This window comes from Anser anser, assembly GCF_964211835.1.
Source record: "Anser anser genome assembly, chromosome: 3".
NCBI lineage: Eukaryota > Metazoa > Chordata > Aves > Anseriformes > Anatidae > Anser > Anser anser.
In genome coordinates, this window is record NC_139722.1 from 25,410,436 (window position 1) to 25,472,006 (window position 61,571).

Sequence of the window (61,571 nt, forward strand, 5' to 3'; positions counted from 1 at the left end):
CTCATCGCAGTCTACAACTTCCTCGTGAGGGGGAGTGGAGAGGCAGGTGACCTATTCTCCGTAATCACCAGTGATAGGACCCGCGGGAACGGTGTTAAGCTGAGGCAGGGGAAGTTTAGGCTGGACATCAGGAAGAGGTTCTTCACCGAGAGGGTGGTTGCACACTGGAACAGGCTCCCCAGGGAAGTAGTCACTGCACGAAGCCTGTCTGAATTTAAGAAGCGATTGGACTGTGCACTTAGTCACATGGTCTAAACTTTTGGGCAGACCTGTGCGGTGCCAGGAGTTGGACTTGATGATCCTTATGGGTCCCTTCCAACTCAGGATATTCTGTGATTCTATGATCTGATCCCTTGGAGATTCCCTCTCCTAAAAAATCACTCATCATTGTGTCCTAATCTCTCCTAAAAAGTCATCTTTGGTGATACCCACAAGATATGAAGTGCTTCTAAGAAAAGTAAGAACTTCCAAATTATTTCCCAGTTTATCTTGTTTCTGGCATCTTCTAAGCTGGAGAGTCTGTGTTACAGGACTATCTTAATTTTGTTTCTCCAAAAGCTGACCTAGTTGTTTTGTTTTTCTTTCTTAGTAAGTAATAACTGTGTAATGTAAAACAAAAGAATTCCAGGTGCTCAGTGATGAAGTAGAAGACCGACTACCTTCTCGTCCTCTCTGCATGCCAAGCTGTTTTATTTAACATGTCATTTCATTCACAATGAATATGAGAAGCAGCAAAAGTCCTTTTTAGGCAAAAGATGGGAAAAACAATAGAGGCATGACCTGAAATAAAGGCTGTGTGCAACATCCTTCCAAAGGCTTTGCTGACAGCTCAGTTTTCCAAAGGACTGAATTCAGACGTGTGCAGTTTAATAAAGTGGCTCAATTCCTTCATTATTTGGGGTCCTCCCACAGGTAGGACTGTCAATCTGTTCTCTTTTCTTGCATTGAAAGAAGGCACACTGAAAACTCCTAAGTCCACAATCAACTTCTGACAAAAACAACCCACAAAAACCCCAAGCATTAGTTGAATATTAGTTGAAACATTCACAAGTTAGTTGAAAAGTAGAATAAATACACCACATTTTTCTCTTTAGCAACTAACTGCCTTTTCTTTCCTGCCATTCCCAAATTGTGATATATTTATTTTATATGGAGAGGTTTACCAGCTAAGAATAAAATACCGGTCCATAGTGGAAAATAGCATCATCGCTAAGAAAGATTTGTTAGTAACAGCTCATACCTGGGTTTTAACACAATATTTCAGACTTAAGTGTTTTCCAGACTGGGAAAGAAAAGCAGAGCCCATGACCCGCTGTGCCAGGTACACCCCAGAGGGGTGGAATGGCCATAGGACCGTGCTGTGGCCCTGCCTTTGGGCAGGCCATGGTGGTGGCCTGGGTTCCATCATCCCACCTGGAGATGTGTTCTCCTGCCCAGCAGCAACCTGGACAACAAGCTTGTCCCATCCTGGCAGCAGCTTCACGCATCCTCTTGTAATCAGGTCTCCTTGCCAGGAAAGCAGACGCCTGGGAGGTGTGTAGGTACCTAACATGAAGCTCAGATTCTTCTGCACCCACTCACATTCAGGTCAGGTCCAGCTCAACGTACTGAGCTGTCACATTATTAGATCTGCAAAGCTGGAAATATCACAAATTTCCCAAGACAGGGTCTGCCATTTTTCCCCACTTTGTGTAGCTGTTCATTGCCTGGCAGCTTTTTGTGTGTTGCAGCTCTGTCTCCCGTAGTCATTCAATTCTCTTACTATATTTTCAGTTATGGTTGATTGATTTGTGGTGAGAAGAGTCAATATTGACAAGATCGTTCATTCTGGAAGCCTTTGGTCATGTGACAATGAACCAAATGGCAATAATCCTCTTGTGTTTTAAAAGGGGAAGCATATAGGCATTTGTACCTTAGAAAAAACAGCAGTGGAAACAAACTAGCCTTCAAGAGGAAAATAAGATAGAGCAGGACTTTATAAGATTAGAGCCTTTCAAAACCTTATTGAAAGCTTTGCAAGCCCCTAAATGCAGAGTACAGAGTCTCAAAAAATGATCTGATTCAAACATTTAAGTCCCAGGCAGTAGCTTAATCTTAAGAACTGCATCTGGTTAGAAAGACTGAGGCAGTCAGCAAGTACCCTTTGGTATTTTACTGATAACCAGGACATCATTTTCCTTAAAGACTAACCCACCATTCACATAGCAAGAAAAATAACAACCTACAGGCTTTTATAGGTTAAAAGTAGTGACAGTACTAGAGTCACTGCCATTGTGAAAATGTTGAAAAGCAATTGCAAACTTTTATTGAGTGCCGTACCCTAGTGTTGTGGTTTAACCCGGCTGGCAGCTAAACACCACACAGCCGTTCGCTCACCCTCCCCCCTCCCTCTCTGGGATGGGGGAGAGAAACGGGAAAGTGAAGCCTGTGAGTTGAGATAAAGACAGTTTATTAAGACAGGAAAATAATAATAACAATAATAATAATAATAGTGATAATGATAATAGTATTAACAATAATAATGTGTAAGAAAACAAGTGATGCACAACGCAATTGCTCACCACCCGCTGACCGATGCCCAGCCTATCCCCGAGCAGCCGGCCCCCCACCCCGGCCAGCCACCCCTATATATTGTTTAGCATGACGTCAGATGGTATGGAATACCCCTTTGGCCAGTTTGGGTCAGCTGTCCTGGGTCTGTCCCCTCCCAGCTCCTGCTGCACCCCCAGCCTGCTCGCTGGCAGGACAGAGCGAGAAGCCGAAAAGTCCTTGGCCTGGTGTAAGCACTGCTCTGCAACAATTAAAACATCAGCATGTTATCAGCGCTCTTCTCATCCTAACCCAAAACATAGCACCCTACCAGCTACTAGGAGGAAAAATTAACTCTGTCCTAACTGGAACCAGGACACCTAGTTCCTGCATGACTTATGGCTCTGATGGCTAGTGAAGAATAGTTTATTTTCAGACATAATTTTGCACCAAAGCATTTTTTTCAGGAACATATTGAAAACCAGGATACCTTGAGTGGCAGGTGTGGAGAAAATAGTCTACTAATAGTTGCTCACTGAATAGTCTCCAGAGATCAATTACACCTTCTTCAGTTGCAAGTTTATCTCCAAATCTTTAATTACAAAGTCCCTGCATCTCACCTACTTCGTATTGCTTATTGTGTGTAATCTACTTCACATGGAGTATGAAGTTCTACTGAAAACTTGAAAATTATTGGAAATGCGTTCTCCTCTTCTCTTTGATGAAACTGGTTGCTTGGTGATTTTCTAAAGGTTTTAGGCAGAGCCCAGTGCAAAATCAGAATAGTGAGAGGAAAACTTGAAAGAGGAAAACACTGAGAGAAAAAAATCAGTATTTTTTTAACATATTCTTTGTGTAACTTAACACCATTCATACCTCCAAAGTGTTTTCATCAGACAGGTGTATACTCTGGAGAGAAGTTGAAAATGTTTTGGAGGCTCCATGTCAAAGAGAATTAAAGCAGAAGATGCTGAAAATGTCTTTTTTTGAAAATTGTCTAAGCAGAGCAACTGATACAATTTCAAAAGCTGGCCTAGTACTTAGCACTATAGAACTTTTTAATATGTTTGTATTATTTATAGCACCTCCGAGGAACTGTCAAGTGGGAGTAAGCATAAACAGCTCTCTATATACAAGTAGACAAATTAAGGATCAGAGATTTCAAGCTATTCTGGGTGGGATCCAGGATGCTTCATTTAAGTACCTAGAATAATTATTGCTTTACCTTAACTGTAGGTCCCCAGCTCCAGGGGCAGATCCAGGTATCTTAGGGTAAGAGTCTAAGTTTCCTATAAAGCCTGCTGTGAAATTACTGTGTAAGAAAGAGGAGAGACAGGTACATGTGGACATGGGTACTGGGACCACCAGTGAATTGGGCAGTGGCCCGGCAGACACGGCATGTCATCCTGCTGTCTCCTGTCCCCTGTGCTTGCACTGGCACAGTCATTTGTGCATCTGTGTAGCTAACTGGAGCCAGGAACTGGTTAGTGGCATCCCTGCCCCATGTCAGCTTTTCAGGGTAGAGCACTGTGCTAAAGAGGACTGTTGTAAAGGTCAGGACTAATGAGAGACCCGGCGGGTAAAGCCACGTATTCCCTAGCAAACCCCTGACGTGGGACTTGGACCTTCTGGTGGTGACCTTCTGGTCTCCTGGTGCAGAAGATCAACAGAGCAGGTGAATGAAGTGTGCCTTCTCTCCCCTCACCCCTTCTCAGACTGGTTCCCTTTGGGAGGCTTGACAAAGCATATTCTCCTGGCCATTCAACCACTGACACTAAAGCAATGATCATAAAATAATAAAGATACGCAAATAGCTCTTGAAATAGAGCTGCACCTTTGTATGTCAGAGTCTGCGTTAATAACCTTGCTTTATTGCAAAAGCATGCAAGGTACATGTTTCGGTTGTTTATATTCCCTGTTTCAGCATAGACTCTGTATACATATATATATATACACACACACAAACATATATATGCCTGTCATGTGGCATTCTTGAATATTTTCATTTTAAGCATGAAGAAATAGTTAATGCTTAGCAGGTGAGGTAAGAGTTGGAACCCAAACCAAGCTTTGCATTAGTAGATCCCTAAAGGCTCTGTTGTTCAACTATTTGAGGTTTATAGAAAATAACTGCCTAGTTTCTCCTCAATGCCCGTAAATGATTCTTTGCCTCAGATTCTAACCCTTGCTAATACTGCCAGTAACAATAATACAGTGCCCGTGTGGTAAACCAGTCATTCGCATATGTATCTTCTTTAATCTTTGCCCAAATCCCCATTTCCGCGAAAGAATGCATCGGGCACAAAGATAACAGTAGAGGAAATTTAACCCTTGCCCCAAATAACCTGTAACATACTGTAATGTTTTATCACAGGAACTGTACTTTGCACAGTTATGTAAAAAAGAGTATCTGCCTGCCAAACCCTGCTCCCATGCTTGGTGGTGCTGACACCAGAACTCCCTTCGGTTTTGCCCATGGGATCAACTGCTGTCACCCATTTCTTTCCAAAACTAGGGCCATAGGATCTATTGGTGCTCTTGCTCCAGGTGGAGACAGAAAGGGCAGTGCCAAGGCAGTGATGCTGATGTGTTTTCTGTCCACGCACAGCGCAAAGGGGCAGAGAAGGCTGAAAGGGTCACACAGTGTGGGCTATTCTAGTCACACAGCAGATAGAATAACCCGCCAAAAGTCTTCATACTCAACATAATTTCATCTAGAGCTAGTTATTTTCTTCGCAGGCATTGAAAGAAGAAATTGTGTTACCTTTTAACCTCCCTTTTGGTATATGGGTTTTAGTCCCATGGATCATCCTATGAGAAACCCTTGTACTTCTGAAATTTCTCATGACTCCTGTTCCACCAATCTGCTCTAATCTTCCTTTCCAAAAGAGCTGTATAATCTGTGGCATTCCACCAAGGAAAAGGCTTCAACTTAATTGTGTAAGAGTTGCTCAAAATCCCAAATAAAACCCTATTCATTACTATGTGTAACAGGAGGTTAAATTTATTAGTGAGCAAAAGCGTGTTCCAGACATCTCATGAGTAAACCATGTTCTCAGCTAGGTCAGCAAACACTAATGAAGCTGAAATGTCAATATGCCATTTCCATTCTGAACAAACAGACCAAAAAGATCAAAAAAGAAGTGTTGGTCTTCCGCTGAATGGTTCAGGTATTCAAATAATTTTCACAGAATCACAGAATTGTAGGGGTTGGAAGGGACCTCAAGAGATCATCGGGTCCAACCCCCTGCCAAAGCAGGCTCCCTAGAGCAGGCTGCCCAGGTAGGCGTCCAGACGGGCCTTGAATATCTCTAGAGAAGGAGACTCCACAACCTCCCTGGGCAGCCTGTTCCAGTGCTCCATCACTCTCACCGTGAAGAAGTTCTTTCTCATGTTGGTGCAGAACTTCCTGTGCTCCATCTTGTGGCCATTGCCCCTTGTCCTGTCCCCACAAACCACTGAAAAGAGGTTGGCCAAATCCCTCTGTCTCCCACACTTCAGGTATTTGTAAACATTGATGAGATCCCCTCTCAGTCTTCTTTTCTCCAGGCTGAACAGACCCGGGTCTCTCAGCCTTCCCTCATAGGGGAGATGCTCCAGGCCCCGTATCTTTGTTGCCCTCCACTTGACTCTTTCCAATTTTGCATCCTACTTGTATCTTCCTTTGGCAGCTTGTATTCCTAGGAAGATCTTCAGCTCCTGAAAAGAATGGGTGGACTATGAGCTCAGTAGTGCTACTTACTGCCTGTGAGAAACCATATTGCATAAAGGAAGAGCTCTGCAGGTTGCTGTCTCACCACTGCTCCCATATGCCACATCAACACTGCTGTTAGAAGATGTAACCATAAACCATGGGCAGTCGTGGTGTTGTTGGTGTTACCACACTTGTTTCTCAGAACATGTTGCAGAAAGAAAGACATGCTCCTAATTGACCAAGCAGGTTGTGTGGAGGTTCTTCGAAGACAAAAGTGCTACAGCTTAAAAGAAATGCACAGCTCTCAAGGGACATCAAGGTGCTTTGGAAGTGCCTCACTAGATGTTACTGTACATTTTAGGCTTTTAAACACATTTAATATCTGGGCTCTGAGGTAGTTTTCTCTTGAAGTTCTTTATGTTCTCCATATATTACACTATTGCTTACCCCTCTGAGCCAGGCAGTATAATTACTGACGGGCTGCGGATGGCTGTTAAAACAAGTCTATTGGGCAAATAACAGAGAATTAGTGTCTGCAACAAAGCTGCCAAGGGTGAAGTTATGTGTTCAGTCTTAACATGATCTAATAGCTCATTTCCAGGTACAGGAAGAGGCTCTGTGCCCTTCTTGCTGCTCTCCTTGTCTTAGCCCTCTTCTTCTCACTTGCACTGGCTTGTGCACTGGCTTCTGACCTTGCACAAAGCTGATTCCATTTACTGGAAACAAAAGAATATTAAACTGTTAAAAAGGGGAATTATTTGACTCAAACCATGAAGGTACTGAAGAGCACCAAAGCTAATTTGGATTAGGATTGGGGTGGGTCTGTTGGGTCTGGGTCTCAGGAAAGGAAGAAGAGGAAGAGGAAACAAGATCTTTATACCAGTGGCAAGCTGGTGAACCAGCTTTTTTTGTAATGTACCACTGGCCATGAATAACAAAGGACCAAGTTCTGTTCATGCACAGTCCACCCTTAGCACTATTCTGCATACTTTTTTTTTTTATTTATTTGCTCTTATGGATTTGTCTTTCACGAAGTGATTATATGTGGATAAAACTGTGACTGCAATATTACAGGCTAGCCAGCGTGACAACAGCAAGAAGGCTTAGCTCAAAGGGAAGGAGGTCAATAAAATTTGGGTATTTTGTAAGCTCATCTTTCAGCTTCCTCCAAGAGATAACTGCAATATCTCTTGCCATCTCCACAGGACTTAGGTAGGCTATCTTTCTCCATCTTTGTTGTTGTTTTTTTTTTTTTTTTTTTTTTTTGTATCTTAGGTTTCTGGAAACTTCAAAAATAAACTTCTCATATTCCTCTCAAAAATATGTAGAGAAACTATGAAGCTAGACAGCAATTAATAAATGTGCTGCCCAGAAAGATTTTATGTGATTCAGTCAGAGGAAAAGAAAGAAAGCTAATGGTTGTCAGCAAGTAGTAATCACTCCAGTGTTCAAAGTGTTTTCCAGATGAACTCGGGCATTTTCTGTTTCTACTGAAGTCAAAGCCAGTATTTCCATTGGTTGCAGCGAGAGGAGTTTTAATGTCATAAATTCTGAACTGTTCTCTTTTTCAACCTAAAATAATAAAGTATGGTATTATTTCAGAACTGATGTCAGATAACTGATATGTGGATTCATCATTCATTTTAACACTTACCTGACTGTTTCCTCATACTACTGCCAAGGCTGATTTAAAAGAAAGGCACCTCCCAAGCTATCTTCTCTTGAAAGGTCATATAAAGTTTTCCATCTTTTAAGCTCTGCAGGAAATGGAGCTTTAGGCTCATTAAAACAAAACCACAGGAAGAACAACTCATCTTCCTCACGCAACAGCATCTCGGGGTGAGCTTTGCAATGACTCATTGTTGCCTTTGGCACCCTGCATGAAATAGGCATGTGTGGTGGGCAGGTGTGTGGGAGCATCGGGTGTATGGAAGCAGATGGGCTAAATGCCAAAGGCATGTCAAAACACTGACAGCCTCAGTGAAATTGTTGGTGGGGAACAGGGCAGATGCCTGGACACAAGCTACCGAAAGTAGCCAAGGCATCCACACAGTGCTGCAGATACAACGCAGGGCCTCATGGACCCTCATGCCCTCTGTGCTAGCAGCTGGAGGCTAGCCACAATATCCTAGAGTGTTCAAGAGGGCACCTGTGTATGAAAACAAGCATCTTTCTTGAATATATACAAGCACTATTATGTAGAAGTCATGGTTGAAAGATGTAACCCTCCCAGAGAGAACACTTGTTGGTTTTCCTGAACAGATTCTCCTCTGACAACTTTAAGTGGATTATGGGTTTCCAATTTAGCCTCTTTTTAAAAAACAAGGTGTTTGTGTTGCTTTCTACTTTGCTGTAGTGCACCTCTTAGCAGATTGGAAGTGCCGTAGTGCAGCTGCCGCTGCCTTACAGGCGGCTCGCAGCCTAGTGCTCCTGGTACCACAAATACAGCCTTCCTGTTGTCTCCTGGGAAGAGCTTTGCCTTATTCCATGAGTTTTGGCCCATCTGCTCACCTTCAGGATCCTTCTAAGAGAGCAGTCCATTATTCTATGAGCATGCACATAGGCATTGGACATGGTGGTCAATTCTGGGATAGATCAGAGGGGATTGCAAGTTTTCAACTTTGCACGTCGCTCTGATGCCCTGGGGCATTTTTCTGTACTCTGCAAACATTTCCTTCAGTCAGTCAGAAAAGTGGCAGCCTGAGGTCTTTGGTGGAACTCTGCCAATGAGAGGACAAGATGAACTTCTTCGGGGGGTGAGCTGAAAGATGCTGTTCCCTTAAGGGTCTCGGCTGCATTTGCTGCAGAACGTGGAAGGTTCTGAAGACCTGAAAACAAGTTTTTCACAGCTTGGTTGGTCTTTGTGTTTTAGTTTCTTGTCTTGGAATATTGAGTCTTTGCACTCCTCTGCAGCTGAATGTTGCCAGGAGTTGAACTTTCAAAATAAAGCGTTACATTCTTAATTTTCTATTCAGGGTCGTGTTGGGAAAGGGTTTAGTAAGCAATGCAGGTTGCAGCTCTCTGAATGACAGTGCTAATAAAAATCCTGGCTAGACTCTCCGTAAGAAACCTCTGCTGTTCCTGTGCACTGAATGAAGCAGGGATCACTTGAAAGGAACACTAATGCAGTGGTACCATTAAAGAGGTGTATTTTAATATATACACAACAGAGTGCCACGTTAAAGGTGAACTTAATTCTGGTTATTTCATGTGATGTTAGAGGGATTGACTTCGCAATGCTAATTTTCATTCAGTGCAGGCCTATGTTGGGGTTCCTAATTTTACAAGAGAGAAGCTGGAAACACAGGCTTGCTATGTGTATGCCAGCATGTGGACACTTAGGTGCTCATCAGCAAGTTAGATGTTTCAGATTTGCCGTGCTGACCTCTGCTATTTGAACACCTGCACCGAGAGAGGCTGTCCTCCCCAGGGAGTCAGTCAATGCCCACAGGACACTAAGACATGTTCCTACTGCCTCTCACAGATTACTTGCCAGTAAAATAAACCTTCTTATTCCTGGCTCCAGAAGAAGTTGATGTGAACCGAGCACAGGACTACGCAGCTATTTGCCTTTCACCATTTCTTTGTGATAAACGTGCACCTTATGCAGGTCCATCCAATAAGTTGCTGTCTTTTAGCAAAAGCTCATGGTGCTCTCTGGACAAGCTGGCTAATTCCATCTGACATCACATAGCTGTTCTCGTACCACCCTAAAATCTCAGCTTTCTGCTTCAGTGTGGGACTGCTTGGGGTTGAAAGCAATTAACACTTGAGGATGGGTTTCCCTGTGGTTGTTCTTTGTGTCTCTGTGTGCCATACGAAGGTTATAAGTAACCATATATAACCATGGTTATATGGTTATAGTGACAAACTACCTTACTGCATAAGTCAGCAACAGTACTGTGAAAATCAGTTCTTTAATTCCTTAGTAGTCGGAATACGATGACACTTGGAATAATCTAAGAGGATCAAATCTTCTTTAAGAAAACAAATGAACAGATCCTTTTTATGAGTTCCTTTTATTTTTCCTCGACATACCGACAAATGAAGCTGGGAAGATATGGACTTCTTTTGGGAGGAAATTGATCCATTTGCTATCTCTGCACGGCGCTGACTGAGCTATGTCATGCTATTTCACTGTGCTAATAAGAAAGATGAGTGACTCAGCATCTGCAGCTTGTAATTCAATATCAGGTGAAAAGTTTGGACAGCATATCAACATTTCATCCTGATGTTAATGTATTATCTCAAAGAAAGTCCAAAGGGCGGCCTCCTGGAATGTGAATAGATGAATATCTTTAACCTTAATTAGTTTTAAGTTGTCTGCTTGTTTTCTAGTTGGCACCTGTTCTTCCTAAATGATTAAATTACTCACTTGAATTAATAGATTAAATTTGCCACAGACTTTGCCTCTTTCCTACTGAGAGTGGTAGGAAGCGGTATAAACCAGAAAAAATGGATAGTTGTGACAAATGACATTTTCTCTTCTGACTAGTGCGTTGGTTTGTTTTAATCCTTTGCACTGTAAATTATTTCTAAAAGCTTCAAGTGGAAAATCCATCTGTAAACAGACTCCCAGTGCTTACAGGCAGCACAGCTTGCACAGTAGCCACAGGAAAAAAAAATTAGCTGCAAGAATTAAACTCATAGGAATCTCAAGTGACTTTCTTTTTGAAGCATATGCCTGTTTGTGGGCAGAAAGGGGCTGGAGGAGGCAGTCTTGAGATAATTCCCAGGGAATTCACAGTGTAGCAGGAGCTACAGATCAATGCCCAGGTCAGTGAGCAGTGTGGCCCAAATCTACTAATGAATTTCACAAAGAAATGAGAATTTGTCAAGCTGCGTAGTCACTACCAATTCTCTATACAATTACCCATATAGTAAATCCTCTACTTTCTAAAAAAAAAAAAAAAAAGACAGAAAGAAAATCAGGCTCAATGCAAATTCCATCTAAATTTGAAAACACAATTTCTTCGTAACATGGTGCTCAATTTGCTGAAGGAGGTCCTTGATCAATTTTTGTGTTAGCCTCCACTCCTCTGCAAAAACGTAGAGCCCTGCTCTCAGGTTGTGATGAGGGTCAAGTACCATGTGCCCTTCCATACTGTGAAAAGTCCCTTTAATTTCTGTCCAGTCATTCCCTGTTGGCCCTGTTTCACATGAGCAAACTCGCTAGCAAACAAATAACTTCATATTTGCACATTATGCGGGGCATGAAACGCCCATAGCCGCGTGGCACGGAGACAGGTTGCCATTGCACAACTCCCCTCTGCTATCAGCACGGGAAAGCTGACACTCCTTCACCGGGCTAATAAGAAACAGTGCCGAAGACACAGGAGAAAGTCTTCATTTTATTAAAATTTTATGTCTTTTTAACACAGTGCAAGGAATTCTCTTATTTTTCTATTTTTTTCCCATCTAAAATTCCCTAGTTCTCTAATCTCAACTGCCACAAAATGGCATTTTTCTGCAACTCTCGGTGGTCCCAGCAACTTGAACTGGATTATGTGGGCCAGTTCCCTGGGGTTTAGGACCTCTGAAGCTTCATAAGGACTGAAGATTTCCTTCTCCCACTTGTTCCTGCAGGTACAGAAGTCCTGGCTGCAGTATTTCTGCACATGGAGGCCAAGGCACTGGGGGACAGGTGCCTGCAGATGCAGATGGGGAAGTCTCCAAAAGATTGATCTTTAACAGGGAACAGTGGATTCGTTGGACAAACATCTCGTAGACACGCATCATTTCTGAGCAGTACTTCACACCAGAGGGGTTCAGTGGGATGGGACACAGCCTTGCTGTGCTCTCTGCCCGTGAGCCGACATCTCACACTTCCTTTCAGCAGAGCTGGAGGAGTGGAAAGCATGAGATCCCCAGCTTCGTGAGAAGCTTTTATGGGTTTGCAGTTGCATGCAGAGGGACTAGCCTGTGAGCTGGGATGCTCTAGCCTCATCCCGTGTGAGGAATAGCCCGTGTGTCGCGGGGGCTGGAAGGAGGAGCCCCATGTGATGTTGGCAGCTGACTGCTTTGTCTGGCTTTTTGTAAAACTGGTGGAATGAATACTTTCAGAGTCTCCTCTCCTGATTTTTATTTTGTTATTATTATTATTTTTTTTTTAGTTTGTATTCCATTTTAAAACAACTATTGCTATTTGCAAACCATATGACTTGCAGAGCCCGGTAACAGAAGCAGTCATGTGCCCTCCACAGTCATGAAGAAAAAGCTGGAGGACTGTTCTGCCAGGGGTGAGAAGTCCATACAGGGGTAGGAATTGTATCTTTGAGCTGATATTAGCAAGAAACAGCACCAAAAGATGTTCTTCCCTCACTTGCTCAGTCTCACCCTGTCCCTTGCTCTTGGTGCACACGCAAACGCCAAGCCCCGCACAACAGCAGGATGCAGCAGGAGGGAAGCACTGGAGCAGCAAGCGCACGGCCCCTGAGTAAGAGCCCTGGAAGGGATTTCCTGGGCCGCCTCCAGCGCTGAAGAAATGGGCATGGGGCCACCATGAGGATGACAAGCTGGAAGGTGTCCACACCCCAGCTGCCCTGGCATTTTGCTCATGAGGTAATGGAGGAGCATTTATGGCACAACTGTGTCTTTCAGCCCTTCCTTTCACAACGGAGTTGCACAAAGTGGACTTTTGTGTGTGTGTGTGTTGAGAAAGAAATTCAGTAAATGTGCTGCAGAGTTGTGGAGCGCTCGTGGATCTGCTCTGCAGACGTCAGTGGGGACCACTGTGGGCCAGCTCCACGCTTGCAGAAACAGAGGTGTGTGGTAACCCAAGCTGAACCCAGAAAGGGGCATGTAAGAGAAAGCTTCAAGGTCCTTTACAAGGAATGCTTTTATCATTATTATTATTGTTGTAACACAGAACAACTATTATCATCTTGTCGAAACCCATGCTTGTGTGTCTTCTCTTCCATCTTCTGGCTTTCATCACCTTATTTCTTTACCTATGACTGCAAAAACACACATCAATTGCCGGAAAAGCTTGCCAAAGACAAAAAGGTAAGTGAACTCGTTTACCTTTGCAGGATAAGACAGCTTGTTGGTACTTGCTGTCAAGCAACGTGCAGTGTTTTTAACAGCTGGGAAGATGGCGGTGACACCGGCATTGGGGAGCCTTGTTTTAACTGCACACACACGTGCAGCGCTGCTGAGCAGATGGGGAGGGCTCGAAAAGAGGCAGAAAATGGCCTGAGGTCTGGAAAAGCTGCTGTGTAGATTTTTTTAAAACTATTAAAGTGATAAATGCAATTTTCTGAATTTAATTTTTCAAAGAAAGAAGGTGTCTCAATTTGAGACATGCTATCTTTTTCAGTGTATTCTCTACTTTGATGAATAGTTCTGAATTTTATGCAGGAATTATTGTGTGCATCTTTTGGCAGTTTTTCATGTGGGAGATCAGACCTTAAATATTTCAATCTGATGTACAGGCCTGGAATCTACAACAGATTGAGTGATGCAAAAAATAATGTATTCATTAAACATAACATCTTCCTCTGTGGAAATACACACAAATTTATTTTTATTTTCTCTCACTTCCACAGTATTTTTTGATTTTTCAGCTTAGCATCCTGAGGAAGGAAGTCTTCGGTGATCACATCTGTCCACCTGTCCCCCTCTAGTAACTTTCAAACCAACTTTAAATCAACTTTCAGATCAACTGCCGAATTTTAGCATTGTACAATAGTGTGGCGCACAGCTCACAGGCACTGGAACAGGATTAATTTCACCTAAGTTTAGCCTTTAGACACGGTATCAGTGTCCTCATCTGAGACAGTCACCTTAGGTTGTCCTTACAGTTAGTGGAGACCAGCTGGCACCTTTCAGCATGATGCAAGCGACCTGATTTAGACGTCTATTTTGGGGTGGGATGAATCACAGACTAAGACTGCCTTCCTCTCCGTACCTACCGTTCAGTCGGGATGATCGGTTGAGATGAAGAATGGCTAATAGTGGAGTTTTCTACAAGACTTCTGAGGACCGGCTGTAGGTAAGAAAGGAAATGTAATGTCTCCCTTGAGGCAAAAGCTGAAGCGTGTGCACAGCAGCGGCGGTGTCTGGGGAGCACGTGCCCCATGTCGGGAGCTGGAGGGAGCTCACGGTGCCCTTCACCGAGCTGGTATTTAGGTGAGTGCACTGCCAAGGTGAGGAGAGTCATGCAGGGCTTTTGGGCCAGGAGAGCTGTCAGGGTTATTGCGTTGGGTGGGTAAGAAAATAAGACACGAGTTCATAAAAACAAGACTTCACCGGATTTACTGCTCACAGAATTAATTGCTTTTCCCCGTGAACTCACCACAACTCCGCAGGCTGTGACTGCTCAGATAAAACCACTTCTGAAATAACCCTTTCATCATCCAGAGGCCAAGTCCTACCTCTGATCAACATACAATGCCAATTTCCATTTCCAACTTAGTCATTTTCAAACAAACACTTCTGTGTTTTTCCTTACAGCCGCTCTCTCCCCTTAGAAAAAGCCACTATAAACACTTTCAAACTAACTCATTCTTTTCTCTGAAATTCCCCAGGCCTGCCTAAGCCCTGATGATGACTGAGTGGTTGCTCTGCTGAGACTGCTGCCTGGGACTGACCACCTCCATTTCCTGTTGCTGTCCATTTGACGGCTCCCAGTCCAAGTTCTCTGGGCCAGAGCATCTCACTGCTGTGTGTGGTAGAAATCTTGGTCAATAAACCTAAGTTTGTAAAATCTATGGAAATGCAAATAAATAAATAAGAATACATTACTGTTCTGGTTCTGCTCTGAATGCATGAATGTTGGTGGCATTCATTCTAAAGTGAAGGGTCTGGGGCTTGTTATGACAATGTCTCTAAAAGAATCACAGAATGGTTTGGGTTGGAGGGGACCTTACAGACCACCTAATTCCACCCCCCTGCCATGGGCAGGGACACCTCCCACCAGACCAGGTTGCCCAAAGCCCCATCCAGCCTGGCCTTGAACACCTCCAGGGATGGGGCATCCACAGCTCCTCTGGGCAACCTGTGCCAGTGCCTCACCACCCTCTGAGTAAATAACTTCCACCTTATATCTAATCCAAATCTCCTCTCTTTTAGTTTAAAGCCATTCCCCCTTGTCCTATCAGTACACTCCCTGACAAAGAGTCCCTCCCCAGCTTTCCTGTAGACCCCCTTTAGGTACTGGCAGGCAGCTATAAGACCACTCCTCTGAAACGTTGTCTGGTTAAACTCAGTCACTTGGTTGTTTGTATGAGGAGAGAGAGAAGTAGGATCGAGCCATACCTGCAGGAGGGGCAGATGCTGGCAACAGCAACATCTCACAGGAAGAAACAAGAACACAGGAGGCATATCTCAAGAGCCTGCTAACCCCGGTGATATCACTGAATGAAAAGAGTCATCCCCACCCTAACAACCTTCATAAAGTTGTGCTTTGTCACGGTGACTTTCTGCATTTAATAAAGCAGGGCATTAATCAAGGTTGGCCTTGGTGAAAAGGCAGTTGCTCCCACAAGCATGTTCTCTTCTCAGGATCACTCATTAATGCATATTTATTTAATAATTTACTTTCTGGGTATAATTCCATTCATGTTCACTTTTTCATTATCAGCAAAGCGTAACTCATTGCCCTGCTTTTCAAAAGGCAGAACTGGGATAGCTCGGTGTTTGCTCAAAGCCAGGGAGTGCATCAGTGACTCATCAGAAGAGCAGTTTGAATGGCAGGCAGTTTTTGTCAACATTTAGTTCCAGGAAAATCAAAATAAGTCATACAGGCTGGGAGAAAAACTTCAAAACAAATGGATTGGAGCAATCAGTCCCAAGCTGATGCTGTCCATAATTTGGCTTGGAATTGTACTCTGTATGACAAACAGTGAATGCTGGTTCCTCCCTTCATCTGCAAAAGCTTCATTCTCTATAAATCTACAGCAGGCGTACTGCCCATGGTCCATGATTCCTCCTTTTGGGTATCTCTGTCCTCCCGGTGGGACAGCAGAAGGAAGCATGGCACACGGCATGCATGGCACTTGTTGCCATCCTCTTGCTGTCAAAACACAGGTCTTCTGGTCATGATATAAATGAACAACTCATCCCTCAGAGCTTTCCAGTTTAACGGCTGCCATCCATGTCCTTGGGTACCAATACTGACCATTCCTTTGTCCTTACTTTGCTGCTTTGTCTGGTGCTCTCACGTATTTTCATTTCTGCTTCACCTGTAGCTATCTGACTGTTCTTAGTCTTTGCCATAGGGTTGCCTTCCAGAACTGTCTTGCAAAACACGGCTGATGCCAGTTTTCAGTCACTTGGAGTAAGTCAGATATGGGAAGGCTTGAAAGGACTCTCTGAACTGCCTGTATGCATGCGCATCTGTTGTAAGGCTCAACAGCATAAGCTGTCCCTGAACAGATAGTTCAGGTTGCCTTGTGGTGGGTGAAACAAAAGCTGGTGGGAGTCTGCAATTAAAAGGCACAACAGCCTCGAAACAAAACGTCAAACCAAAGCAACCTTCAAGAGGAGGTACAGATATACAGTATCTAGAGAGGAATCCAGTTCAACATGAATACCCTTAAATGAACATGTCTGTTTGTAGGTGTGTATAAATAAACGTGCTGTGTTTTGACTATGGAGATCAATGGGTCAGCCAGAGATCAGTGGCTTGATTCAGTCACCTAAATGCTGGTGCCATTTGAAATATTCCAGAGTGTTGTGGTTTAACCCGGCTGGCAGCTAAACACCACACAGCCGTTCGCTCACCCTCCCCCCTCCCTCTCTGGGATGGGGGGAGAGAAACGGGAAAGTGAAGCCTGTGAGTTGAGATAAAGACGGTTTATTAAGACAGGAAAATAATAATAACAATAATAATAATAATAGTGATAATGGTAATAGTATTAACAATAATAATGTGTAAGAAAACAAGTGATGCACAATGCAATTGCTCACCACCCGCTGACCGATGCCCAGCCTATTCCCGAGCAGCCGGCCCCCCCACCCCGGCCAGCCACCCCTATATATTGTTTAGCATGACGTCAGATGGTATGGAATACCCCTTTGGCCAGTTTGGGTCAGCTGTCCTGGGTCTGTCCCCTCCCAGCTCCTGCTGCACCCCCAGCCTGCTCGCTGGCAGGACAGAGCAAGAAGCCGAAAAGTCCTTGGCCTGGTGTAAGCACTGCTCTGCAACAATTAAAACATCAGCATGTTATCAGCGCTCTTCTCATCCTAATCCAAAACATAGCACCCTACCAGCTACTATGAGCTACTTAACTCTGTCCTAACTGGAACCAGGACACAGAGGTCCAAGATGTGGCTGGCACTTGCAGGGGAACTTAGAGGGGAAACCCATACCCTTTTGGAGCAGCTGGATGTCAGCCCAGACACCTCCCCAGTGCTAAGGCAGTGCTGGACACTTACGGGTAAATCTTGTGTCTTGCCAACACAGTCAGTAAAGCCTAAAGAGCAATTCATCTTTTCCTAAAGCAGGACTTTGTGGGTGACTGAATAAATCACTTGATATGGCTGTTATTGGCTGATATTTTATCTTTGACTGTATTGACTATAACTGGAGGTTTAACATCTGCATACATCGATGCCTACATTTTGTGTTTCCTGACCTTGAATTTACTGCAGTATTAAAAGGCAATGCTGACAGCGCTCGGCATGCTTGTTCCAAAGGAGCAGTGACAGATATGAAAACATTTATGTTACCCGACAGATTATGCCTGCGACTGCTCAGTTTCATGACTTGCATGACTTATCTGTTCCTTTACAAGTGGTCTGCCCCTCCAAAGAGATAAGATCACATGGGAATACTTTGAACACTTATTTCTCGTACGAACTGATCCAAATTCTGTTGGTGTGACCAAACTTGCCCTGCTTCCGCTGGGTGAACCAGTCCCTTTTTCATGACTCCTTGCAACAGTTCAGCCCTGGACATATGCCTATCTTTAGTTTCAAAGGGTGGTTTGATAATGAAGTATTCAAGCTGCTGCTAAGAGCTTAGAGTGTTACTTATTACTCACATAACACCACGAGAGAGTTCTGCACTGAGTTTTAATACATGATTTATGGTATCTGCCCCCAGCCCCTCAGTTTTGCTAAGATTCTTTGGCAGTCCTAACAGCTTTTCTGTTCACCTGTCCTGGAACCTCTCTTTCTCCTTCAGAAGAGCTGATCTGTTACTTCTGACAATGCAACCAAGGTGTCCTTTTGCCAGAACTGGTTTGACACTAGCAATGAAGCAAAGAGACCCTGAAATGTCACTGACGGCCACGCTGGCTGCTGCAGTGCCTTTGCTATTGTTCCAGTGAGTGTGATCTAATGGAAAGCAGAGCATTCTTATTATAGCAGGCTATAATTCACTGCCTGAACTCTCAAGTGTATGCTGTGACCAGCGTAAGAGCTTCAGAGAAGCAGCCGGGCCAGGAATCTGCTGGCTGCACCATCCTCCCAGCAGCATGGGAAAGAATTGTTTTTCCCATGTCCTAAACTTTGGTAATTTCCAGTATGTATATCTGTGTTGCGCTGGGATGAAAGCATAAAATGTGTTCGCACACGTTGTCCTGGAGCATCTAAGAGATCAGTGTTTAGGGCACAGGTTTGGGAGGCAGAAAGCAAATCCGTTTGAATATCCTCTGCAATGGGGATAAATATTTGTTTAGCCAAACTGGAACAAACTCTGGGAGAGGAGATGGAGAAACTTTCAAAAAGGTGGTGGTTGGGACCACGTATGTGAATTTGTGAACAAAGTTCCTAATGTGAGAGCTGAAAATAAAGGAGACATACGCCCTCCCCAGCCAAAGCTGAGCGTCCTCTTTACTGTGGGGATGATGCTCTCTTGTGGCGGCCAGGCATTCATGCTGGAGAAAACTTTTCTTCAGGAAGACCTTGTCAAACTTCCTGCATTTTTGCGTAGTTCATTATTGTGTAGTATTGATTGTACTGAAACAGAATTTTTCAGCTCATCCTCCTTGAATACCCCCCTGCATTTTTCAGATCGTTTCACCACTCTGTGGGCTGCTCCTGAGTTGCTGTCTTCTCTCCCAAAACGTTTGCAGGCAGGAGATGGACATGAGGTGAGGGGAAGCAGGCAGGACACTACTGAAATATTTTTTTTACATGATGTACCTATGGCCTTTGGCTTTCTTCCTCTATTTTCCCCACTTCACTGCTGCCACCAGCTCCTCTGCCCGAAAGAAGCGTTTTATGGCTTTCCTCCTGGATTGCCCCTTAGCTGTCCCGAGGTGTCTGCTGGACACCCTTCTCCCTGAGGTCACTGCAGCATTGTGGCTTGTGTGCCAGCATCTCTGGGCACAGGCAGCTGCGTGGCCCAGGTGTCTCCCCCGAGGCAGTGGCACCACGGAGCTGCCAGCTCCTTTCTTCTGGTGCCCTCCAGTGCTCCGGTCCCTTACGGGGCGCTGCAACAAGTCCCTGCAGAAAGGGGACAAGTCCCCTGCCCATGCTTTCTGATACTTCATTGGACACACACGAGGATCAGACACTGAATTTGATTGAAGTTTCAGTGCAGTTTGCTAGCGTAAGCACTGTACCATTGACTAAGAGGAAGGAATTTAAGCACCCAACTGACATTAACCCAGGCTAAAACAAGCCTTGCTGCATTCACTTTTAATTCAGGAAAGCAATGCGGTGTCTGTGTTAGCTGAATGGTTATTCTGGGGTGCTGCCTTAACAAAGATGTTCACCGTACAATCATTTTCACTTTATTTAAAAGATAGTATTAAGATACACGGGATGAGAAGTAGTGATTTTTCTTTGGCTGGTTTAAACGATAAGAACGTGAGTTACAGACTGTGAGGCTTTTATTCTGTGTTTTTCTTTTTGTTTGGATAAGTAACTCAAGCTCACTGTTTGGCTCAGAATAATCCCACACATAAACAGCAAGAAGATAAAAGCAGTCCTTTCCATTTGGTTGCTTCTAATTAACAGCAAAATTCTGGCCCTACCGATCCTCGTGGCTATTCTCACATTGCCACAGGGGGATTCTGCATAACGAATGCAGGATGTCCTTCCGATGGAACAAAATGCATTGCCATAGGCTTGGGTCTTATTTATCTTGTGAGCATTTCAGAGAAAGCAGAAATATACCAATTTATATGCCTTTACAAACTGGATTTAAGTTGGCATAACAGACGCCACAAATGTATGAAAGACCTACAGCTAAATTATGGATAATTTAGGGAAAATCAGCTTCCTCTAAGTGAATGTTTCACTCATGTTGAAGGGAAATGATGGCATAATAAGCTCTGAAATGTATCTGGAATACAGAGCAGAAAGTTTTCTCAGACCCTCAAGTAACAAGGCAAATACTATAAGAAATGAAGGATACAGCTAATGTTTACTTTACTCCATGCTTTTTCCTTTAGTGATGCTGCCAAATAATGCATTTGGCAAGACTTGCTTAAAATCTTTGCCTTTTATACCATGGTTTATTTTCAATTATTATTGTTATTTTTATTTTTAGCAGCTTTTATCACACAGATCCATGGCTTGACATGGACATCCTGTTTTTTGCTTCCTCAAAATCATCCCTGGACTTTGATCTGCTCTACTTTAGCTCCTGGCAATGATTTACATTATTCTTTACTTTATTACATTATTCTTTACTTTTTTTATTATTATTCTTTAACACTACTTAACATCATTATTTCCACCCCAGCTACTTGAACTATTTTGAAGATTACAGCCAGAAGACGAAGGGCCTGCGGATTCAGAGACAGCTTCTAAGCCGTTGTGATGCTCTGTTAGTTTCTATCTTTCCCTTTACAGACAAGCCCCAGATGATCTTTTACGATCTGCTCCCAGCAGATCATGGCTAGCTGTGATGGTGTAGAGGTTCAGGTTGGAAATTTAACATTTCTTCCCTGTTCCCCTCTCTGGCTTCAGGAAGGAGTCATCTAGTGGTGATTCACGCCAGCAGCACATTGTTTGGCCTTTTAGTGGTGGGGGCACAGCAATACCTCACTGGCCTCACTCCCTCCTTGAGGTCAGGACCAGTGTGCTGCTAGCCCTGGCAAGAGATCAAGGGAGAGCCTTGCTCTTCCCATTCTGCACAAGAACAGGTCATAATCCCTGTCAGGCTTCTGTGATCCTAATTATGTTTCTTTACAAATAAATGTTAAAACTTTGGCTTGAATAGGTGAATGACACATCCTATACTGGGTCTCTTTCTAAAGCTTATGCCTCCATACAAAGAAATTTCCTTAGGCCAAGCAAATCAACACTGTCCTTTTCTCCAGCAACATCATTCACACGAAGAGACAAATCTGAGACTATCAAAGATTCATGTCCAATATCTGAGGATCACTGGGAAAAGTTTTACCGATAAACATCAACACTTCATGCTTGCTGGGCAGAAGAAGTTCTGCGCCCACGTTCCCTGAATCTTTTGCTTTCTGCTCCACACCATCAACCAGGTGAAATAAAAGCTGCAAGCTCCGGGGATGCATTTGTTCCCTAAGAACTGTTTTTACCGCTTTATTTACACTGGTAAACTCAGATATTACCACTTTGAATAGATTTCTCCCTGAAGGAAATAAAGCTTGCACTTAGCATTTGAAAAGCTTTCTTATTAGGATTTGAGATAGGATGGGGGGAACAGCAATGCAAATTTTGATGATAGATTTATGTAGGGTAATTACAGTGAGTTATATTAATTATAACGCATAATTTACCAGACCTTTTTGGATAAGAGCTTCAGCACATTTGAAATGCTGTAGTTACCGAGGACTGGTGGGACAGACCAGGGCACATCAAATAGGACTCGAGGGGAGCATTCAGACACTTGATTCCTGACCTTCAGGCTCGATGCACAGCTGAGCACACCTGCAGGCAGGTAGCATCTTTTCAGGCGACCTAAGGAGACAAGCTGCTGCTCTAGATGTGCAGGGGTGCTGGTTCATGGTCAACAGTCTCATCTGGCTGTCTTAGATGCTTCACAGAATCCCAAATCATGCTTTGAAGCAAGCTCTTGGGGTCAAAACACGGGGAACACTCTTTACTGCTTCAAAACCTCTCATCAGTGGCACAGCTTAATTGCTTTTCAGAATTGTGACTATTTTTTTTCCTTGAAACTTAGTTTTTTTTTATTTCCATTAATGCTACTTATACAATCAAAATGAAAACGTTACATTGCTAATCAGACATCTACTCTGTTTTCATGTCTCGTTAGGCATTTTGATGACGAAAAATGACCGTGAAATGCATTGTTAAAAGAACGTTTTCCTTGTGAAAAAATGGAAAAGACAGGATAAAAGTGGCTTCACTGTCATCCTGCGTGGCTCATTGTGATGGTGGTTTGACAGCCAGGGTCTAACAGAAATGCCAAATAGCTGCTCTGAAACCAGCGATCAGCACGGGGCTCAGAAAACAAAGGAGATTTGAACTGCAACCAGGAGTTAGCCAGGCAGAAAGAGAGTCTCAGAGTTTCAAACTGACGTGACACTAAAAATAATTTGTTTGCTCTACATGTCAACAGTTTTATTTAAAGCATACAATGAAAAATACTGACATGCTGGTTTATTCCTCTTAACAACAACTGCTGCACCACATATTTTAATTTTTAAGTAGTAATATTCTCACATGACATGTATAGATTTTCCTGTTGAAATATGTTCCCTTGTGTTATCACAGTCCATCCTTAAAGTGTGTGATTAGAAAACCTATTTGTATAAGCAGGATGTCTAACAGTCATAAGCCAGGGAAATGCTTTACACAAATAAGTTATATTTTAAACTTTTCTTGTTGACAACAAAACTGCTAAGGCAGCAACTAGTGTAACATCCAGTGTATCTAAATGTGTGTGTTCCCATTCTTACCAACAGGTATCAACTATGTCTTCCTCACAAGTATACCAACTGCCTGTATTGTTATTGAAAATTTCATTTCCATTGACACAACGAGCTCATACTAGTCTTTTGCTTGGTAAAACTCTCACTCAAGCTGTATAGAATTGCATGTGTTTTCCTTTATTTTTTAGGGAACTGCTGGGAACAGAGCTCTGAGCAGTGCCACACTTTCAAATGAGCTCCAGTGACTCACTATTTACCCCTTTTTCCCAACAGGCATTTCAGAATGTGATCTTTCCTGTGGCCACCAGCAAAGAGATTTTTTGCATTAGATTCACAGATGACCTTTTATGAGCTCTACAACTCCATGCACTACAAACATCTGTTTTGGTGGACTATGAGAGAGTCACTCAGTTATGGACAAGAGAAGAGAAAATTAAAAAGATATGGCCTCATTTCGGCCTTTCTATACTTAAAGGTGTCTTATAAAAAGGATGGAGAAGGACTCTTTGCTCAGGTAGATAATGATAGGACAAGGAGGGGTGCTCTTAAACTAAAAGACGATAGATTTAGATTACATGTTAGGAGGAACTTCTTCGCTGTAAGGGTAGTGAGGCACAGGAACAGGTTACCCAGAGAAGTTGTGGATGCCCCATCCCTGGAAGTGTTCAAGGCTGGGTTGGATAGGGCCTTGGCCAACTCCATCTAGTGGGTGGCATTGCCTACAGAAGGGAGATTGGAGTTAGATGGTCTTTAAGGTCCCTTCCAACCTGAGCCATTCTATGATTCTATGATAAGAGATACTCCTCCTGCATGGAGGAGTCAGAGGTACAAATCCATTCATTAAAATGTTTTTGATTACTTATACAAAGTAGGTCTTTGACAAAAGGATGAGAAGATTCATTACAAAAAGGCCAGGAGACTGTAGTAGGACTATTGCATACTCCAAGCAGGCAGATTCAGAACTTAAGATCTCCCAGCTTGGGTAAGCCCAAAAAACAATGAAGTCCCTGGAGCCTACGCAGGATTTTACTGAGCAGTTAACCCCAATGAAATAACCCTTATGGGGAAATCTAGCCCCTAAAAATTTCAGGTACAGCATGATAAGTAGGTAGCTGAATGGTAACACTGAGTATCAGTCTAATACCTCCATGTTGGCCTTCCTCGTGTATTGATGCTTGTCTCCCCATGGATGTAGTTCTTGTTTTTTACTTTGCCAAACATAAAGCATAAGAATAACTGTATGTAAGAGAAGCCCCACTGAATTCAAGATGGTTTGCATGCTCATACAGTTACATGTATGACTGTTGGGTTTGCAACCAAACCCAGCCATTAGTAGGGAAATACTCCCTCTAAACCCAGCATGAATTTTGAGAGTTAAAACTGTAGGCTCAATGAATCTAGGTTTCAGGGTAACATAGTCTTACTCAGTCATTTCATTCATTACGTACTTTTCCCTGCAAGAACTGCTTTTTAAAAATCTCAACACAGAACGCTTTTTAACACTTTATAGCTTTGGTTGATGCTAATTTTGTCCACTTCCCTCTTTGACCAGCTGGATGTTGGCACTTAATCTTACTGGACTCTTCACTCATACATAGATGATCTTACAGCTTAACTACAGGAAAAGATTAAACAACCGTGGTCTCATCTTGATTAAGAACTATGCACAAAAAATTCCTTTCAGCATAACTTTGCAACCCCGTCACACACAACCTCATAACACACTCTCCCATGCACCTATACAAGCACAATTAAACAAGAAAATAAAACATTATCAAACTGTTTCATTCACAGGCTGAAGAAAGGTCATTTTCAGATTTGAATTCCTTGGAAGCACAGATGTCGTAGACCCAAAAATGCATAGGCATAAGGAATTTTGAAGAGTTTTTTTTTTTTTTTTCCTTTTCTATCCGTATAGCATTAAAGAAGATTCTTATAGTGTTTTAGCAACCTGTGTCTCATACAGTCGGAAGTTCTGCTTTATTTAATATTATCATGTCCAGTACTTCCTAAATTGCATTTTAAAATTTCTTTTCGGCATATACAATATTTTAAGTTCCAGTGAAATGTTATTATTAAATATTTGGAGACTGAAAGAATGGTACTGGACAATGGAAGAGCACTGTCCCATAACACATAACATACAAACCACTTTTTACAGTTCTAACAAAATGAGATTGTACATAAAAATGTCACACTTCGCTCAATACATTGGTATGATCATAGCAACATTAAGTTCAGCTGATATTGCCATATATTAAAGGCCAAATCCTGGCTCAATGTGCAGTTGAAGCCTAAACAGATGTTTAGAGAAAATAACGAAAATAACACAATGGAGTGCTATACTGATAACAATACCTTTTCTTAATCTACCTAAGATTTTTGGCCTATGGCACGTACCTAGTTTGTGCAATGGAAGCAACATGTGGCCAGTGGTGCTTGACTCCTGTCCTAGGACACCTCCTTATGGATTTGTCGTGGCCAAGGGCAGTGAGGGCTGAGAGATCAGTCTTCCTTATGGGTATGACAGTTTTGGCAGGCATCTGTATGTATTGTTCTGCCGGAATTTGGCCAAGAGTCTGAAATCCTATACATCTTATTCAACAGTCCCAGTGAAGTCAATGGAACTTTTTTTGTGAGTAAGATGAAAAGGATTTGGCCCCCAAAGTTTTTAACCCTTTAAGTAGTTAAGAGAATAGTTTCATTGCACTTAGCCCATCATCCACAAATAACTTTCTATCCAAAAACAGAAGATCAGTGTTGATGTATAGGAAGCATTGGTTCATAGAAGAGGAAAGCGTGCAGCAACATCTGACTACTCGTATCATTTTGGAACTGAAGCCCTAAAGGGAAAAAAGTGGCACTTGCATATGACACAACCTTATCCCATATTTATCTGAGGCCAAAATGACTGTTTATTGAATTCCTAAATGCCATCTTAATGGGTGTCTTAGAACCGCTAAATAAATAGTGTATCTAAACAGATATAAATGAATTTGTGTATGTGTGTCTTTATTGACCTGGGTGTATAAGCAACTACATCTAATAGTATTACAATATTACAAAAAATATTGGAGCAGATGGATTTTTTAAAGAGCATCTTAAATATTTCCATATAGAACATGTGGTCATGGCTTTGGGAAAGGTTGGACCAGGTGACCTGCAGAGGTCCCTTCCAACTTCTGAATGCTTTTGACTGGAGTGGGCAGGAACAGCATTTTTGTATTTAAAACACAGTGATCCTACTCTGTTATACAATTCCATGTTTTGTTCTGTGACTGCAGATTTGAATTACTATTATTTGGATTAGAAAATACAAAGGATAACTATACGCAAATTAAATTAATCAGAACAATATGACTGCTACTCTGACTACAAGTCATCGCAACACAGTATATTCTAATAGCACGCAGTACTCAGAAATAGAATTTGGGATTTAAGTTTGTGTAGTCAGGATGCAGACATGAATTCTAAGTCAGAACTGGAAAACAGGACTGAGTACCATGCAGTGTAATCCCGAAGGACAGGGTGAATCACATCATCTCTAATACCGTGTCACGCCCATTGCTGATGCTCAGTATGTAGCTGTAACAAAGTCCTGTAAATGTTTGTCTTGACAAAAGTCTGCACATACAGACAGTTTTATAGCATTTTTGTTTTGCAAATGACATGAAAGTTTGGCTGCCTTGTAAATGTTGCTAAGAGTATGCCTTCCTATTGGCACTGGAGCCTGGAGGTGTCAATTATAATCCAAGGAAACTGCATGCAAGGCCTTTATGAATTGGTTGAAGTGAGTGAACTTCTACTGTTTTGGTTATATTAAATAATTTTAGTTCCTTGTATTGCCTCTTTCCTTCTCAAACAGAAGGATGTGGACATTTTGTACTGACAGCACTCCTTCGGTATCAAGTTCTAAGGGGACATTATGGGCTGTATGTCCCTTTGCTCAAGTGAATAGGATTAGGTTTCATAATTCACTCCTCCACTGCATGCTGAGACTGGGAAAACGAAGTTCTTGGAAAATCATCTGAGTTGATCAGAGACTTCACTCACTGGGAAAACTCCACAGGATTCAACAAGCACAGCATTAGCTTAGCCTTTGGAAAAACCTGAGTAAGAGCTCCTCAAAATACAAATGAGGCTGTAACAAAGGCTTCAAAAGGAGGTACCTAACGGTATGTCTAGAGAAAGGTTAGTTTGGGTGTTGTTGTGTCTACACCTGATAAGAAAGGTGTTAAGGTATCTCTTCGTCACTTCTAAGGAAAGCCTCTTTGATTTCATCCACTTTCCCATTATTCACTGTTCTCCACATATATACACTATGCTTAAAGGCAGATCCTGCAGTCTTTATACATACTTTATTCCTCACTGCACTGGGAATTTTTTAGAATAATACTGAGTAGGAGAGATGCTCTGTGCATCTTCTCCGCTCTCAGAAACCGTGAGCCTCAGTTCCTCCTGGCATGAACTCAGCTTCCAGATTTTGCCCCTCTTGGCTTTTTGGCTTCTCAGAAGCCAGAAGTAACCCCGAGATACATTCCTACACAGATGGGTAGAGCTGGAACAGGAGGAGACATACTGCGTGGCCTTCACACCTTCCTCTGGGAGTAACAGGAGAGTCTCCCTGGCATGAGGAGGAGGACAGGGTGGCGGTCTGCTCCCTGGTGTACACATGGGGGTCAGAAGAGGTCTTTGGCACCCGAGGCAGACCTCGGGGCTGGCCCATAAGGCTTACAGGAGCTAATGTATTTTGTGGATTCAGGTCTTGATAAAGCCGTGTCACAGCATTAGAGAAGAGGATTGAAATGTCTCATTGCAGAAGATAGGGATCTCTTTCTAGCTTCTGAAGGAGAAAACACTGTGAAAAAAATTCTGTGAATATCACTGCCCCAGACGGAAAGTATGTACATGCTATATGCAATTTTTTCTTGTTTTTTTTTTTTTTTTTTTCTGTCTTTTTTGTTTGTTTGTTTTTCAAAAAATAAAATGCTTAGAAAAGAACAAAACTGATAAATTTTATAATGACATGGCACATTTCCAATGTATATTGAGATTTATTACTACTAATGTTTGGCTTTCATTTTGAGTTCTGAAAGCATTTAAAAGTCAGTATTAAAAAAGCCTCACAACAATCTTCTGAAGCAACTTTATCTCTATTTTACAGGTAAGGAAACCAAGTCACAAATAAATTATTTGCCACAGATAACACAGTGAGTCAGTGGCAAAGTCAGGAACAGAATAAAATTCTCTCTACTGTTATGGCTTAACTCTTTTCCTGCTAAGAAAATTCATCTTATCCCTAATATGTTGTTTCACGCCGCCTGTCTTAAAGATCAGGAAAAATGGCCAATTTGCACTGTTAAAATTGTTGCAAAGCCAATTATTTTTTTCCACGTAAGCACAGAAATGCTACTTAAAGGGTTAATTAAACTGCTGTGCTGGTAAACATTTTTACCGGTTGCTGGTCTGACCAATGTTTAAATACTGACTGGTACAGAAGAGACTGAGCTCGCCCTGGACTCCCTTGTCTTGGTGTTGGGCATGGATATAGTACAACAGGATACTCCCACAGTGGCCTCAGGCAGCTCGTCTTCCTCTGTCCACTCATTGAGATCTGGGTTATAGCACTGAATGCACTTCTTATATTTTTTCTCTATCTCATTCCACCCCCCCACCAAGTAAATCTTCCCGTTCAGCATGGAGGCGCCGGCCGTGCTCACCCCGGTTTGAAGGGGCGCCACGTAACTCCACTGCCCCGTGTACGGGCTGTAACACTCCACGGGGAGGACGTCCACCCTTTCCCCTCGCCCGCCCAGCTGTGACCCACCCATGACATAGACCCTCTCCAGCAGGGACACGGCGCAGTGCCACCCTCGTGGAGTGCTAAGGCTGGACTTATCCTGCCAGCTATCATTGCTGGGGTCATACATGCACACTGAACGGGAGTAGGCGCTGTTAATGTAACCTCCTGTGACCAGGATCCTACCATCCACCACAGCGCTGGCGTGGCAGCAGCGGGGCACCTCCAGGGGTGCCTTCATCTGCCACTGATTAGTGGCAGGCACGTAGCACTCAACCGAGGAGAGACAACCCTCCGAGTTGCGACCACCCACTGCGAAAAGGAGGCCATTGAACACGTTCAGGCTGAAGTGGGTACGCTTCTGATTCATGCTCGCCAGGTGAATCCAGGTGTTGAAACGGGGATCGTATCTGAAAGCATTAAAAACAGAGGGTAACCATCCCACAAGCGGCTATGGTAAGTTCTACACTCCTAAATCTGTCCCACTACTACAGTGGCTGAGGAATGCTAAATCACTATTGTGTTCAGCTATTTCTTTAGCCTGGCAGAAGTCAGTGGAATGACACTGGTACTCCTGCTAAATTTCAAAATAAATTTAGTTTTTTTTGGAGAAAACTGTGTTTGTACCATCCACATCCAATATTATTTCAATAAAGTAAATCTGTCTCCTTTCTGTAATTTGAGTTTGCATAATAACCTCATAAGAATATTGGAACGCAATAATTTTAACATACAATAGAAATTTTAAAATGATTGCGATTTATGCCTACAGCAAAGATGACAAAATTTAAAAAGTGTGAGGTGGTGGTTTATATTTGCTCCTTTTTAGTAAGGGTAAGTGTTCTTTCCCTGCTACTCCTATCAAGTAGTATTTATGTGGAGAGGATATCTTAGTTTCTGAACCTATGTGAAATATAGCTGTCCTCTGTCCCTGACATTTCAACAAGCAATTTAGAAGTAGCAAATAGTACATAACAACTCCTTTGGACAAGGAGTTGGGTGAGGTGCATTAGTAGACCCATACATTTTTCCCTTTGCATGCTGAAGGGACCAGAGAATCACACAAGAAAAAGACTATGAGGAAGTGAAAAGTAATTGCTAGCTGTTATATGGCATTCTTATCGGTAGCTCTGAAAGCAAGTTCACAGACACACTGATGTGGATTGACATAGTCAAGAATAAAGGCTGAAGAGGGAGCAGAACACCAAGTGGACCACAAGGACTCTCCCACCTCCTTCACACAACCTGGGTGTGCAGCGACCACACAACTTGCTGGAGAATGTGAGGCATAGCTTCGAGGCGGAAGGTTGGGAGAGCAACAGCATAGTCTCCTTTACGTGCTGTATTTTTCTGACAAAGCAGATTACACAATAGAAATGACCTAGAGAATTTTCCTTATTCATTATCTTGGTATGTTAGTGGACCTCTCTGGGAGAAGTTATCTTAATGTTCTTTTCCGGGAGCAGAAAAGGAAGCACTGCTAGGCTGCATATTGGCATTGCTTGTCCATAGCCTGTTACACGGTCTGTTACTAGATAAAAGATGAGTTTTCTCACCTCCAGCCTTTGCTTCAAGCTACTGTGTGCCATCAGCTTTAAGCCTGAACTAATCAATAACTAGCACCATTCATCTGACTACTGCACGTTAGGCTACGTACTCTTTTGCCCTTGCAATCACCAGTATGGTTCTTAGATGATGACAGAGAAGAATCATAAGCCAGGTATTGTTTGGAGTACCTTGGAGGATAGAAATATAGCCTTCAAGAGGCTATGATGTAGTTTCTAAACTCGTCATAAATAAAAAAGCCAAAGGATATGAAATGCAGTACAAGAGCTGTTAAAGATATGGTGAATGGTGCACAGAAAGGCAAGATTATAATAACTCAGAGAATTTTTTGGAACTTTCTGTGAGGCATCATCAGCTCTTGAAATTTAAAAAATCTTACCTTGCCTGATTTTATGCATTTAAATGTTACCTTAGAAACTCCTAGAACTCCTGTTTATTCTCCTATTTATTTCCTCCACTTGGAATATGTTTTCTCAGTCTTCCCCTCTTCTCATTGTGCATGAATAACCATGGTGAAGTTTTTACATATTTCAGTTGCATTTTTCTGTTCATTCAAACTCAGTACAGAACAGCATCCGTACCTCCTCCACCCTGTCCTCCTTATAGGTACCTGATCTGATCACACTGCACATCACAACCCAGCTCCGTCTTCTCCCTGCACTGTGTGGAATGAATAAATAAATAAATAAATTTAAATAAATAGTTACCTGCAGAAATTGCTGACTGCATGCTTGGCTTGATTCCTGGCATCATTCTGGTCTTCCCCACCGGCCACATAGAGAAATCCATCCATCACCGTCACGCACTGGTTAAAACTTTTAGCAGGCATCTCACTAAGCTTCTTCCATCCCTTTTCAGGATCTCTGTATAAGATGTCTCTGCTAAGAGACTTCTCCGTTAGAGCAGGGCGTCCCCCAACAGTAACTAACACTCTGAAACCTCCGCGAATCCTCGTTCTTCTGGACTGCAGTGTATTCTGATGATACGGAAGCAAATGATAGTTCATGGCATCCACCAGGAGCTTATGGCAGTCAGCATCTTGCATCATTCTCGGAACAGTTTGAACATAATTGACAAGGTCTTGAGCTGAGATGGTACCAAAACGGATGTTGCCTAAGAGATCAGCAGCAAACTTTACTCTTTTTTGGTCAAATTCCAGCCATTTTATTGCAATCTGGAATGCAACAATTTCAGAAGGAAGCTGTAAGTCATCATCTGCAAGAAGTTCATTAATCTGATCAAAAGTAAGTTTTAAGAACTGATCCGTTTCTGAAAATTCAATGAAGTTGTCTCTAATAAATTTGTGTGCCGCCTCCTTGGTCGTTTTTAGTCCATACGTTTCTGCAATATTGGCAATGTACATACAATTCTCAACACTGATTTCTTGGATTAGAAAATCACAGCACATCTTTACAAGGGAGTGAATCTGAAGATAAATTGCTGTGGAAATAATACTACCTATTGTATAAAGCGAGAGAGTAAGTTTTCCAGTGTAAGCATAGGTGATAACAGTAGCTAGACCCAATGGGGACACATCATTGAGGTCTACTCTTTGGGTGGATGGATCTTTCTTTAAGATGTTGTGAAAGTAGTCACTGATTGAAGCCATCACCACCTTATGAACACTGAAAGATTTGGTTTTGGTACTGATAGTCAAATCACAAAGAAAATTCTCTTGTCTCATCCTGCTTAGACCTTCCAAGAGATTTGGGCTATATGATGAGTCAGAAACTTCAGATGAGATGCAGCTGAAACCATTGCCTCCTTCTAAGAGTCCATTCAAGCCATTTAGTTTACTGAGGGGACCATCTTCCACAATGATAGTCGTTTCATTGATATCTGCTTTGTTCTTCTTCACATTCTTCTTCTTAGGTGCCATGACTGCAATGAAATATTACAGCCAAGAGCTTGCTAAAAATAAAATGAAAAAGTTTAGAGCTACACTGCAGTTGTGAAATTTAATATCTGAGTGGTTATGCAACAAAGCTAACCTTTGTCAATACATATAAATGCCACAAAAATAAAACACGTGGGATAATCTACCTCTCTAAAAGCTATTATATGTTCCTAAATTGTAATGTGGCTGCTTATTCATAACAATGGATACTCAAATTATGACGAATAGAACTACAAGTAATTTTCCTTTTTTTAATAACAAGATCATAAAAATAATATTTCCATATTGTCATCACATTTGAAGAGTTAAATTATCTTCCTAAACTTTAAACAAGTTTGCCAGAGTGTAAAATTTTGGAAATATATATTTAAGTCAGCCAGGCTCTAGATCTGAAACATAGGAAAGATATGGTCCAGCTTTGTTCTAGGGCTAATACAGATTTACAGGTAAGTGAATTCAGAGTTTGACCAAGAAATATTAAGAGTTGGGGAAATTCTTAAAGAAAGAGTAATGTAAAACATGAAGGAGAAAGTGAATTCTGGGTATAACGTTATCTTGATTTTAGATTTAGGATCTGCTCCAAATTGCTTCAATTTTTTATAACTTTAGATTTATGAGACTGATGATATTCTGTTTCCCATGACAGATTTGCAAATACCTTCTACTTATAGACCCTTTGCTTGCTTTTCGATGTCAGTAATTTGAAACTTAAACTTAACCTTCCTTTTAGGATTTTGAGGACATTTAGGGAGAAGAGACGATGTCTAACTTTTATCTGGAAAAAATGTCGTGCAAACTGTAGTAGAATGTATTACCTTAACCAGGTTCTTCATGTGTGAAGGAAATAATTGTTCACATACAGTTATCTTAGAAGAGATATTTGAACCACACTTATCAACTCTAGGCAAGTTCAGCTTTTGCTGAAATGCAGACCTAGGTTTTTGTCAAACGCAATGTGAGATGGCTCTTAAGTAATTCTCAAAAGGCTTATTTCAAAAAATATGTGTATGCAAACATACAGCAAAGGAAAATGCTGGTCTTCAATAACAGAGTTAAAACAGAATTGCTGAGATCAGCATGCAACCTATTCAAATATAGCATTTCTCCTTGATATATCCATTGATTTTAAAAGAATTTACACAAGCTAATATTCTTTGTGATCCTTGTGCTCACGAAAGACAGAAGATGAAGTATTGCTACTTAATGATAAGACAATCTGGATTACTTCAGATCAATTTATAAGAAGTCATATTTCAATGCAGTCACATTTCAGTCTGAAATCTCAGCACATCAATTTTCCCTTAAGCCCGCAGCATGCAACAAAACGGTAATTTAATTATAGAAAGGAATGGTTGCTGCCTGTGAGTACCAGGATTTTTTTCTTCTTTTGCCGGGTGATGACTGCGTGCGGAGAGCAGCAGAGGGAGAAGGCCATGTGTGCTGGAAGTGTCAGTGTCAGCGCAAGCTGACGTGAGCTGCGGGCCCCGAATGTCTGGGTGCCAGCACGGGGGTCAGCTGCTCCCCGCCTCCCCCCGCTCCGGCTGCATTCCCAGAGCTGCATCTGTTGAGAGCTATCAGAGTCACCTCCGAGAATAGCAACCTCCGAGCAGCTTGCCATTTTAAGACAGGTTCAATCGGAGGTGCATCTGGTGCTTCAGTCTACTTCGTTGTTTAATGCAACTTTTTGCAATAAAACTATGTTATCTCCCCTGCAGTGTATGATTATTGACACAGAATAAAACCAGAACAGAACTTTTGGATGTCTTTGTATGTCAGCCACATAGCTATAGCTTTTCATATTAATAGCCACAGCTTCAGAGCTGGCAAGGGCATATTAGTTTGGCAGTCATATTTGTGGTTCTACATATTTTTAGAGACCCATAACTTAAAAATTTTAATGCATGCACCACTTAATGTTTATTGCCTCACTAAATCATTGCGGAGCACATTTAAATATGTGTCATTTGAAGCTCTCTGTTAAAAAATGTCCACTTTCCAAAGTTTTTTCCTGAACACTACTTTTCTGTCAGCAGAAATTGCACTAGCTAGTTTAGTGTATAAGTGCGTAAGTGACAGGAAATGCAAAACCAGTGAAACAAATCAAGCAATCCTGTAACAAATCCAAGTTACTGAGCTTTGAAATCCCTGGATGATTTGGTTTCCTCTAGCTGTTTGCCATCCCCTAATTTCCTTTTGCTCTACAACAACTTATGCCAAAGGACATTGAGGGTCCCAAACCAATGCATTCAAACACACAACCTTCCCCCCTTTAATATGCTATCTTCTAAACACTATTAAAGTGAGGCGTTAAAAACCCCTTACCCTCCTCAGAAAAATGTTGTCCCAGAGCTGTCCAAGAAGCTGTCAGTGAAAATGCCTCTTCCTAAGAAAAAATGAGAAGACAAAGAGACGAAAAGTGGTAAAAAGAAAGGAGAAAGATCGGAGGCCACTTGGTATGTCCCAGCTTGTGGTTTCTAGTGTGACCCTTTTCTGTCACAGTGAGCAAAAGAGACCGGAGCCTGCGCTCGGTGCTCTTTAAAATGACCCCTCCTCTCGGTGCCTTGCTCTCTGCCTCTGCCCAGCCACGGGAGTTAAGTTTCCCCGGCCTGCCTGGCCTTCAGAAACTAGGGGAACAAACCTGGATACTTGAAATGCTCCGGTACAAGGCAGAAAAGGAGGTAGATGAAAACGGCAGACCCACAGCAGACACTGATTGTGCCAAGTAAGCGCAGGGTAGACCATCACATTCCCCATCTTTGGGTGCCCGGGCTCCCTGAGCAATGCTGGGAGACGGTGAAGTTTAAGGGTGGGATGTGCAAAAGCCAGTATGCTCTGGGGAACATGTCTAAAACAACCCGCAGGTAACGGCACGGAGAAGCTGGCACTTTAGTTCCACTTTTCATTGGACTGAGGTGTTTGCCTCCAGGCAGAGGGAAGGCAGCAGACTGACAGGGATTCACTGTCATGTCCTATTTCTCGGCGTTAGCTCACCGCTTCCATATAGGCTTGTCTCGGCTTTCAGGGACACTGGCTCACAACCCCTGGTATATTTGTGCAGAGATCTGAGCTCTGATCTGTCTCTCGAGAAGGTCTCCCGACTTGTGGGTTAGAAAATACACCGGAGCGTTTTACCTTCAAGACCTCTGGCCAGAAATCCCCAGGAAGAATTTAAAGCCCAGTCTCCACATCCCAGAGGAATTTCATACCATGGGGGTGGTAAAGGGGGTGGGAGTGACTGCATGGGGAAGGAGGGACATCGGGGGATACGGACAGCACAGAAAGGGAAGATTTTCTCTTGGCTGGACTTCATGTAATGCTTAATCCGATAGATTCATTAGATTAGCTTCTGGCTTGGATGATGGGCTTTTACAGCAACTGCTGCAAAATAACACTTGTCGTTTCGAACAAAAGGGCATTGCTGTGCTAGCGTAGTTACATGACAAAAATGAAAAAACAGAACGGGGAGTAGGATGTTGTCAGACTACTTCTAATAGCTCACAGCCGGACTTTTATCAATTTGTCTAATTAAATGATGCCCTAAAAAGCCAACATTTTTCAGAGAAGGAATATCTTCTTTGTTATTTTTCAGTTAGTTTATTCATTAAAAGGGGCATTTATTCTCCAGAATGAATATGCTATCGTGATCTGTAGAAAATAAAAGATCGCTCTAATTTTAATACCATATCATAAAAACATATTTGCAAGATGTAAAATAAATTTAAGTCTTATTCAGAATCTAAAAATGTATTTCCAGCATCCCTATATGATTCACTGTGAAAAAAAAAAAAGCACACAAACTACAAAAAGGAATTATCCCTCCTGAGAATACAAAACTAATTTCTAATTTCCAGAAAACACTGAACATGCTTTGAGCTGTGCTGTGCCGTATAGAGATAATCATCACAAGAGGCATGCCTCAGCATTTCAGTGTATTAATGCTGACACAGTCAAACATCTCCCATATTTCTGAAACTCTGGTTGTACCTTAGGGCAAAACCACAAAAACTTTAGTTACTTGGTCTTCAAGATCAGAACACAGCTGATACCACACGTAGCTGTTACACAGCATGCACGCTGATCTTGGAACCTGTCATTCTCATTTTCCATTAATTTGCATACAGCAAAGTCTCTTCAAAGGTAAACTGTACTAGGATTAGCCTGGCATTGTGATATGTTTTTAAAATTCAGACTTTAATATTTTTTTTAAATGCTGTTATAGTTAAACAGATGTTCTTAATATTATTCCCTTCAAATAACATTCTACCTTGCTGATTATTTCCTTTCCAGTGGGATAGAAATTAATTACTACGAAAATATTTTGATAATTGTCTATGGAAAATGTAAGTCCCTGAAAACTAGTTACAAATGATTTTCTCATTTAAAAGAAAGGATAGTACATATCTGGCAATATTTTAAGCTTGTCAATACGTATCTTTTTAGCTATAAGTAAATCTCATAAAAATTGAAAAAATAAAATAAAATTGCTCCATAAGCAGCTGTGTGAGTGACTAAGGACAACACAATCAATCCATGCAGCAGTAGCACATCATGTAGTAATGCTTTAACATTCTTTAGGGAAAAAAACACACAAACGTTTCAAGAGATTTGCTCATAGCCCAACAAGCAACAATAATTGTTATTATCTGCTCCACACACATGAGCCAGAATTAGCAATAGGGAAGGATCTTTTATCAGCAAACATAGGCCTCAAGGCAATTACAGCAATTATATCCTTTCAAATCCATGTGCAATCACTACTGCACTCTTTCTGGTAAATGTAAAGCCTTTTCTCTAAAGTCAGCATGTCTCAATGTGTTTGTGGAATGCTAGCACCACAGCCATGGCTACATGGAGACTTACCTTGTTCAAGTAAAACTGTTAATAAAATTATGGCTCAGCGTTAGATTATTATTGCTTTCTTGGCTCTGAACCCTTTGTGCATACTCAGCCAAGTATTATGCACCTCAAAAGCCCATATTTATTTAATGATGATAATTAGTTATGAAAGATATCTTTAAATGCATTAATCTGCATGTATTGAGTAATCTCACCCATAATGACTTCAGGAAGGCTGAAGCTCCTTCTGCAGATTGGAGATACCATGAAAGCATATTGAATTTCTGTTGCAACTGCAGTCTTTTTAATAAAATGATGGAAAAGAAACATACATTTTCTTTGTAAGCAACAGAATAAACATAGGATAAACCATCATAGTGTAGAATCTAATAAACAGGCTTTGATTTCATGGATGGTGGCTCAGAGAAACTGTGTGCAGTAAACCATCCAGCACTTACTTGGTCAGTCAGATCTCCCCAACCACACAGAGCTCCCACAATACTTGATCATTGCCTAATTTTGCTCAGCCAAATCTCTCACATCAGTTCAGCCCTTGTGTCCTGGTTCCAGTTAGGACAGAGTTAAGTAGCTCATAGTAGCTGGTAGGGTGCTATGTTTTGGATTAGGATGAGAAGAGCGCTGATAACATGCTGATGTTTTAATTGTTGCAGAGCAGTGTTTACACCAGGCCAAGGACTTTTCGGCTTCTTGCTCTGTCCTGCCAGCGAGCAGGCTGGGGGTGCAGCAGGAGCTGGGAGGGGACAGACCCAGGACAGCTGACCCAAACTGGCCAAAGGGGTATTCCATACCATCTGACGTCATGCTAAACAATATATAGGGGTGGCTGGCCGGGGTGGGGGGGCCGGCTGCTCGGGAATAGGCTGGGCATCGGTCAGCGGGTGGTGAGCAATTGCATTGTGCATCACTTGTTTTCTTACACATTATTATTGTTAATACTATTACCATTATCACTATTATTATTATTATTGTTATTATTATTTTCCTGTCTTAATAAACTGTCTTTATCTCAACTCACAGGCTTCACTTTCCCGTTTCTCTCCCCCCATCCCAGAGAGGGAGGGGGGAGGGTGAGCGAACGGCTGTGTGGTGTTTAGCTGCCAGCCGGGTTAAACCACAACACCTTGGAACTCCTCCCTAGCTGTTCTTAGCTCATGCACAGCCAACTTCTCTTCCTGATTCCTCAGTTTCCTCAGAGCACAGCTGGCAGCGCACCACTGTTCTCTGGCAGGTAGTGACATGGAGCGATTATCAGAGCTAGCCTGTGTGCAGCACCCCCACTTCTTCATTGCAGGAGTTCCTCTTTGCAGTCAAACAAATCTTCATGACAGTTGGCATCGGAGGGCCTTTCTGAAGGACCAAGTAGGCTTGTCACTTTTCTCTGTAAAAATTATGACGAGTAATATGAGAAATTTTGCAGTTACACCTGGGTAAGACATATTTCTTGTTCTATTAATGTTTTTGAGATCTTAAATATTTTATTCATCACTGGCATGAAACTGTGATCTTTCAGATTTGTGCAGAAACACAGGAAGGAGATTTTCGTCATTCCGCAAAACCGAGCGGCTTGATAATTAAGGCTTTCATACAGTGTACGGGAAACCCAACTTCAATCACATCACTCATATGATGACCCGAGTCTCAACTTCCCTACTCAAAGATGACGTTAACCATAATGCTGCTGTGGGTTGAATCTCTTTCAAGATTTTCTTCTGCACAAATTCCACTTTGTGTAAGTAATTGAATATTATTAGGGCCAGAAAAAAAAAAAAAAAGAGCAAGCAACCAGCTGTGGGTGGCTGATTCTAGGGCAGGGTTAATGAAGACTGTATACATAACGAAGATGAGCTAATTATTTCTGCAAAATAAAAGATGAGGATGTGAACTGGAGAGCCAGTCCATGACAGGAAACTGGATCTGTTTTTTCCATATCCAACCCAAGTGCTCTACCTACTGCTTTGCACTACTGCCTGTTTTGGTTTCTCTACTGATAAATTTGCTACACGCTGTGCCAAGCTGTAATGAGATCTATTTTGCAACGTAATGTGCAAATACCAGACATAAAGGTAATCCTCTTTTGCCTACTTAAAATTCCCCTGTAATTTAGACTGGATACACTCTTTTTAACACTTCTCCCAAATGCTGTTTTAAGGAGTGAAAAGTGACCTACATATCTAACTATTCTAATTATATCTACAATAACCTCCGAGGAAATATGGCAAACCCACAGATTTTTTCAGAAAGACTCATTCAGCCTCAAGTCTTTCAAGTGCTGAGCCCCAGTAAGCTCTGTGCCAGAGATCCTATTTCGCTTTCGCAGTAGACAAAGACAGATTCCCTGCCCAATGTTTTTTGTGACCTTATGTACCTTTCAAAGAAGCCATGCTTCAAGCTGAAGGGCCCAAAAGTGCTTTGTTCTCCTGCAACAGTTGCATTAACTATCAGGCTATAAATAAGGTAGGACAGAAAGACAAATAAAATGCTTTCTTCAGCCTGGCTGCTACCTTTACCTGGGGGTTAAGACTGCAGCAGTGTGCTTGCTGGTGCTGGGCACGTCTTCATGCACTTGGCCTTGCTCCTGCTACGCTTGCCATCGTACTTAGCAGCCACTAAGCAGCCTTACAGCCACGCACGGACAACAGACACACCACAGGCCTTGAAATGACCTGCTGGTGACCGAACAAGTTCGCGTGGGCAAGTGTAACTGCCCCTGACGCTGCGTCCCATCCGTCAGCTGCTGTAGTGGGGACTATGACCTACACACCCCTGCAGGGACGCTGCCCCAGCCATACCGATGGACTCGTCTTCGGTGCTCTTGAAGGACATGTGGAAGGGCCACCACGGGTCGTGGGGCAGGCTGCTGCTCTCCGACTCAGAGCCGCAGGCATACTTGAATTATAACTGTTTGCTAAGCACTAACCACAGTGTGTGTTTAAATAAAGGTAAACCTGAGAGAGGCAGCACAAAGCAAAGCATCTAGTCCATATTACATGCTGATAACAAATACGTGCTGGGAATAGAACAACCAGGTCAACCACAATCACCATCCTTGCAGCCAGCCCCGTGGGGCTGAGGTGCTTTGGGCGGGACACTGTTGGCTGTGCCCTCAGCAGCAGGACAGGGGGATGAGACCCTGCAGGACACGAGGATGAGGCCCTGCAGGGCTGAGGCTGGGGCAGCCGAGGGCCTGATCTCGGCACTGGCAGCCTACGGAGGACATGGAGGAGCGGGACGAAGGCGGCGCTCCCCCCCGAGGCCGGGGAGGGCACGGCAGGCAGCCGGCCGCGGGACGCCGCCCATGGCGCCGCTACAAGAGGGCCGAGATGGCGGCCGCGGGGGCTGCGTGCCCGCGAGCATGGCGGAGGGGCCGAGCGCGGCGGGGAGGAGGAAGAAGATGAGGCTGAGGAGGGTGCTGGAGCTGAAGGAGCGCCTGGGCCGCGCGGAGCAGCCCGCGGAGGTAGCGGGGGGCCGGCGGGGGTCCCCCCGGGTGGCCTCGGGGCTTCGTCCCCGGCTTGGGGCGCCTGGGGGGCGCCATGTGCCTCAGGTCCCTTTGGCACCCTGAGATCGGTGTGTGGCCGGGCTCTGGCTGCATGGCGTCATATATAGGGGGCCCAGTGCAGGATGAGGTGACAAGGATCTGTGTCTTGAAGCTAGATATAACGCTACGTATCAAACCACCTGATGGGTGGTGCTGGTGGTTACATGTCTTGTCGTGGCCAGAAGCTCAAAGCTGAGGTGCTGAGCTCCGTAAGAGCTTTTTGTAGCAAAATAAGTGTTTCTGCTGTGCTGTGGTGGTGCACAGAGGGCATCGCATCCTGTGCTACGATTCCTGGTACGCGAAGAGCAAAGCTGTGCTTATCTGAAATAAATTAAGCAACATGTAGGAGAGCAGGGCTCTCCTCAGGAGCTGCAAGAAGTAGATAAGGAGGGCTTGAAACAAGAAAACATCCTCTGTGAGGTGGCGTAGAGCAGCCGAAGGAGGCAGAGCCTGGCACTTGAAGGTACCAAGGTGCAGGGAAGGAGATGAGCAGGAGGGAAGGCACTTTGTTCCAGCAGAGGAGTAAGCCCCAAATTTGACTTACTGGTTGCTAATGAATCATCTTTGACCAAAGAAAGCGTATTCTAAAGGTTTTTTTTTCTTAATTTTGAGGGGTTGAATTCAGCTTGAAAGTACAGAACATGCTTCACGTGATAGATTTCTGAAGTGTTATAACTTGATGCAAGTTAGTGGAAGTGTTTGCAAACAGAGGGCAGGCATATCATTTAACTTGCTTTGTACTTTGTAGTTAATAAAACTTAAAAGGCATCATTACTACATTCATACCTACTGTGTGTGTTTGAAGTGTGTGTTTATGCATGTGCAAGGAATACTGATTTTCTTAGCCAGTAAAGGTTTATCTTCCTCCGCTGGTGCTGTAGGCTTTGTCTGTCCAAAATGCAAATATCAGAGTGCAGGTACTACTTGAGGTGCTATACCTTGCAATTCAGCAAAACTAAAACTTCTTGTGCTCTAGAAGTGATCAGATTTTACTCTTTAATATATCTTTTAATACTTATGTTTGGTGATGATATGCTATTATGAACAGGAGATTGAAGAGGCAAAGAAAAAAAAATATCTCTGGAATTGTTTCTAAGTGCTCCCAAAGCATTAAACTTGAAAACACATTAAACTAAGGAGAAAAATATGAGTAGCCCTGACAGGTTTGGCTCTGAAGAAGGAGAAGGAGATGCCCTGTGTTTGTAGTATGACCAAAAGCAGGTGCTGCATAAAGTAGGTCTAATGGTGGTGCTGTAGCACTTCCACTGTTCCTGGTAAAGCTGTGTCTAGTGAAATAGAAATAGTTATGGGTAAGGAGTGGAAGGGAAGGGAGAAACTGATAGCTGTAAATTGGCAGGCATGAAATGCACTACTAATAAAAGATAAACCTACTAGTAGAAAACATGTAGTTACGTTTAAGGCAAAGAGAGGCTTTAAGGATGCGCAGAAAGAATAACAAATCCTTATTACAGCTACATATGTTGGTGTTGTCAAGTATTTCTGCTCCATAGTTGAGAATAATCTTTGTCTGATCATGTCACATTTTTTAATAACTACTGGATACTTTGATAGGCACCAGGGAAGATGCAGAGCATCAATTGTTTATATCAAAAGCTTCTTAATATGCGAGGTTTAATAGCTACCCGGTGAGTTTTCAGGCAACTGACTAAAAGTGAACAGAACTGATGAGGTTGAATGATACTCAAGATACTAGGGAAGTTCAGCAGCTCTGGAAAAAAATTACCGTGCTTCTGTTTATACAGGTAGATGAAATGAGCCCTGTCCCTAAAGTCCATGAAGCAATGCAATGAGCAGCTGCAAAATCTTGCATGTAAGATGTGACTGGTGTAGAAATAAAGGATGGTACCATGAGCCAATGCACTCAATGAGACTTCACATAGATATGTACTGCTAAATTTATCTTGAATTTATCTTAAATTTATATTCAGCTGACACTAGCTGTCATAAATATACATAAGTCTCTTAAAGAATTTGACTTGCTGCTGTATGATGCTGATTACAGTAGCAGTGTTACAGGCCTGATGTAACATCCACAAGACGGATTGAAATTACACTCAGCAAAAATAAGTGACAATCCTTATCAGAAAGCAATGCTGTTTATTTTTTGGGAGGGTGGGAATAGGAGGGGGAGCAATTATCCATCTCATCTTGACATGGCGTTACTCAAATCTTTCTTAATTTAGAAGACAGCAAGCAGTGCGGGGAGATGTTACAAATACCAAAGTAATTTGTGTCAAATGAAGAGGACTCTTCTAGAAGGCAGCCTTGGTCATGTGCTAGGCTACATTCATTTGAGCGGCGTGTGTTTTAGCATGGCTCAGTGGAAAGTCACAGCCAGGAGCCATGAATATAGGTCACTCAGGATAGGAGACTGTATTTTGGAAAGCATTGACTCAGAAAATGATTTGGAGCTCTGGTGTATTACCAGTTGAGCATGAAATTGCAGTACAAGGCAGTGGCTTATGGAATAACTGCTATCTTCGGGTAGCTTAGCAGGGTCGTGTTATTACAGCTATGTAGTATGAGAGGGGCAATTACGGGAATATTATGTCCTGTTCTGGGGGCTGTTCTTAAAAACAAGACTGCCGAGCTGGAAAGATTTTAGGACAGCAGCAGAACGGCTAGAGCTCTGGTCAGCATAACTTACTGAAGCTCAAGAACTCCGTCTGGTTGGCCCTTTAAAAAAAAAAAAAAAACCAAGAGGTGACCAATGTGCAAAAAAAGACCAATGTGCATGATTAGTGTTTATATTTGTGGGTTGTATAAAATATATGAGAGAGGACTCCCTTTAGTTAGCAGGAAGAGATGATGAGATTCAGTGGCTGAAAACAAAATCAGACTTTTTAAAGGAAACTTTTTTTTTTTTTAAGTGAGGGCAACCGAACGTAGGAGTGACTTGCTTGGGATTGTGTTAAGACTTCTCTAAAGCGCTGTCTTCAGAGACCTGGTACTCTTTCAGACGAGGTGGCTAGCTCAGCAGTGAAGCTGGTGAGGGGTCTGGAGAACAAGTCTTACGAGGAGCAGCTGAGGGAGCTGGGGTTGTTCAGCCTGGAGAAGAGGAGGCTCAGGGGCGACGTTAAAGGTACCTTAAAGGAGGCTGTAGCGAGGTAGGGGTTGGTCTATTCTCGACGTGCCTGGTGACAGGACGAGGGGGAATGGGCTAAAGTTGTGACAGGGGAGGTTTAGGCTGGATATTAGGAAGAACGTCTTTACTGAAAGGGTTGTTAGGCATTGGAATGGGCTGCCCAGGGAGGTCACCATCCCTGGAGGTCTTTAAGAGACGTTTAGATGTAGAGCTTAGTGATATGGTTTAGTGGAGGACTTGTTAGTGTTAGGTCAGAGGTTGGACTGGGTGATCTTGGAGGTCTCTTCCAACCTAGACGATTCTGTGATCCTGAGTTAGGGACCTGCTGGGGTTTCACCACCCAGCTGGGTTGCTGGGTCCCATCCTGCCTGAGCGAGGGCCCAGCTACAAGAGGCGAGGTGACCTCAAGGCTCACGCAGAGAGGCTGGAGCAGCACTGGTGCAACGGGAAGACACAGACCTGGCGCAGCCGGGCCTCTTCATATCATCCCTCTGCTTTCAGCTTTCACTCTGGAGAGCTGCTTGCTCACGTGCTTCTTGCTGTTATTCATTGCCTTGGCCCTCTGCTTCCCGAATGCCTGTCTGCTTTCCCTCCTCCCCTTTATCTCATCTTGCTCCTGCTCCTGTTGGCCCCCGTACTTGTGTCTCAGGCTGGTATGTGTGTGCTCGTCCATGAGGCTCTGGTTGTGCTGCACGCAGGCACACGGGGCTCTCTCTCCTTTGGCAGCCCCTCTCAGGCATGGCTGCTGGTCTCACTGCAAGCTGAGCTGTTCCCAGCTTTTGGGAGATGGGGATCGCTTCTCTTAATGGGATTGTTAGTGTTTGATCAATGCTTTCTTCCTTCTACCTAATGAAACCCTCATGTTTGTCTTAATTCGCCAAATGGGATACACATTTCAGGAAAGCAAAATGAACAGTGTGGGCTTTGGCTTAAAAATTAAGAGTTTTGTCTCACATTAAAATGTGTTGACTGCTCTCAGGCATGCTTGTCATCCAGGTACTTTTGTAATTTACCCCGCTGTTTTGAAGCTGCATGAATAGTAATTGCTTGCTTCCTGAACCCATTTTAAAGATTCTTCTGTAATGAACTCAGCTTCATGAACGAACTTGGTCCACAACCCATCAAGAGGAAATACTCAAAATCCTCATTGTCTCTGATGAAAGCATCTTTTAGCATTCTTACATGCAGGATTGTCTCTGGGCTGTGGGATTTATTCCCAGGTGGTTTGCACTGCTTGAGTAGCCAGTCATCCTACACAGCGAAGTCCATCCGCTTAGCAATGGGCTGCTTCCTTCTGATTGCAAAATGAGTTAAATGCCCAGGAACATCATTTTAAAAAGAAAATTAACTATATTGACACTGATACCTTAGTTTCTAATGCTTGTCATTAACATTGTGGGTATATTATTTACGCTTTTTTTTTTCCACTTAACTTTGTAAGCATCTTTGCAGTGTATTTTCTTCCTGATGGGGTTTATTTAGGAAAAGTCTTCATCTTGTAAAATGTGTAGTCTATGCCTGTGAAGTGTCTGGGAAAAGTTAAATATTAAGCATGTGTTGTCCTCAGGAGGGAGAGTCGCTTCGTAGAGCTGCAAGATTGGTTTTAACTTAATTGTGCATACACTTAACACAACTTGCTGGGTCAAGGAACGTCTTTATTTTAAATAGGAGGTGAGCAGAACTTCACGTGGCTTTTGTGTTGGTTCTGGAGCTGGCTGTGCAGCGTTTCTCCTGCACCTCTGGGTGTCTCAGTGCCACTACTGCAGGGTGATGCCTTGCAGGAGAACCGCGTGCCAGGCGTATGGATGGAGCCCGCTGCGCACAGTGAAATTCACAGGGATTCCGCTTCTAATGTATTACAGGGACAGTGAAAATTAGAACTGTTGTAGAGGGAAGTGACTATTATTAAAGCAATTATTAAAGTTTATAAAAAGTTTTAGGGTTGTTGTCTTGCATCCCAGGAGGTTCCTGCCATTGCGTTTAGAAGTGGCAATGGTCTGAAAAAACTTGATAAGTATTCCAGGCTTTGTTAGAGCCCTATGAGGTGCTGTTACTTTAGTTACACATTAATTCTGTCAGCTAGATAACATAACTTTGTAGAAATTCGTCAAAAATGATGCAAACTGTGTGTAGTCAACTGCAAGACTCAGGTGTGCTGCACACCCGTTGCCAAATAAGTTCATACTATTTATAAATGAAACTTTTGTATTATTAAAAAACCTCTCAGAGTAAGATAAGCAGTTTCATATTTGAAAAATACTCTTCTGCTTCTACAAAACTCAACATTTTAACCAAAGGTTTATATACTTTGCCAGTGTGAAACAAAGCAGCTGTTCTAGCTTGATTTGGTCTTGTTAATGTACAAAAAACGTGAAGGCTTCAAAACCTGATAGTCTTTGCAAGCTGAACTCCCACAGGCTCTTTTTTTTTATTCTTGGCCTAGAGTGGTGCTGCTGGCTGGGAGACCTTGTGGGAAACTTGCTTTTTTTTTTTTTTTTCCAGGGTGCTGCTTCTGCTTAGTGCAGCCTTTGAATCGGTTCGGTGCTGATCGGTCACTGGTACACCAGGAGTGGGGGCATATGTGTAGCCTGAGCTGCTGCGTTATTGATCTTTAATGTAATCTCTGCAGCAGTAAAGTCAAACCTGTTGGGATTTCTGGTGTTACTGCTGCTGGGGGTATCACAGAGCTGCACTGGTTCGCAGAACAAATTTCAAGCATAGCCCTTACGTACAGTAAAGGAGTTTTCCTGGAGTTACTGGATATTCCTCCTCTCAATTTTTTTTTTTTTGGATAAACATGGGAATGAGGATGAGAAAAGCAGGATGGTACTTAGGAATATGTTCTCTAAAAAAAATAATAAATAAAAATCTAACGTTTCCTTACAGATTCTAAAAGCACTTGAGGTACTACAGGATTTGGATATATCACTGGATATTCTAGTGGTAAGTGACCAGTAATTCATTACACAATCACTCACTAAGAAAGAGTTTATGGGGTCTGCAATCCCAGAAGCAGTGGGCATTGTTGCATTTGGGAATTCTGACTCTTAGCACGGTTCATTTAAAGGTCTGTATAAGAAGCCATGGAGCCTTCTCCAAAAACCAGCTGGAAGCTGGGCTTAAAACCTAACAAATTCAGCGTTGTGACAAGTGTTAGTGGTGAGCAGGGATCTGAACATACAGGGAATACTCTTACTCAAGGCTGGTTTCTTCTTACTAAATCTGCTTTCAAATCAGTGCTTAAGATACCCCAAATATGGGTGATCTGTTCTTCAGGCCAGTTGTCTAAATCTTCTGTCTCTTATTAGCTGGTCAAGGTGAGTTTCTTGCACCTAAAGAGCAGCCATCCCAAGCTGTGGAGTAAGAATACCTGTGATTTGTATCCTTAGCCAAGGTGCATCCTGTCATGTTTTATATCGGAAACTCTCAGTGTTTGGGAAGCTTCTGGTTACTATGGTCAATGTATCTATGTTTTGGGAAGAAGATTTTTTTTGGAGATACTTCTTTGCAGAGCAAGAGAAAAATACGGTAATTGGAATATTTGGCCAGCTTATTTGGGCAAAAGGCACTTGCCTGCCTAAAAACAGATGGGCCTCTACTATAATCCACCAATATTTTTATCGAGTAATGAAGTAATCTCATCTGAGCTGTTAAAAATGACAAAGGGCTTCTTCAGATAATTAATGTTCTCAGCATACTTTCATATTACAATGTGGCAGACTATGATGGAAGTCTTCTAGTGAGACAGAGGGAAGAGATGTCTTAAAATTGAGGATTCTGCATATTTTAAAGCATTTTTAGGAACATAAATTTCTCACATGGATAGCTTTAGGAAATCCTCCCACCAGTTTTCTCGCATGTATTTGCAATACACTGAACCTCCAAACCAGTGCTCCTGAATGATACAGAAACTGAATCTCTTTAAAGCAAAATTATTTTTCTGAGACTTTAAGGAATTCCCTTCTAACGCCTGAGCTGAGCCTGGAGGAGTAGTACTTGTATAGCTCTTACTCAGACTTCACAGGAGTAAAATTTCACTGGCTAGTGAAAGCATTAATAGGTTGCTGTTGGCTTTGCAAATTCCAGGGTTTGCACACAAAAGTGTATCTTAAAAGTGGGGGTTTGTGGGCTGGAGATACTAATAACAGGATTAAAAAATTCACCTGTGATACTTATATATGCACAAAGTCTGCAGGATAGTTCTGCTTAGACAATGTAGAAATCATTAGAGCAAGATTTGAAGACAATGATAATGTGAAAATAATCGTGTGGTGGGTGAACAGAACAGCGAACATGGCATCTTAAACATCAGGGGATTTTTCCTGTGGCTGAGACTTGAGTTTAGTCACATGAACTCTGCTCATCTGGCACCTCTGCACCATGGTACTTCGTGTTGAGGCTTTTAGATTACAATACACTGATCATTTGTGCTCTTTAACACATTAACCTGTACCTGTGTAAGCCTAAAGGAAACTTAAATTGGTTAATCTAATTCGCTTTAGCAGTATGCATTTTGTGGGCATAAGCACTCAAGCCAAGTGAGCTTTCTGAAATACATGCATTTAATGGAGAAAAGTAGCTTCTTTTCTGAATTAAGGCTGCACTTTGTTCCCAGTATTTGGTTATAAATATATGCTTTTCTTTCAGTTCTGTTTGTAGGGTGAGAAGTGTTTACTTCTTTAGCTGCTGTAAGACCGCTCAGACTGCTATGCTAATGCTGCTTGTAGCAATTTTAGGGAAGGTTTTACTTGGGATGTTAGCTGTGATTTATTCCACCCATCTTTCTTGCACTGTCTTCAACAGGAAACTGGCATAGGCAAAACAGTGAACAGCTTTAGGAAACATGCCACTGCTGGGAATGTAGCTAAATCCCTGGTGAAGCGATGGAAGAAACTTATTCCTCCAGAAAATAAAAGGTAGGTATGGGCTTTTTTTCTAAAGGATTAATTGTGCTGTTGCTTAATTTAATAAAATGCAACTTGGATATATTAGAATAATATTTGGAATGACAAATATGCATTATGAAATATACATGAATGGTAGGAATGAGTCTTTTATAAATTACTAGAAGACGGATCAAAGCAACCAGTGTTGGTTTAGCCAGCCAGCACTCAAGCTTCACCTGCTTTTTGACCAGCACAAGTTCTTAGGTGCTAATTGACATGAGCAGCACTAAGCCAGTGATGGGCAGTGCTCTCCACTCCTCTAGAAAAGCAGGAAGTTTGCTTTTTCTTCTCGGCAATGAGGCTGTTGTTAAATGAAGCATCTCTCTAGTGATTTGGTTGTATACGGGACTTCCCTACAGTATTTCTGCAGACTGAGAAGGGTTTTGTGTGTCAGTGCAGTCACACTCGAAGAGATGTGATTCCTTCTCAGGAGTCAGCCTCCACTGCCATCAGCAGGCTGACTGTGCTGAAGGTGTTTTGCAGTCCTCTGGCAATGGGAGAAGTTGATCTGAGAAAGCTGAAGCTTCAGATTGACTAAGCAGTGCATTTTAAATTTGAAGTTGTTGAAACAACAGGAAAGTGGCATACCAGAGCACACGGGTAATAACAAAATATCCAGGCTGATGTTTTGTACTCTTACCACCTGCAGAACATGTTTTAAATTCTGCCTCCTAGTTATTTCAGGTACTATCTCTGTATTATATAGTATGCAGGGAAACTTGCGTAAAAGCAGTGGTATCAAAAGCATTTTGAACAAATAGTACTATGTGAAACATATTTTCTTATTGATGCTTATGTCCTTACTCTCCCCTTGCTTTGCTCTCAGTTTCTTGTTGCAGTAGTTAGTGGCGCTGGACCCAATGGTGACTCCCTCAGATTTCTGTGCTGATGTGGAAGTAAAATAAGAGCACAACAGAGTGTGGTTCTGGGTCCTGTAAGAATTATGCCACGTGGTGTGATTTAAAGCTTTTGGTTTCACTGATGTAAATAAAAAGATTAATTCTTCAAGAATTTAGCATCAGATGTAGCGTGGGATGTATTTTTTCCTTTGTGTTGCAGTGATCACAGAGGAAGAAAAAATACTGAAAAAGAAAAAGATGAGACAAAATCTTCTGTTTCCAAAGGAACTAAGCCTTCAGAGAAGTCCAAAGCATCTGTATTGGCCTCCAAAAGCTCCAATAGCTCTCCCCTTTCTAAAAAGTTGAATAAGCAGCATACTCATATTGAAAAAAAACACCGAAATACAGGTTCTGAGTCTCAAAAAGGATGTGATAGTAAAGAATGTAGCAGCAGTGGTTCTAAACATGGTTCCCAGGGTACTGATCCTCAAGCTAAAGAAAGGGCCTTGAAAGAGAGAGCCTCCAAGGGCAGCAAGGAAGGTTCAGAAAAGAGGCGTTCCTGTGTAGCCAGTAAGGATGTATCCCCCACGAAGGAAAGGCCTAGTAAGGATGCTCCCAAACAGGGAGATCCTAAGCAGGTGAAGAAACCAAAACAAAAGCTCGTCACGGGAAGCAAAGCTAAATTACCTAGTGATGAGGAATTTGAGCCCCCTACTATGTCTTTTGAATCTTATCTTAATTATGATCAGGTTACAAAAAAAAGAAAGAGGAAAGCTTGCTCTACAGGTGAATGTCCAAAGAAGCGCAGCGAACAGAAGAGTAGCTCAATACCGCAAAAGACTTCAAAACTTCCTCACGCGGATGGGGGAGAAGAGAAGATCCAAAACTGTGAGGATGATCAGTCAGAAACTCCCAGTAAAAAGGTAAACCACTGCGTGCTTGGAATAATAGCAAATAAGCTGCAGGCAAAGGAGTGTTCTGGTCTATTACTTCCAGCAAAATTAATCTGTGATTAATTTAAGCAACAAATGTGTGGCTGTGACATAGGCCGTGTGGCAATGGCAAATAATTATAATTGGGGCAAAAAAGATTATTTACAGCATACTGACAGCTTACAATCAGTTTCTTATGGTTTTTATGATAACTTCCTATGCAGCAGTGGTATTTAATTGGTATCAGCTAATTGACTTTTTACCCGTAACTTCATTCTTGACCAGTTTGTTTTTTGACTTTAGCAGATGTTGGCATAGCACAGCTGTTTTGTTGGAAGCTGTGGTTCTGTATTAGTTACGGTCTGTAGTGGAAATGAACAGACTCTTCCTTCAATGCATTAAAGTAAACCACATTATTACATGTAAGAGTAGCTTATATGAATTCTTAAAGTGAAATATTCTAGTCCCTTGAAGTGGCAGAAAGCTTAAGTAGCTCCTTTGAGCTGAGGTAGATGTAAACATGCTTACTAATTAGACTTTTTAAATGAAGCCCTTTGTACGCAGGGAATTAGAGGTCTCTTCAAGTCTCTTATCTTTGCTGTGATGTGAAAGCTCCAGGCTTTATTTATTGCACAAGATCTGCGATAGGAATGTCTTCTATCCCAAATAGAGGAATATTAACGGAGAGGCTTGTACATGATAGCAGCATTTGGGAACTAGGAAACTGAGGAAAATCTTGGTAAAATTGAGAGGAATATGTTGGCTGCTCAAGTTGCAAAAAGTTCTTACAGATACTGAAATGAAGTTTAGGGAGATGCAAGCTTTATGTTGTAAGTGCCTGGCTTATGACTGGAAGACACCCAAGACTTAATTTAGATACTGTATGCAATGCTGAGCATTTGCAGGAACACTAACCAGACTCCTGAATCTTTAAGTCACTTTTTAAGGCGATATCTGGAAGACTGTGTTGCTTATCCAGCACGATGCAGGAGACGAGGTAGAACCAGGTAGAAAGCTGTTTCTTGTCTTTCAGGATGGCATTTAGCTTGCCTTTAAACATCTAACTCTGCTTTTTGTCATCTTGCAGTTTTGTCTCATTTGCTGCATGCCTCTAACCTCAGCAGCGATTTATCTGAAAGCCTGTTAGCTGAACACATCTGCTCCTTTCTTTAATCCCTTATTATGCACTGATTGCAGATACCCCACTAAGTTCCTTTTGTGATGTGGTATCGATGAGTAGAAGATGAAAGAATATGCTGAAATACAGGAGTAAATCTTAGTGCAGAAAAGCAGTAGTTTTGGTTATCCTAGGTAATTTTGGGGCTTGATTAATTTATTTTGTAGTTTATTTTAAGCATTAGTAAATCTGAATTTGTAACAATGAAGCGATGTTTCCTTGACTGTCTGCAGACCAAGGTGGCGTCCCTCCAAGATCTTCTTAATACTCCACTGCCTAAATTTCTGCCAAGCATTTTAATCTCATCTCCCCCATATGCTGCTGACTTTAAGGGTAAGTAGTATGTGAGGCTGATAAATGTGAAGCAGTGCATGTTTTTACAGCTCTATCTAGGGTAGTCTTCATCCCATTTCCTAATAAACTATAGTAACTCATCTGTCTGTGGCAAAGAAATGTCTTCACTTGCTCCTCTGTAGAAATCGTTTTGAATCTGAGGAGAGATATAAAGGCTTCCCTCTTACAGACTGCAAGTAAAGAAACGCTGTAGAAGGTTTCCACAGATGTAGAGGAGGTGTAGATCCTGTAGTCATTCTCCAGGCTCCATTTGTCTTTATCCCTGTCTATGCCTTATGCAACTGTAGTAGAAATTGCCACCAGCTGTAGCTTCAGCCTAGAAACTTGCTAGTATTCTTACTCATAGGTGGCACAAAGTGCCAGTGGTTTTCCCTTGCAGCTCCTGTGAGGTTTCAGTAGTCTCACGTCTCTGGGCTTGAGACATCATTGCTATTGCAACTTCTCTAGGATAACCCTGTAACATCAGTAACATGGTGGGCTGGTAACTGAGAGTATCTAGATGTCAGTGAGTATCCCTGTTGCAAGGGGAAGGCTAAGGGCCCAGCCTAGATGTGAATCTGACTTGTGTAGACCTGAGCTAGCTAATGTAAGGCTGGTTTGGGTTCATGCAGATAAAATTACATTTGCAATGTAGTTGCTGTATTTCTGTTAGATGTATGAGGGGACCTCTGTAACAGAGTACGTGTAAGGGATCAAACTCTAGCATAATAACATTATATAACATTATATTTCAAGAAGCAAGAATATATTTGTCCTGCCAGGCATGTTTCTCTGAATGTTTAAAGCCCCGTAAAATGTCAGGAGCCAAAGAAACCCTGCCTGATGTTTTGTTTGATTTCCTTAGCGCCTGTTGTGGAAGCACCCCAGCAAGTCAGCGAACCAGTTCAATTCACGGGACGGAGACTGAACTCTAAAATGCAGGTTTACTCCGGGTCTAAACCAGTCTGTCTTTCAAAGATGCTTACACTGTATGAGCAGTGCATCCGAGTGCTTCAAAATAATATTGATTGTGAGTACTTTAAGGGATTTGTAGCAGGCTGTACTGAAAGACTATTTGATTTCTTTTTTTCCTCCGTGCTGGCCTACTAGAAGATACTGTGCCTCCCTACAGACAGTGACTCAGAGCTGGTCAAAAGGCATTTATAAAACTGAACTTACGATCATGCTGAAATGCAGTTTTGTTTGGAGGCCTGCCTCTTTTAAAGCTCCAATTCTTAGTTAAAATATAATGTCCTATGAAGTATAAGCCAAAAAGCCTGCTGACTTTTTTGCCCCTCCAAAGTGTTTGTTCACGTAAACTGGAATGTGTAATCAAGAAACTGTTTATTCCCTTGCGTAGGCAGAGAGGAGAGTGATACAGATCAGTAAAGATGGGGCAATAGCTATTGCAGGATGCTTTCTCCATCCTCAGATAAAAATTACCATTCACTTATGAACTGCTGATTTATAGCTTCATACCCTGACTTCAAAACCTGTGTTCTGTTGGTATTTGCTGAAGTTAATTTGTATTTTTATTTTTTAAACTGTTGGTAAGTGGTGTTACACACCAAGTGAAACAAATGAGCTGCTAAAACTACTGTCCTCTCTTGTAGCACTACATGAAGTAGGAGGTGTGCCCTTTGAAATTCTTGAGCCTGTGCTAACACGCTGCACACCAGAGCAGTTGTTTCGAATAGAGGAATGTAATCCGGTAAACTCTGCTTTGTTAAATTCAGGGAACCACGGAGGACTTGAGGCATCTGTTTCTGCTTTCCTTGCACCCCTCTTGATAAAGATTCTCTGTGTGTTACGCTGTTTTTGTGTCTTGTATACCTATTTCTTTGAGTTCAGCTGTCATCAAGCCTCCCTCTCTCCACTGTCAGGATGCAAAGCATTTGGGAGAATTATTACTGATGACTAAGTGAAAGCCACTGTGGGTGGAAATGTTGCTGTTTTTGAAAACAAGAGAAAACAACAACAAAGAATATTTGCTAGACACAGTAAGAACAAATGTTTTCAGGCTTAAAAACAGTTAAGGCTGCAAAGCATACATGAAATCTCACTCCAGATATTTCCCAATTTGCATCTGGTAGATTTCTTATCTGTAGTGTTAAGACTTCAGCTCCACGGTGCATTTGGACATTGATGTTCTGAATGCGTGGCACTCCTTAGTGCAAGCTGGCCACTTCTCTGCATGCCTGAAGTTGAGAGCTGGCGTGGCCTGAGCCTGTGCTGAAAACACAAATCTAGCCTGCAAGCATGGCTCATGAACTCAAATATAGAGCTCTGCTCTCTGAAGCTACGTGATTTCTAGACTGACGCTGACATCTCTGTGTGGCACAGCCCCACCTCATGGTGGGGTACCAGTGAGGGCACCTGGTGGGATTTGTTCTGCACCTTCCTCCACTGGGTGATTGGGCTTTGTCGACAGGCTCAGCCAAGCAAGTAGTCTTGGAAATGTTACTCTTAAATTCTTGATCTTAAAATACCTTGTGTTCAAACTAAGACGTTTACAGAAGTGTCTGACCACTTGTGGAAGAAACACTGCCAGAGGGATTTTAAAAATGAGAACCTCCTGGAATACGAATCTTGGCGTGAAATGTACTTGAGACTCTTCAATGAGAGGGAAGAGAAACTGAAGACGCTTACAAAAAACATTCTTTCAGCTCAGTCTGAGAAACCAAAAGGTAAAAAATACGTGGGTAACCTTCTGGTTTTCAAAACCCAGTCTCTTCTGTTCTTCTTGACACTTACTGTGTAGTGTTTAGTGGCTTGTTTGCACTGATCACTGATGCTGTGTCTCAGGGAGAAGGCATCAGGTAAGGATGCTGTTCCTTTTGATTTACAGGTTGCCCACAAAGTGAACATGTACATTAATGCATAATGCTTGCAGGATGCTGTACACGAATCTTACCTTACTGGTTAGACTGAGGATTCTAGGCAACCATACAGAGTGCAATTTTAATAACAAATACCAAAAAATACAGATACAATTACAAATATCAAAATTAATGTGAAGAAATACTGTATGCGACTTGCTGTGGTTCAGTTACTACTTTGGTACCATATTCTTTTTTTCTGAATGATTTTTTTGATATTTAAACCTAGAAATTGTCACACAAACATATTCTTAACTGACTTTCAAACATAAGTAAGGAAAAATCACATTCTCTGCTCCTTGCTTCTGTATTAGGCCGTCAAGTGAAAATGGCTTACATGACTAGTGCAGCAAAACCACCCAGGAATATTCGCCGAAAACAAGAAATCCATGGGACAGCAGGACCTGTCACCCAGCTTCATCCCACGGAGAAGTGCAAGTAAGTGTTCTGTCCTGTGCGTTTAATGAGATTAAACATCTCTGTCAGTGCTAAAATTTGTTGGCAAAATACCTTGCTCTTATAAATAGCTCTTGGTTTACTTTTTTAAGCAGCTAGTGGCTAGAAGCTAAGTTGCCTCTTAAGTCTTGTGTGCTCCTCTGCTGTGTGTGCACTGTCACCACATGTTTCTCCAAGTGCCAGGGATGAATTCATCTTCCCTGCTAGTGAGCGAGCAGCCTCTATTGTTTTCTTCCAGATTACATTAATGCTGCTTGACATCCCGGGGAGATCCCAGTGTTGATGTTTGGTGTTTATAAACCTGCCTAGTAGTTTCACATGTTCTCCTGTTTTCATAAAATCCCCAGTGAGCTGTCCAGAGTGATATAGCTGACCAAGAGTGAGTCTCAGCAACCGTTAATACGCTGGATTGTGGGCTCCCACTTTGGCAGCTTGAAGGAGTGTCTGGAACAGCCAGTCAGTGGCAGTAGCCAACACTAGTCACCGGAGGAACAGAAAATTGGGATTCCTCAAATATTTTCTTTGTACAGCACAAAACCAAGGTCTCCTCCTGACAACTTCATTCAGGGTAGTTCAGCAGCCATGGGAACCAAAGCAGAGATGTGGGATTTGTCCTGCCATTCCTGCTGGCCTGATGAAGTCCTCTTAGACACAAGAGAGTGGCTGCAACAGGAAGAAAAAACAGCTGTAGCACCAACTTCCACCCACTTTTCTCTTCTCAACTATGTGGAGAGACTTTTTGTGTTTATATATCTGTTCTTGTCCAAAAGAAAATCAGCAGTTTGATTTAAAAGCACCCCGTGGGTTGGTAAGTCCATGTATCAGCAGTTGGACTGTAAAAGCAGTGGAGACTATTCACACTGCCTGGATGTGGGTGTCTTGTGCTGCGGTCACTTACTTCACTGCGAGGAGCATTGTGTCGTCCCTTCTCCCCATAGCTTTGGGTGTTCCCTTGTTGGCATAACTGCTCTGCAGCTACCTCTGTCAAAAATGATCCTTTTGAGGAGGGAAAACTTCTAATTGATCTGGATTACTCTTGAATTAGCAGATATGCAGACTGGCAAATGTGTAAGTGGAAAGTGACAGGTAGCTGGGGAGTATAAAACTTAAGCTGTTGCAGAGATGATGCAAGACTGACTGACAGTAACCGAAAATGTCAGCAGTCATTGTAAGTAGTTTCTGTCCTCGTGCTGCAGCGTCTGCAGTTGTGCTGAATAATTCTTCACGTGCCTAAGACTGAGCTGACCTGGGCTTATGGGAGAGGGGAGAAAACACACAAACAGAAGCCTGGGGAACTGTGTGTATAAACATATACACACACGTATATAAAAACAGAGTCTGCTGATATCGGGAACTTGATTTACAGTTCAGCAGCGTACTGTATTGCTCAAGACAGTGGTGGTATGGGGCAGGAATGACAGCCCACATGTAGGAAATTCTTAAAAAGAGCTTTTACACTGCAGATGATCTCTTTACAGCTGCACCTTTAGGTGATTAAATTAGGAAGCTTCTTTCCAGACTGTTGCTGTTATTGGTGAAAAGATGGTCCAACACCAACGCAGTAGCTTAAGGCACTTCAAGTTAGGCTTCTGCTGTTGGTTACCCTGTGGGAGGTTGTGTCTGTTGTGACAGACTAGCCTTCCAGTTTAGGTTCTTCAGTACAGTAGTGTAAATGTCCTTTCTGTCCCACTAACTGCCACTAACTGCCTGATGTACTCAAAGCCCTGCATATTTTTTTTCACACATCCTAAATTAGGACAAACTGCTGTTGTGTGAAAGGAGCTGCAAGGATGGTCGCTGGTTTGCCTTCTTGAGAAACAAAACTTTGTTTAGATGTGATGAGTTAACTTCTTTGTTTCTTAGAACATGTCCTCTGAAAACCTGTCAGTTTTACTATATACAGCTGAAATTTTCACTTATGAAGCTGGTCTTACAGGAGCTAAAAAGGTCCTGTGGCACACATGTACAGATCCCTGGCAGGCTGTTTGCAGTTCGGCATGCAGTGGTTTGTGTTAACTGGCAGCAGGCCTCGGTGACTGGCTCCAAGGCGTACAAGGCTGCCCAGATTGCTGGGCAGTTAAATGCTGTGTTGGCTTAACTGTTTTACACAGAGCTGATGCCTACTGCAGCCATCCCAGTCCTTGTCCTGTTGCTTGGTGTTTCCAACCTAATATTTGGGCTAGTTATTGTGCCTTTTCCTAGGCATTTCTAACTTAGAGGAAGAAAGAAAACCTGAAAACTCGAGTGTGAATTTTTCCTAATTTTCTGGCAGAGGGACAATTAGTAGTTAGCTGTATTCAAAACCAAACAAAAAAAAATCACAGAGCAAACTAGAACACAGGCCAACAGCCTATTATGAGTCGTCATAATACCTCCATCTGTCGTAAATTCAGATCATTTTATTTTAAAGACAAATAAGAGGTATCATCTAATGAATGGAAAAATTGTGCAAGAATGGAAATAGACTAGATGACCTCAAGAGGCCCTTTCTAACCTGAATTATCCTATGATTTTAAATGTATCACAGTACTGATGAGGAGACAGACTTGTTAAAATGCTGTGACCTTTTTTATCAAAATGAAATGGAGCAAATAGTAGATTTTTATTTTTTTTAAAAAAGTTAATTTCTTTATTTCATGGTTTTAAAAGAACACGGTTTCCAGAAAGCAGAGACAGAAACAATAATTCATCAAATCCGAATGCTCCTAGCAACAGTAGAAGCTCTAGCTCAAGTGGAACAACTCAAGATGGAAAGAAGCCTATCAAAAGTAAGTGGAATTTCCTGAAATTATCAGAATAATTACTTTAACTTGCTGGTTGTCAGTGTATGCTTAACATTATGCTACTATCACTTTGTCATTCACATTATGCTGTTAATCCTAACTGATCTTTCTTTTCTTTTTTTGTTGTTGTTAAAGAAATTGCGCCAATCATGAAGAAAACTTTAAAAGCACTGAAGAGTAGAGCAGGACGACGATGAAATGAGGATGCATATTGGAAGCTTATGTGAATATTTGTATATCGTGCTACAGCTAACGGAAATAACATTAATGTAAACCTTCCCCGACTTACTGTAGTTAAAATAGTTATCAAATGTTGCAGGAGCAAATGACTTTCAATAAAAAAAAAATGAAACCCTGGACTCCCTTTGTAGTGCTGCTTCCTTCCTCATGAATGAGGAAAACTGAATTGAAATAAGGTCAGTACCTGCTAGTGGCAAATCAGTTTGTATGGACTTCTATTGATGCTGTCTTTATCAGTTTGTTTCCACATTTGAATAAGCTTTTGATGAAAGCACTTAACCAACCTTGGCAAAATACATCCATGGCTTATATTTTAGGAGGAGGCACAAGGTATATTTAGATACAATTGCAAAGAGGTTTTGGTGTCTCCAGCACAAGAGTCTTTTGGAAACTTGGTATATTTGTTGCTGTAAAGGTTTCCGTAAGGAGACTTCCATATGTTTCTTTCTGTTAACGCCTGGTTTGGTTGGGTGTTAGTTTTTTCCTCTTCTGGATAAAGACAACCTGTCTTATAAGACACTCCTGGAACTCTGCTTCTGACCTGCTAGAAGAAGCTGCTCAGGACAGTGAATGGTGTTTTTTTTCTAGTTTCTGAGAGTCAATTAGCCTGTAAAGGAGAGGTGGGAGGAAACTGTTAAATTTGAATTGCTTTTTTAAAGCAGGATGTATAAACTGCTTGGGTAGATAGGGCAGGCCATGACAGTGAGTTAATGAGAAGCCACGTGTCATTCAGGGACTCTTTCTGGTTGGGACATTGTACAATAATGAAAAACAGACCTCTCGGTGTGAGACCCACTAAAGGCACTAAGAACTTGTGTGGGTAATAGTGTTTTGGGGGGAAAAAAGCAGAAGGGAGGGAAGCCATCACTGTCATCAGCTTGATGTTATGGTCATCTTGTAGGAATCTTACTGACTTCAGAATAATCCGTCTGAGTCTGGAGATGGGAGAAGGTTTGTGGTATGCTCTGATCTGCTACTCTGAGTATGCTGTGAAGAGACATAGCTCACAGCCTTGAGGATGGGCCCCTTGCGTTTGAAGTGAAAAGCTGTCAGGTGTTAAATAGCTGTCCTTCCAGGAGTTACAGGCTGCTGAGGTTTGGGGTTGGTCTATGAATGGGCTTGCTTTTAGGAATGAGATACTTTCTAATTACTTCATTTAAAATAGTTCACTTGCATGAATTGAAAGTCAGGCTTTGTCTTAATGGCATGGCTTTCACATGGAGGGATTATTTTTATAGACAGCAAGTAGGTTTTCTTTCTAATCCCCTACTTCTGTAGGGCTCTGCATTCTGAAACAAAGGGTAAGACTGTCGTGAAACCAGCAGCTGTCTCTTTTTCAAGAAACCTTGTGTGTGAATTTCCTCAATGTTCTATTATATTTTTTGAATAAAGAAAAAATGTTGCTATTAAAATTGGCTCTTATCAGTCTAAGGTAAGTCACCCATACATAACAGCTTGTGTAAATGCTCTATTTATAGAGGGATTTTAAGTCAGCAGGTGTGCTAGTGTGTCATGGTTTACTGGGCAACGGAACAAGGACAGATTTTTCTTTGTGTGTTATAGTTGCCCTTTTGGTGCAATGAATGAAAGATGAGAACAGGAATGTTGACCCGCAAACTCTTGCGCGGGGTTTTTTCTGTCTCTGGGTTCAAATAAGCATCAACTAGTAGGAGGGCTGTAGTGTTTCTCATCCACATCAGTGAAGAAAACTTCTGGGAGGAGCTGCTCAGGATTCAAACATGGCTAAACAGTCAGTGTACCACCCGTTGTCCATCAAACACTCTGGTCATCATATAGTTGCTAATCAGTTGGTGGCAGAAGTTTAGCTCAGCTACAGGCTTGTATCACAGGTAGTGTGAGTTGTTGGAAAAACTCTGGTTTTATTTATACTTTTTTCCTGAATCACTTTTTATTTGCTATAGATGTTAATGGTATCCTTTTGTACAAGAGACAAGAATGCCATAACAAAGCCTTTTTTTTGGGAATTGAGCCTTAAAGGACACAGCTGTTAAGCCAACATTTTGCACAGCTGTAGATGACAGGACTGCAGCCCCAGGAGATTAAAGATAAATGGTTGTTTTAACTGGTAAGCCTGTTAGTTGCAGGGCTAGTTGAAGTAGGAGAACTCTTCCTATGCTTGATGCTGATGGCAGAGCTGTGTGGAGGGCAAATTTGACTTAAGAATAAATGGAATTTAATCCATCTTTATAGAATATCTATAGAGATATCCTTGCTTTCTCTGACTTCAAAGGGCATAGACCCATCTCTGGTAAGAAGGTAACTGTACGATCAGTTTTTTTTTCCTGACAATTTCTATATTTGAGAATACTGCAGCCAGGCAAATCCCTTTAAAGCAAGGTAGTCTGTGCTACAGTCATTTTAGACTAGGGCTTTTGTTTCACTTCAGACTTGCTCTGATCTGTTCCTGCGGACTGGTTGCCCAGCTCAGACAGGTGCGCTCTTGGAATGTGTCTTCCTCTTTTTGTGGTTTGACGCTGCTTCATGGTGCAAATCAGTTTGCACAGAGCTAAGTAGAAAGCTTGCTGCAAAAGCATACCCTTTATACCCTTTGAATCTGAACTAACATGCTAATGTTGATGCTTTCTTAGTCTCTTACCTTCCATGCTGTTTGCAGTTATGCTACTAAAGGATAGTTCTTAGCTCTGCGTATTCTTAGCACCTACCCAACAATACAGTGTTATTGGAATATATTGGCCTGTGGCAGATCATCTTCCTTCTGCTGGATCCATGGAAAACATTGTTGCTTGTAATCTGCTCCCCAGTCTGGTTGTCACATCTCTCTTCCTGATGAGTCCTGTATTCTCCTGTTGTGCGTTCTTGCGTGTGGCTCTGAGCTTCCAGGTAGAGAGCTGAGCCTGACTGAGGGCAGCTTGGAGGAAGAGATGACCTAAGATCCTCAGCAGGTGGCTGCTTTGATGGAAAGTGGAAGATCCTGAGTGTGTGATGTCCTGCTCTTCCTTAGTAACACACTGCAGCTCTAAGTGCTTCTGGAAAATCTTGCAGCGTTTCATCCCAGCAGTAAAACTGCTTTTTCCTCCATGTCACAAGCAAGTTCCATGTTCATTTCTGGCAAATTAAGTAAGTAACGGGAGAACAAACATGGTCGCAAAAGGAAAGCCATGTTGTTGTGGAAAAGACCACAAGTGAAGGAGACTTCTTAAACTGTCCATTTCATGCACAAAACCCACTTTCCACATCCTGCCAGTGTT

General features: G+C 42.3%; 2 protein-coding genes and 2 long non-coding RNA genes across 4 annotated transcripts; 2 read left to right on the forward strand and 2 right to left on the reverse strand.

Moving 5' to 3' along the window:
* Positions 1–13,259: 13,259 nt before the first annotated feature.
* LOC310896576 lies at positions 13,260–14,965 on the forward strand. Its single transcript, XR_014581627.1, has 2 exons — positions 13,260–14,216; positions 14,752–14,965. It is a non-coding gene; the product is annotated as an uncharacterized lncRNA (long non-coding RNA).
* A 13,064-nt stretch (positions 14,966–28,029) lies between these two features.
* On the reverse strand, positions 28,030–34,809 carry KLHL31 (kelch like family member 31). Its single transcript, XM_083829217.1, has 3 exons — positions 34,581–34,809; positions 31,069–32,272; positions 28,030–29,205 (listed from the first exon to the last, which is right to left on the reverse strand). The coding sequence occupies exons 2-3, from the start codon at positions 32,238–32,240 to the stop codon at positions 28,473–28,475; spliced, it is 1,905 nt and encodes a 634-aa protein (XP_083685343.1). The 5' UTR covers positions 32,241–32,272; positions 34,581–34,809; the 3' UTR covers positions 28,030–28,472.
* Positions 34,810–37,517: 2,708 nt separating this feature from the next.
* On the reverse strand, positions 37,518–40,246 carry LOC310896673. The gene is made up of 3 exons (XR_014581738.1): positions 39,623–40,246; positions 38,236–38,493; positions 37,518–37,646 (listed from the first exon to the last, which is right to left on the reverse strand). It is a non-coding gene; the product is annotated as an uncharacterized lncRNA (long non-coding RNA).
* A 144-nt stretch (positions 40,247–40,390) lies between these two features.
* On the forward strand, positions 40,391–58,697 carry LOC310896672 (elongin-A-like). Its single transcript, XM_083829218.1, has 11 exons — positions 40,391–40,569; positions 46,643–46,699; positions 48,560–48,672; positions 49,762–50,464; positions 51,884–51,983; positions 52,849–53,013; positions 53,597–53,694; positions 54,490–54,670; positions 55,177–55,300; positions 57,968–58,086; positions 58,237–58,697. The coding sequence occupies exons 1-11, from the start codon at positions 40,411–40,413 to the stop codon at positions 58,296–58,298; spliced, it is 1,881 nt and encodes a 626-aa protein (XP_083685344.1). The 5' UTR covers positions 40,391–40,410; the 3' UTR covers positions 58,299–58,697.
* Positions 58,698–61,571: the final 2,874 nt, after the last annotated feature.

Bases quoted from the DNA above. Each gene is read 5' to 3' on its own strand.
- KLHL31 (XM_083829217.1), bottom strand. From the start codon at position 32,240: ATGGCACCTAAGAAGAAGAATGTGAAGAAGAACAAAGCAGATATCAAT. The intron at 29,206-31,068 runs GTAACTATTTAT...TAATGCTTTCAG, and splicing joins GCAGTCAGCAATTTCTGCAG to ATACGATCCCCGTTTCAACA.
- LOC310896672 (XM_083829218.1), top strand. From the start codon at position 40,411: ATGGCGCCGCTACAAGAGGGCCGAGATGGCGGCCGCGGGGGCTGCGTG. The intron at 40,570-46,642 runs GTAGCGGGGGGC...GTTTCCTTACAG, and splicing joins GCGCGGAGCAGCCCGCGGAG to ATTCTAAAAGCACTTGAGGT. The intron at 54,671-55,176 runs GTAAAAAATACG...CTTCTGTATTAG, and splicing joins TCAGTCTGAGAAACCAAAAG to GCCGTCAAGTGAAAATGGCT.